Consider the following 72089-nt stretch of genomic DNA (forward strand, 5'->3'; position numbering starts at 1 on the left):
ACCATTACGGTAAATGAAATGTCGTATGGCTTTTAGTGCCGGGATATCCCAGGACGGGTTCGGCTCGCCAGGTGCAGGTCTTTCTATTTGACCCCCGTAGGTGACCTGCGCATCGTGATGAGGATGAAATGATGATGAAGACAACACATACACCCAACCCCCGTGCCATTGGAATTGACCAATTAAGGTTAAAATCCCCGACCCGGCCGGGAATCGAGCCCAGGACACTCTGAACCGAAGGCCAGTACGCTGACCGTTTAGCCAACGAGTCGGACACCATTACGGTAATGCTATCCTTGTATAGTTTATCTGAAACCATGAATTATCTAGCAATATAGTTTGTTTTTTTTTTTTTTTTTTTTTTTTTTTGCTAGTTGCTTTACGTCGCACCGACTCAGATAGGTCTTATGGCGACGATGGGACAGGATAGGGCTAGGAGTGGGAAGGAATCGGTCGTGGCCTTAATTAAGGTACAGCCCCAGCATTTGCCTGGTGTGAAAATGGGAAACCACGGAAAACCATTTTCAGGGCTGCCGATAGTGGGGTTCGAACCTACTATCTCCCGAATACTGGATACTGGCCGCACTTAAGCGACTGCAGCTATCGAGCTCGGTAGCAATATAGTATTATCGAATGTATCTCTTATAGTGTCCTAGAAACAGCCTGTGATATAAGGCTGATTTTCATACCGCCAAATTCCCATGCATTCAGGCCTGTCGAGTGAGACAAATTCTAAATGCTATTTAACCGAAACGTATGTAAAATAGTTGGCAACTCTGATATTTAGAATTTAATCAGCCGTATGAAAATGTTGGCGTGTTAAAGGATCCTCGATGGTAAACATTCTTGGTAGCCGCAAGTATAACATTTACTTGCTTCATCAAGGTTATTTTTGTAGTTGTTTAATATGCCCACTGACATCCTCTGGACTATGGTAAGGAAAGGGAACATTTCCATGGCTCAGACGATAGACGCTGGCATTCGAGTGATTGCATCGGTGGTGCTGGTCTACGACCAGCGTTCGTCATCAGTTCTAGTTTCTAATAATTACACATAGACACATCCCCTAAAGAGAAAAATATAGTCATATAGATTAAAACATCTTAATCCTTTCATGCACTGAGTTCGCGGGGCTGTCCCAATATCCAGCTTCCTTATACAGAAACACCCGGGGCCAACGATCATATTACTTCAAGCACCTTATATCTATAATAAGTGTAGGGAATAACTACTGATTATTTCAGAAGATTTTGTTAACAAATAGTACTCCTCATGGCAGCCTTATTGTACCGCAATTGAATACAATCCACATACTATGGAAGGGTCCGCCAATTCATTGATTCACGACAGGAGCACTCAGTTTACCACTTCAGCCTAGCTCGATTCACCGATTCAAAGACAAGTGGCTGATGTGGAGAAGTGATGCTCAACGAGCGACTAACAGACGTTCAGACTGCGTAAGATATTGGATGGGAGAGCTGGCTCTCCCGTGGCGTAGGCGGCAAAGGTTTCGTCTTCCAGTTCGTTGTTGCTGTTTGACTCAAGACATTCCAAAAAGATAGTTCTCTGCCTGCTATATATAGAGAGGTGATAATAAGCCCTAACTGTGAAATTTCTTTCTATTTATTGTGCCGGCTCTTTCCATTTACCCTTCATATACAACGTCATTTTGTCGACACTTGCTCCTTTCCGACCACCGCGGCATTACTGCGAGACCTATCATTTGGAATTTCCTACCTGTAATAATTTTTTCATTCCATTTAGCAGTGTTCTAATTCTTCCAGCTATGATTACTTGTTTCTCCTATGTTTTATGTAAAGAGGAACTAGTTTTCCCCTTGTTTAGCCTCTTGAAACAGCATCTCTCAGTAGATTTCGCCATTTAATTTTTGTTTGTCTTAATTCGTGAGACTGTAATTATTTTACTATTGCTTACTATTAGTGTATAAGCCTCTGAAATGAAAACAGAAACATACAAGCAATTTTCTCGTACGAGTACAGGAAGTGCTTCTGGAAAAACAAAGGTTTGTGATAGGAAACCCAGGAAATGTGACTGGAGTGGAACCATTAATGCTTTCACTTTTCAGTCGTACCGAAGAAAAAGTGTCTAAGCAGTAGACACACTAACTGAAAAACTTTCTGTAATAGAACAACAGAACTAGTTAGTTATGAACATAGGATCTTTCCTGAGGACTTTTAAATCCCTTTTCGTTGAAACAGGTCTTGTTTTACCTGAACGTTACGGTCCTTAAATACGGACAACACACACCGCAAGACTAATCAGCGCACAAACACACAATAATGAATACATCGCTCCTTATAGGTTTGGCGTCATGAAAGGTATCCGATCATAAAACAGGGTTAAATCCAAACAAATTGTTGGTCGCAAGAAATTGGAAAAAGGCCAGCAAAAAGAAAAAAGAGAAACTCAATTGTTTTCACGTGGCTGTCTTTGCTTGTTGACATTCCCCATGAATTCTGTATCAGAGAACATTCAGTTGTCCACTCCGTTGGTCTACAAAACTACCAATAGGGATTAGGAACTTCCTAGATGGTCATAACACGTTTGCAATTTTCTGGTCCAGGGTTCTTCATGGATTTTAGGGAGATAATCGGTCTTTTCGTGATATTGATATAGTTATAATATTCCGTTTTGAGAGAGAGACACAAAGCGGTTAGCCTCAAAAATTGTCCAGTGTCAAATTATAAAAAGGTGTTCATTTATTTTCTGATATTGATTGACACGAATGTGAAGCGGTTACTAGTAGTAGTTACTAGTAATTAAGTCTGTCTTCGACTGTCAAAATTAACTTGTAAAATGTAAGTGGAAAATTTAAATGAACATGATAATGTTCGTATCGTACGAAAAAGAGTTTCATTTTCCATGTTACGTACATGAAGTGTACAGAATAATAACAGGTGTTATGAAATTTCCTTTACATATATTTCTCAAATGGAGACGCCCGACCGCACTTGCGGATGACCACATGGATCCGGAAGACAAAACAAATACTTATTTCCATTCATATCAGATTTTACAAACCTATTCTTGGTATAAAATATGTTCTTCCTGAAGATGAATCATTCAGAATTTCTGCATGAACAATATTTTTTGTCAAGATTTAGCCGAATCTTTAAACGCCGTAAGTTGGTCAACAATACAGAGAAAACGGTTATAATGTTTTGGCTCAAGTAATATGGCAGTCACGCGTGTCCGTTTGCTTCAACTCTGGTAAGACATAGGATATTCTTTCAAAATATTCATTTATGCATCAAGTTATATTTTGCTGTTTACTTGTGAATATTATTGAAAACTCTGTTCGTTATCATCATCTAGGTATTCTGCCTTATGGCAGGTCTTGTCATGGGATGAACCTCTTCCACTGTTGCCTGTCCTGCGCCAAGTTTTCATGTCCGAATATTTATTTCCTTGAATATTGTCCAACATTAGATATTTTTTCCTACCTCTTCCTCGTTTTCCTTTCACCATTCCTTCTATTCCTTCTTTCACTAAACAATGTCCGATCCAGTTCATTTTTCTCCTTCTAATGATTTGCAATATACTTCGTTCTTCTCGAACTCTTGGTAATACCTCCTCACTCCTTACTCGGTCTTCCCATTTCACTCATTCTGTTCTTCTCCTTACCCACATCTCTAGTGCCTCCAATATTCTCTCTCTGCGCCATGCTCCAAATATAACACTTAGCAAGTCTTTTCCTCAAATCTTTGTTCGGTGGTCCACAAAGTAATTTTTATTTTTCCATACGGATTAGGATGATTTCACTAAAGTCGCTTGGCCATTTTCCTGTCATGTATATTTGATTACATAATCCAATCAACTATTTTCTTCCTTCGCTATTTAACGCTTTTAACAGTTCAACAGGAATCTCATCTATTCCAATTGCTTTTCTATTTTTCATCTCGTTCAGTTATGTTTCGATATCGCTCCCCCTTTATCCCCTTTAACCATATCTTCCTTCTGTAATTCAATACTCAGATCTTCAAAGTAGTCTAAATTTCCTTGTAGAGCCGGGAATCTAATTTGGACCATTTGGGTAGAAAGATATTCCTTGGGTTAAAAATTCAGAAAATAGAATCCATCGCTGCAAGGAATTCTATAGGAATGCTTGTTGCAAGCCATTTAAAGCGACAGTTGTAAAGCATTTCTCATTCCTCAAACTATTGCAGCGTCTTGATTCCTGAAGGCTGTGTCTCCAAGTTTTACAACTTTTTAATATAGCTTCAAGCACTCTAATGTCGTGAGCAAAGTTCTTCAACTACAGTTTTACATGACGAACTTCTTCATTAACTGAATAAGAAATATAATGCACGTAAATGAGAGCAGTTTGAACTACCATTATTTGATCGTAAGGCGGATGTTTTGAGACCCTTTCAGAAAATGAACATTACATGCCAACTAATTTCTGTTATTTGACATTCGTTTAAGTATTTCAAAACACAGACTTCTGCTTGTGCAAGGAGGCAACACAAAAAACTCTTGCGGGACAAAATTCCGTCACCTTGACGACTCTCCGAAAACTATACAAATGTACTTAGTGGGACGTAAAACCGATAATGTTAATTATTATGCTAAAGTTTATATTGTTGTTTATTTGAATTAGCTGCTTTGAAAGCTCGTCCTCATGACTTCCGTATGGCTGTACGTCAGAAATTTGCCCGAAGAAAGTCATAATTTCGCAACCTGTCGTTATATGTTTTAGCTGTTATTAGTAGGACCTAGATTACATTAGTTTACACATCTATGGCCCAGTTTCTTCAACTGACTGTTAAATTTTACTTTAGAAATTTTAACTACCAACTGTTATTAATTTAGCACTTCGGTTTAAAGTCCTCTGTCTCACGAACACATTTCCAACAGTTGTTAACCCGCCAGTCACAAAAAGTTACATGAGTAAACGGGTTGGGTCTCACAGACCCATTATGAAATATATTTTTATAGTATGCTAATATTTATTTTCAGTATTCATTTTCTCCTATTCCGATAACATTATAAACACATTGCTGTCACAAAACCATTGATGATTAACACTTATTTAACATTTTAAAAAGCATTTCTGTAACCACTGCAAATTTACACACAATATTTTATTTGATACAAAAATTCAGAACTTATCAAGACAAAATTTATGAAATTGTCATAACATAATCTTCACTATCCAGAAAGTTCACTAGAACATTCACATTTCAGCTTTACATTCACTGAACACAAATACAGAGTGTTCAAGACACAGGAAATTTCTGCACAAATAGCACGAGTAGCGGTTCTTCCTGTCTGTGCAGTATGCACAATGACCTCTTTTTATTTTCTGTGTTTTCACGTCCTGCTTCTTCCGTCACCCCAGATATCCTTCTTGCAGTATCGCGAATGCTCCTTGGAAGATATCCTGAGACAGCTCTTTCTCTTATTTGTTCTTCAGTTAGAAGATACATGAGTTTCTTCAAAAAATTTCTTCTGTTCCTTGCGTCTGGAAAATTAGGGTTGTTGGCTCTGAATATTAAATATGCGTTAAAGCCTGCAATATTCTGCAACGCGTAGAAAACCACCATTGTCCAGCGTCCGGTGTTTCGAGCCAAGTCATAGTATGACGTTCTCTCGTCTACACAGTCTACACCACCCTTAGTTGAATTATAGAATGTGACTACTTCTGGCTTCCTCTTTTCTCCCGTACTTTCGTCAATTTTATCATCGCTGTGCATCGACGACAGGAAAACAACGGTTCTTCCCTTCTTCGAAAAATAGGAAACCAAAGTCATATCCTCTTGGAAGCCAAATAAACTGCTGTAATGTTTTCGTTTTGCAGCTACAACAAAGCTTGTGGGCAACTCTCTCTTATTTTTTCAAACAGTACCGACCATGGTAATATTATGTTCATGCTTCATTGTTTTGACAATAGGGTACGAGGTAAACCAGTTGTCAACTGTTAAATTACGTCCACTTCCGGACACAAGAATCCACATTCTCTCTACAACATCAGCAGGTCTGAAACTCACATCTTGATACGGGCCTTCAGGTTGCTTACCACAGTAAATTTCTAAATTGTATGTGTAAAACATCTTTGCAACAGCTGGAGCGAATGCTTTCATTCCGTATTTACCTGGTTTCGTGGGAATGTATTTTCTAAAACTGCACCGTCCCCGGAAAGACCAAAGCATCTCATCTAATGTCATGAATTCCCCAAGGTAGTAAGCTTTCTTAGAGTTTCCATTGAATGTTTCCATCATTTCTCTTACAGCTGCCAAATTATCACCGTTTCTTCTCTGCTGCCTAGTCCCTGAAAAGTACTCGCTTTGATGAAGAAATCTGAAACGTCTGAAAGCCATAGTCACTGGAAAGCGCTCCGTTCCCAAGCCATCAATAGACCAGAAATCATAAATATTCATTCTTCCAATGTGAAGGAAACCCATACCATACAGAAGTCCTATAACTGCTCTAATTTCTGAAACTGTCGTAGGTTGACATTCACTGGGATCTTCATATCTGGAAGAAATTTCCACAATGAAGATATTTGTGTACGCAACAATACTTTCGATCCTACCATTGTTGAAAAACAAATTCCAGCATTCTGTAATTTTTTTGCTCCTTTAGCAGCCCCTATTACCCCGGGCAGTTTATGCACAATAGGCCTATTGTGCCTTCTTGTACGGACATTTGCGGTGGGTCTCATTTTCTTCTATTTTGTAGTTTGATCTCTGTCCGTGAAATGATTGTTGGATTCAGACTGGTTCATTATTGAATCATTTCCTTCTACCTCTTCTTCTTCTTGTACGTCGGCGTCAGTGTCCGAGTCTGTATTATGGTCACTTGTAATAACAAACTCGAGTTCTGCATCAGAATCAGCGATATCGGATATATCATCACCTGATAATGGTTCCTCCAATAATGCGGCAACTCGTTCCATCGGTTCGTACACAAGTACGTTGACCACTCGACCCCCGCTGCGGTATTTATCTTGCAACTCTCCGAGTATATTTGCATTGCATTGGAATCGGGGGATTCATCCATTTTTCGGAAATTATTAGGTTGTGGACCTGACATGCTTAAGTAAGATATGTTCGCCTTTTAGTGCTCTATCACCTCCACTTGGTCCGAAGGGGATCCTGCCTCATGACATTTGTCCTAACTTTTTTCGAAAAGGAAAGCGTATTGACCTAAAAGAGTATACACGAGTTACATTTGATTGTCCCCAACAGGTACATTAAACTCGTTGAAATCGATTGGACGTAGGGTCTGTCATCCCCTTGTAAAAACTGTAAGCAACTCCTGCACTGGACATACTGGTATGTTTCAATCTGTTGGAAACAAACCTATTTTCAATTTTTTCTAGTACCTTGTTCATTGTGGCCTTTGTAATTAGGTATCTTTCTTCTGACAACTCTAAAAAGTCGTTTCTTTCTTAGTGTTGTAACCATCCAGGCTTCTCCAGCCCTACTAATTTAATATAATATAATTTTACGTGATATCATTTGATATCAAGTTTATCCGCCATCGGCAATTATTTGTAGTAACATATTTATTCTATGTCAAGCATTTGTGAATTAGGTTTTTGCAATCATATTGTATATATTATAACATCATTTATTATTTATTATTATATTATGAAAGATAGGAATTTATTGTGTATTGGATTTGGTTAATATGTTGAAAAATAGTTGTTGTCATTTCATCTCATATTTGTGTATACGGAAAAGGTTATTCTTGAGCGTGGAAATTTGCATGACTCACTGGGTTTAACTCATGAGCCAAGGCTAGTAAACAGCGACCCGCGCGTGAGGCTTGCAAGCTGGTCAGCTACATCATCGCCACGGCTACTGGACTTGTCAAGAAAGAAGAGAAGGGGAGTTGATAATTCGATCTACGAATCAGATACTTCGTTGTATATGAGTTTTGAGATTGAACTGTTACCAAGAGTGGGGGTGAGCCCGGATATGTAGAGATTCTCACCACGAGAACGCATCCTATCTACTATTAGGACATCTACTCATTGATTTTGAGACAGTATGTGCTCGCTCCGCGACATAGTTATTTTTGTACAATGTGTTATAGCTTCGATACAATACTTAGCTGCGATTAAGTTATCGGATCTGCGTGAGACGAAACAAGCTTACGGCTTGTGTTATATTCAGTAAATCTTCTGAACGAAGAACTATGTTTAGTTCAAGTCCACGGAATTTGGTACAAGTCTGTACCGTATAAATAGTATAGCTCAGTTGGATTGAGATTTCTACTAATATGGAAAAATTCATATCTCTGAATTTTCTCCTCATACGATCAACGCTGATCAGCTTTTACAAGTATAGGGCCAATGTCTAATTTAAAGACTAGGCAATTAGGGAGTGCCAGTCGAGATAGCCCGTACCCTATCAGAGAAGGAAGGAAGGAAGGATGTCCATGGAGCAAATTCTACATCGAGAAGAAGAGAACGAGTAACCACGGAAACCAGATGACTTCAACGGAAGCTGCAATTGGTGAGCTTCAATTGGATAAAGCAAGCAATTAGTAAATTCAGTAAAGTAAATTCTAAATCCCTCCACGCTTTAAGGAACTTTTCCGATTCATCTCATTTTTTGTATAATAAATTCATTTGTATTTTATATTGCGTTAATTTTCTTTCTTAAGCGATACTTGATGGTTAATTATTTAAAATCCTACCCCTGTGATTTAATTATAAGTCTCTATGCTAGTAAATATAAATTTTGCTTTACAGTTTTGTTTAAAACTGTAACCCTGGCGCCCAAACATCACATAGAGAAATTGGAAACTATGGAATGTCAATTGTTTCTATTTGCGTGGCAATTTGCGGGCAAGCCACAAATAGTTTATTTGATATTCATGTGTCCCAAGGTAATAACCTTCATCTCCCGAAGTGTTTTGATGAGGAGAGCGAACAGTTACAGTGTGGCTCATCCTATTCCTTCTTCGGTTATAATAATTTTAATACTTTCGTGTGGCTATTTCCAGCCGAGCGCAGCCCTTGTAAGGCAGACCCTCCAAAGAGGGTGGGCGGCATCTGCCATGTGTAGGTAACTGCTTGTTATTGTGGTGGAGGATAATGTGGTGTGTGAGTTGCAATTATGTTGGGGACAGCACATACACCCAACCCCGTGCCATTGGAATGAACCAATTAAGGTTAAAATCCCCAATCCGGCCGGAAATCGAACCCGGGACCTTCTGAACTGAAGGCCAGTACGCTGACCATTCAGCCAACGAGTCGGACTCCGTCTTCAGTTTATGAAAGGTCTTCATACAGCAGTAAAGATTAAAACTTATTTCTTCTACATGCCTCCATTTTGAAATTTCAGCAGCTGTTAAGACGCTTAACACAGGACTGCTGCCATATTCATTTAAAATTAACAATTTCTTAAAGCTAACAATTCATTATGAGACTGTCATATTGTTAAATTATGTGTTAAGTCTCCTTAACAGCAGTGTTAACACTTAACATTCGTTGAAGAAACCGGCCCTATGGGAATTAAAATAGAAACAGTTCCAACGAACTTAAGTGATTTCTGGGAAGGCAAGGATGGAAAGCTGATGTTAGTACTTCTTAACTTTGTACTCCGAGGGATACGATTTCACATTCCTATCGCGGAGCAGTCTTAACCACTCAGTTACTAACGTGAATATTACAGATACGCTAATATTATTAGGCATTATGAAACACAAATATATTTGAATACATAGCTGTGTGGAACTTGTTTTGCTAAATCTCAGTGAGCATACGATTGCTTCAATATTTAATTTAGAAAATATGTAACCTACTTCTCATACATAAATGCATTTGGTAAATAACTTATTATATGCACATTTCGTATTTAATGAACTGTAATTTCAATAATTTAAAATTCTTCTTCTTCTCCATCTTCTTCTTAATCTGTTTACCCTCCAGGTTCGGTTTTTCCCTCGGACTACCGCCTCAAGGGTAGTGTCTCAGAGCGCCAAACGTTGGGTCATGGGATACAACTCGGGAGGAGGACCAGTAACTCGCCCAGGTGGCCTCACCTGCTATGCTTAGCAGGGGCCTTGTAGAGGGATGGGAAGATTGGAAGAGACAGGAAAGGAAGAGGGAAGGAAGCGGCCGTGGCCTTAGGTTAGGTACCATCCCGGCATTTGCCTGGAGGAGATGTGAGAAAACCATGGAATACCACTTCCAGGATGGCTGAGGTTGGAATCGAACCCACCTCTAATCATTTCACCTCCCGAGGCTGAGTCCGGAATCGAACCCGGGCCTCCGGGGGTGGCAGCTAATCACACTAACCACGACACCACAGAGGCGGACAATATTATTTTTAACGGTTTAAATATAATCAATCACTTTTCAATATTAGGCTTACTGTTTGCCTGTCTCTTACCCGGAGATCCCATGTTCGATTTCTGTCAAGGTCATGGATTTTTACCTGGATTTGAGGAGCTTGCTCGAGGTCCACTTCGCCTACATGGGAACAATTAAGGAGCTATCTCACGGTGAGAGATTGACCCCGATATAGAAAGCCAAGAATTACGACAGAAAAGATTCATCACAGTGACGTGTCAGAATTTCTTTTCTTTTTTTACAAGTTGTTTGAAGTCGCACCGACACGGAGGTGACTTATGGCGACGACGGGACAGGAAAGGAAAGGAAAATGGGAAACCACGGAAAACCATCTTCAGGGCTGCCGGCAGTGGGGTTCGAACCCACCATCTCCCGAATACTGGAAACTCGCCGCACTTAAGCGACCGCAGCTATCGAGCTCCGTGTCAGACTTTCAGGCTGAGCAACGGTCAAATGTCAGGCCAAGGCTATCAGGCCTGTAGCACAATGGGGTTTCGGTTATGTGTATCTTATATTTTGAAAGAATAATTTTATATTTAGGCGTAACTTTAACATTGTAGACAGCAAAGGTCTACGAGAAGTAGAACTAGTGAATGGCTTATTATTATACCAGCTTCTTCTATAGTAAGGTAAGGTATACAGAGGAACTGAATGTCTTCGTGTTCACAAAAACTCACGTCTCAAATGAACAGCGATGCGTGAGCTGGTGTGTTGTCATGGTGAAGGTAACAGAATTTGTTTCTCTACAAGTTTAGTCCATTCAAACGGACATTATCTCTTGTTGGTAAATGTGCAAATTAATAACACACTATTAATTATCCGCCATCTCAGTTACCATGTACTTAATTAGGAATGTATTTGATGTTTATAAATAAAGTACACAGAGAAGGCCATCTGTGCCTAAACTTCAATCAATCAATCAATCAATCAATCAATCAATCAATCAATCAATCAATCAATCAATCAATCAATCAATCAATCAATCAATCAATCAATCAATCAATCAATCAATCAATCAATCAATTATTATTATTATTATTATTATTATTATTATTATTATTATTATTATTATTAGATGATTACATTATTGTATTACTTGTTTAACGTCACAATAACTTCTGACGGTTTTTGACGACCTGGGGAGAGGAAAAGTCCAGGACATGGAAGCAGCAGTCCCTGTCATATTACAGATTCAGGCCCGGGAGTAGTCTTGTGTGACTAGGAGATACCATGGAAAACCATGTCCAGTGCCACCATTAATGGAGCTCAAATTCACCATCCCCGGAATGCAAGTTAATAGCGTTGTTATGCAGACCGTATTTTGTAACCATATCTGTTGGTAGTGGTTGCATTTAAGACAATTAACGTTACGATAATATGACCATGGAATCCGAAGGAAGTACTTACAAAAACTCACACAATTTGAGAAGGGAACTCCATTATTCTTCCTGTGTAAACATCCATTTGCCTCGTGTTTCCCGAACAAGTAATGTAGCTGCTGCTCTGCTCTTGTTAATTTGGGAATGTGTACGGTATGTGCAGAAATTGCCGAAATATCTCAAGTGGTTTAAACATTCGCTTCAGCTTCAAAGTTTACGGAGGTACACAGTGGGATGGAATCAAGAAAAAAGTGTAAAAGGTCAGGTCGAACCCTTCATTAAGGCGATGGCCGCTACTTCTCAATATTAGCTCTTTCCCATCCTTGCGTCGGCGAAAACTTTCGATGTGTCAGCGCGACGTTAAACAACTAGAAAAAAAGAATTATGAACCTGAAGACGACAGTGCTTTCGTGCTCTTCCATCCACCCTACTCACTTGGATTCGGCTGCCACGAAGAGTGAAATGATTTCAAACGATTCAAGAGATCAAACTGAAATGATAAGTGGAACTCCGCGCGTTTCCGCAAATTACGTACCAGCACTGCTTCCATTAGTGAAAGCAGTGTTGGGAGTGTTCTACCAATAGAGGGGGGAAGTACTTGGAAGGAGACAGAGTTAACCAGGCTGTAATTAAGCCCTTAAAGAGTTATTTTCAGAGTTCGGTTATTCTTCGAACATGAAATAGTTTATTTCAGTTAATTACTTGTGCAACTATTCGGCGTAATTCCATCGACGGTAAGATACACCAATACATTTGATGATCATATTTCTTGTTTAAAGGGGCCTAACATCTAGGTCATCGGCCCCTAATTGTATGTGATATAACGAAAAGATATGATAATTAAAATTTTAAAATATATCCACTGATTTGAATTTAAAATAAATGATGATGAAGAATGATTATGAGATTAAAATAAACAATGGATTTTATTACCAATGTCTTATTTTCTAATGACATTATAGAACATATAGATTACAATGGAGAAAGGCATTGCCTTGAAGTAAAGAGTTATATCGTCGTTGCCGGGACTAAACCTCCTATGTGATCATATTTTTGGTACCGGGCGAGTTGGCCGTGCGCGTAGAGGCGCGCGGCTGTGAGCTTGCATCCGGGAGATCGTGGGTTCGAGCCCTACTGTCGGCAGCCCTGAAGATGGTTTTCCGTGGTTTCCCATTTTCACACCAGACAAATGCTGGGGCTGTGCCTTAATTAAGGCCACGGCCGCTTCCTTCCCACTCCTAGCCATTCCCTGTCCCATCGTCGCCATAAGACCTATCTGTGTCGGTGCGACGTAAAGTAGCTAGCAAAAAAAAAAAAAAAAACAATGGTACCGAGCTCGATAGCTGCAGTCGCTTAAGTGCGGCCAGTATCCAGTAATCGGGAGATAGTGGGTTCGATCCCCACTGTCGGCAGCCCTGAAGATGGTTTTCCGTGGTTTCCTATTTTCACACCAGGCAAAAGACGGGGCTGTACCTTACTTAAAGCCACGGCCGCTTCCTTCCACTTTCTAGGCTTTTCCTATTCCATCGTCGCCATAAGACCAATCTGTGTCGGTGCGACGTAAAGCAAAATAGCAATATATATATATATATAAGACAAAGATAAAGACACCTCCGTACAGGCCATGAAGGTCCTTGGAGGAGTGGAAGGTAAAGACTTCCATCATTGTTAACCACGGCACGTGATGGGGTAGAGTGGTTAGCTCTACGCCCGGCCGCCTTTGTCCCCAGGAATTAACCTGGTACTCATTTTAGGTGTAGGCTGAGTGAACCTCGGGGCCATATGCACATCCGGAAGTGGAAATCTCGTTTCTTAAATTTCATGACTTCCTTATGGGGATTCGAACCCACGTCCTTCCGGCGAACCGAGCACGCCTTTACCGCCTCGGCCAGGCAGCCCCTTAGCAATATATATATATATATATAGAGGTATACTGACCCGCAGCACATACATTATGAACAGCGAGGATGACTTGACAATATTCGCACAGTATTGTACCTTAGGTCCGCCTCTGTGGTGTAGTGGTTAGCGTGATTAGCTGCCACCCCCGGAGGCCCGGGTTCGATTCCCGGCTCTGCCACGAAATTTGAAAAGTGGTACGAGGGCTGGAACGGGGTCCACTCAGCCTAGGGAGGTCAACTGAGTAGAGGTGGGTTCGATTCCCACCTCAGAAATCCTCAAAGTGGTTTTCCGTGGTTTCCCACTTCTCCTCCAGGCGAATGCCGGGATGGTACCTAACTTAAGGCCACGGCCGCTTCCTTCCCTCTTCCTTGCCCATCCCTTCCAATCTTCCCATCCCTCCACAAGGCCCCTGTTCAGCATAGCAGGTGAGGCCGTCTGGGCGAGGTACTGGTCATACTCTCCAGTTGTATCCCCGACCAAGAGTCTGAAGCTCCAGGACACTGCCCTTGAGGCGGTAGAGGTGGGATCCCTCGCTAAGACCGAGGGAAAAACCGAACCTGGAGGGTAAACAGATGATGATGATGATGATTGTACCTTAGATGACAGAACCTTACTGGCCAAAGTACTAAGATAAAATATTTCTCATAGAAGGTTTTGTCCTGGCAACCACGATATGTCATTCAAATTACAATTTAAAATTTTGATGTATTAAAATACGCAAACACGAACTAAAATTGACTCAATGAGATAAAAGCGTAGTTAAAAAAAGATACACTAATACAAAATACATTACTACACACGATAAAATAGGCCACTATCCCTCACAAAACGGATGAGCAGGTCTGTTGACTGCTCGTCATCTCGTAGGATGAGGGAAATGGCACTCGGGGGTTGTAGACTATGGCGCAAATCGGCCAGGTCCAAGCACTCCGTAAGGATGTGTACCACGGTTAGATGACTGCCGCAAGTACACACCGGGGGCGTTCACTCTTCAGTAGGTAGCAGTGCGTTACCACGCCATGGCCAATCTGAAGACAACATAATACCACAGCTTCTCTCCGAGAAGCCAGAAGCGATATCTTTCATACCTTCGTAGTTCATTATATCGCTCTCAGCTTATTTTGGAGAGTGGTGGCCTGCCAGTCTGTCTCCCAATGGGACATAACCAGATGTCTCTGCTGAGAGCTAATGTCACTGGTAGGAACCCTGTAAGGTCACAAGGCCAAGGTAACAGCCTCCTTTGCAGCCTTGTCAGCTAACTCGTTTCCCTCTACACCCACTTGGCTGGGCAGCCACATTAACGTAATTCCGGTGCCGGCAGCCGAACACCAGGCCAGCAGGTCCTGGATTCACTGCACCAGAGGGTGCCGAAGGAAACGCATGTTTATAGATTGTACCGCGCTCAAGGAGTCGGTACACAGCAGAAATTGCCGGCGCTCATCGGACAGTGTATACTGCAGTGCTCCAGAGATGACATAGAGCTCTGCTGTGTACACACTACAGATTTTTTGTACAGGAAAAAGAAACCTGTTATTGTTAACAACAAACGCACAGCCTACTCCCGCTTTTGCCCTCGATCCATCCGTGAAAATAACGACCGAATCAGAGTACCGGCCAACAACGGACAGAAAGTGTCTCCGATGAATGGATGGGTGAATGATTTCATGTCATTGTACTATCCAAGGAGGTAGCCTTACTTGGTCGGACGACAAGACATGGAACCGGAGGTACATCAAATAATCTGTGACTGATAATCGAGCGTATTCCAACCGGCTGCGTTGCTCGAGGTTAAGCAGCGTACAGGCGACGGTTTCTACTGTGGAATACGCAAGGATAGCACGGGTGAAGTGGCATCTGTCGCTAATTTGCAGCGTAATACAGAAACATTTGTTGGCGCCTCAGGTGTAAAGGCACCAGCACATTTTGTAGCATTAATGAGCATTCAAGCAACAGACTCAACGCTAGAGGACGCAGGAGAAGTTTACCAATATTCAACACCAAAACCGAATCAGTACCAGAATCAGTTTCGAAGTGCCTTCTTGTTGTCAGTTCTCGGACTTACAAATAAATAAACTCAAGAAGACAGTTCATTCGACAATTTCTGAGTGTGGTACTGAAAATATGCCCTAACGATATCTTTTCCAAAGTGTATTTTTATGTTCGTCCAAAAAAGGGAAAGGAGAAAATACCAGTTCTTTCGAAGAATGCTGGATTTATGTTAAGAAGCTCGGACACACTCCTATGACTGACATACTTTGATGATCAACAGAAAATAAACCGTAGCGGTTGACTGATTTTAAAGGAAAATAACATCAAGGTTGTCTACCGTATGACTAAAGGAGTATCAGAAGAGTTCTAACTTGTTAATATCCGTTAGTATAAAGAAGGAGAATGGCCATGGAAACCTCACAGAACTAACCTCACATCGCCGGAATTGAAAGGGGAAAGTGTTGCCAACAAAGCTGAGACACCAAGATTGCCGAGTATATTTTACTAACTCTGGAGAAGAAGGAATAAAATCCTTAATAACCACCACAACTTGTAAAGTTGCCACCTCTTACACGTATAATGGAATTCGTAGGGAAAGATGCCTTTGCTGGCGAGAGTTAGTGTTTTCACTGCACTAAATCTTCTGGTATGTGCTAGAACAAATTTTGTTACTTCCATTGATCTATCACAGTCTTACCCTTGGCTTGGACAATATGAAAGTGACTGAGGTATGTGCGATGCTAGTAATGCCAATCCTTATGCAGCCAATCTCTGCTATGAATGGTGTGAAAATGTTGCTCATAGGGTCGCTTGGTGCATGCATTTCAATTGGCTTGGTAGATTGTTATTTAATAGCAACTTCTGGAAACTACCGCATTCCTCGTTTCCATAGTACGTCTCTTCAGTGATGTCTAGGCCATCTATGTCAGCTAATGGTGGAGTCTTTGCAATCCAAGCAGCCTTCGGGCTGAGGACTGAACATACACATACATTGGAAGATTTGTAAAGGAAAGTCGAACATGATAAAAGTAACGAACTTAAGAAAAACAAATCTGAATAAACAGACAATAAAACAGGATTCCGTGGTCTCTTATCGCAATTCCAAATGCAATCATACCCTTCGAAGAACGTGAGTACCGTTTTGCAGTTTCTAACTGTTGAATGAGTAATTCTTTATCTGTTGTGGTCATCACGGGTTAACGTACTTCGCACTCCTACGTAAACTGCGATAATAAAATATTGACATTGGACATAGATATCTCCAAGGAGGATGTTGAACTTTGATTAAATTTAACAAGTCTATTAGTGATTCGAACTGACATTAGAGTTATCGCAATAACCTCACCCCTATCTTCACCTCCACCGGCGATGGAATTCAATATCAAATGGATAGAAACACAGACGTTGAACAAGCACAATTTCTTGAAGTATATTGAGTTTAAACTGATTTGTGCATAAACTTGGCTAACCTAGAAGTACATAGAAACCGATTTTAATTTTGAAACCATTTTTTCTATCAGTCCGCCTCTGTGGTGTAGTGGTTCATATGATTAGCTCCCCACCCATGTGGCCCGGGTTCGATCCTAGCTCTGCCACGAAATTTAAAATGTGGTACGAAGGCTGTAACGGAGTTCAAGCAGCCTCGGGATGTCAGCTGAGTAGAGGCGGGTTCGATTCCTATCTCACCCACCCTCATGGTGGATTTCCTTGGTTTCCCACTTCTCCTCCAAGCAAATGCCGGGATGGTACCTAACTTGAGCTCACAGCCGCTTCCTTCCCTCTTCCTTGTCTATTCCTTCCAATCTTCCCATCCCCCCGCAAGGGCCTCTGTTCAGCATAGGAAGCGAGGCCACCTGAGCGAAGTATTGGTCCTCCTGGCCAATTGCAACCCCAGGACCAAAAGTCTCACGCTCCTGGGCACTGCCCTTGAGGCGGTGGAGGTGGGCTCCCTCACTGAGTCTGAGGGAGTCCAACCCTCTAGGGTGAACGGATTAATAATAATAAGAAGAAGAGAGAATTTTCTTTTAACAATAGAACTCATGGGAATAATATTTGCATTATTGATTTCAAACTTCCGCCTTCCTTAACCCTACTACCAGAAATTATATATTTACATCTAATATATCTCATCAGTGCATACAAAATGAGTGAAAACATGGCTCTAGAGAGTGAAATATTTATCACTTAGGCTGGTATCAAACCAGATAATTTACAGTAATATGGAACTAATGCACGGGAAGCATGGTTACTAATTGAAAAATAAGTAGAATATGTAGGAAGTCTTTGGCAATTCCCATGATTACAGTTTTCAAAGAATTTTGGGTGAGCCCGATGGTTTTCAAGTGATTCTACATGAATTAAAAATTGCTTCTTGGCTACCTACTGGTCTTGCCGGACATTGCAACATTTGGAGAAACGTAGCAGAGACGATCCATAAACGAGTCCTCTTTTTTAGTCAACCTCGGGTTTATATCTCTGAAACCTAACATTCGGGCCTAAAACCATGACATTTTCTAATTGACAGTTGTTGACAAAAGTGACAAGCAATGAATCTCCTCATACCCTTTTCAATTTAACTTCAGGTCACTGGTAGAGTGCCCAACTCAAGATTCACTGATTTGGTCCCGGTCAGGCGGTAAAAATCTTTGCACCAAATGTCACTAGTACTGGGATGCTAACGTATTGAATATTCAGCATCACCCTACAAAATTAAACTAATTAAGCTATAAGCACCATTCAGTAACATTTTGCTTTCGTTGATAGACAGTTGCACAGTCCATATTCCGTAATTGCTAGGAGTCCACCTAAATGACATCAAATTATGATTTGCAACTGTAACTGAGCAGCAGACGACACACGATTATTATTATTATTATTATTATTATTATTATTATTATTATTATTATTATTATTATTATTATTATTATTATTATTATTATTATTATTATTATTATTATTATTATTATTATTATTATTATTATTATTATTATTATTATTATTATTCATTACAAGCAGTGCTCTTTTTCTGAGGGGAAGGTTAATCTGCGAAGTCACTTGTAGGCCCTCAGAAAACAAATGAGTGAACTCGCGTCTCATGAAAAACCAGATGACTTACCAGATTGTTGGACTTCAGAATTTAAAAATGTATATTATAAAAAATATGAGTGGTTAATTTTAAACAAAAAGAAATATGGTCATCTATCTCTTTGGCGTAGTGGTTAGTGTGATTATCTGCCATCCCCGGAGGCCCGGGTTCGATTCACGGCTCTGCTACGAAATTTGAAAAGTGGTACGAGGGCTGGAACGGGGTCCACTCAGCCTCGGGAGGTCAAATTAGCATAGGGGGGTTCGATTCCCACCTCAGCCATCCTGGTTCCTTGGTTCCCCACTTCTCGCCCAGGCAAATGCCGAGATGGTACCTAACTTGAGGTCACAGCCGCTTCCTTCCCTCTTCCTTGTCTATCCCTTCCAATCTTCCCATTCCCCCACAAGACCCCTGTTCAGCATAGCAGGTGAGGCCACCTGGGCGAAATACTGGTCATTCTCCCCAATTGTTTCCCCGACTCAAAGTCTCACGCTCGAGGAGACTGCCCTTGAGGCGGTAGAGGTGGGATCGGTCGCTGAGTCCGAGGGAAAAACCAACCCTGGAAGGTAAACAAATTAAGAATAAGAATAATCATAATAAGAAGAAATAATCTCTAAAGAATCTCTAAAGGAGTGGGATAAATGGGACTCATGAGAAGTAAACAGGGAATAATACGGTATTTAGTGTGCTGCAATATTTGTTTTCATTTCTGGTGATTCGAGTTATGACCACACGGTTCCTTTGCTGAAGTAAGTATTAAAACACAAACGAAGTACCACTTATCAAGTTGCAAAAATATTTGCTACTGTCAAAAATACCCTTTGGAATGAGCTTGTAGGGAGACATGCGAAAATTAAAAATATTGACTGCAATATGTTCCTTACAGCACACAAAGTTGAAAAAAAGATAAAAATATTCAAGGTTTATGGTCTTAATTGAGGTACATCTTCACAAATTTTCTTAGTGTGATATGGTAAACTGTGGAATATCATATTCAGGGCTACCGACATTTGGGTTCGAACCCACTATCACCCGAATGCAAACTGTTAGCTACCTGACCCAAACCGCTCAGCCACTTGCTCGGTAAAACATATGGTAATGTGTTGTCTGGCAAGCACTCTCCTACATGCATTCCACATGACCCTACCGAGATATGAACGAAGGGTTCAATGGAGAATGATTCACAACAGAAGAAAGCTCTGCACTACCCGTAGGGTGAAATGTTGAATTAAAGGAAATAAAGCCCATCGCTGAGCTGAGGTACAAACGGCGAAAGAAAATTGTACTACGTGGACCGATGACGCACTCTTTAGCTACTTCTTTTGTAAGAGGTGTACGAAGTGACCACCACTAGCCACATGCGATCTTCACCACAGATACAGTGCGTTCTATTTGTAAACGCTCCCGACAAGGAACTTGACAACATCTCATTCATTATTTCTTGACCCCAGAGCTTCATATGGCATTGTGATCCCAACATTAACGCTTCTGTTATAATGGTATAAAAAGAAGTGGGGGGGGGGGTCTGGTAGTGCGCGCCAACGACCGTACTCCGGGCATCTTTTAAATTGAACTCACTCTACCTGTCTGTAAGTCACAGTACACTGACCTCGATACACATTCACCTAAAACACTGCACTGCCTTGGAGGAGAGAACGAAGTGGGGAAATCAGACTTCTCAGAAACATTGACCGAAGTTTTATTATTTAATTTCTTCCGCAGTAATTAAGATACGCGTAACATTTTGGAAGATGTTTACTTAAAATATCACCACCAGATTAACAGACTTCGTGTGTTTCAATTACATTCTACATAAAAAGAATTTAGTGTCTGTCTGAAACTTGGTCTTTGTCACAATATTCAGAGGGCTTATAGTATACACAATACGGATACGATGCCCCTTCTTTCTGGAAGATTTTTTCTATTGATCAGTTATTCTGTTTGGATTTTTAAAAAACGCAATTTGTAAATGAAAATTTACAATATTGAAATAAAGGCATACAGAATTTCCGTGTACTTAGTTTGACCTCATTAGGTTAAACAGGAGCTGAGAAAACATGTTTATCCTCGAGAACACCACCTCTCGGACAGAGAGAAGCGAACACTGAGTCAGTCACACTTCCCTCGAGGACCACCGACATTAACTTGTCTTTTTCTCGCTGCGTGAAATCCAAAAACATATGGTGTACCTCATTCTTGCACCACACAGTGGGGTATCATTTGAGGGTGCCACTCCTTAGAGTTTCTTCGCAATCGTCGAAGCGTTTTTGTACGGATTGATGGCTTTTCTACATTTTCCCACATTACTAAAAATACATTGAATGCATTCTGATACAGTTTACAGGGTCCATTAGTTCTACAAATGCACAGAAAATGTATTTGCACACTCGCTAAAACTCGGGAAAAAGCTAGCATAATTCTTTTTAATAAATTGTTTCAAAAACTTAAGAGTCCTTTGCCATAGTTTTGGTGCATGTTTAGTCTTGAATCCGAAGGCTGAATAGATCCCCAACAGACCAACCGTCAGCCGTCCTAGATGTCCTCGGTTTCACTAAAAATGCATACTGGGGGATTTAGGAATGACGCAGTTTCCCGTTGCTTTCCTCACACTACCAGATGACGCCTTTCCATGTACTCATAATTCTCGGCATGGCGTGTAACATTTCAGAAAGCGAGTAATGAAAAATGAAAAAAAAAATAATGCAGAGAAGGATAAATCAGATCATTTCTAATTTCGAAGTAAATTGCATTAACTCAGTCCCTAAATGACTGTTGATTTTAATGTGTCCATCTAAACAAGATAACATACACCACATCAGTTGCCTGACTTCTTTTGAACATCTGACCAGTGCTGGGGCACGAGGACAGCATTTCACTGCCAAACGTTTTGTTTAAAACAGTAGCAGGAGGAGAATGGTGCAGTAAAATATAGCTTTTAAATCATTGCTCCTACGGGTAAACCGACAGTAAGACTGACGTGCCGCTCGCGCTATTCTCCGATATTAATCCTGTCTCTCGTTCTCAATTGGAAGTTTGTCGGAGGTCCAGGAGCAACTGACCGATTGGTATGGTACAGTGTATACCACATTGTACACGGTATTATCTGTGGAGACTGCGCTATTTCCTGTGCTGAATATAGAGCAATATGCAATATTAGCAATATTAGTATGGACAGGAGTATGATCGATTAACCGAAGGGCACGAATAATCACCCACCATTCGACTTGTAAAATAAATTTCATGTTGTTCTGTATATGTTTATGATTCATACATTTCACACGGCAAAACAATACTTCGTTCCTTATTCGATTTTCTGTTTTTGCAGAGTATTTATTACTACATTTAAAACGTGTAGTTAACAAAAGTTGACGAGGCTGGCTGTAAGGTATCCTGCACAAATCATTAGGATAACCTCCAGACAGGAATTAAACACCTTTCGCAGTCAAGAAAGTTGATGTAGCAGAACATTTAGCTATTTTAACTTTTACATGTCTCAGAATTTTACGTGGAGGTATTACAGAATCCAATTTTTAAAACTTCCCTTTGTTAAATATAGCATTAATATTATAAATCCATGAAGTTTGTTTCAAAATTCCCAAACAGTAAAGTGCTTATTTTAAAAACAAAATATTCGGAAAAAGGAGGTAATATGACAAATATGGTTTCATCAACATAAATTATGTACCTACCATCAAGTCGCAAACTTTTGTATCTAAACAATCATTCCTATTTTCTTAATTTCTGTAACTGAGCATATCATTGTCAAACGTTTTGTTTAAAATAACATCTGAAGGATAATATTGAAAAACAATATAGCATGTAAATCATTTAGTATACCTTTGGCCGATGTTGGCGCCACCAAATTCAATCTGAGAACTATCGGAGAATACTGGATGTGGCGCTGCATTCGCAATACAGATTACAGTCAGAGAGCGACAGCTCTACTTCAGTGTTGGCAACAGCCGTTTTCAGAGGTCTAAGGTCTTTTGTGGGTTGTATAATGAACTGCAGAATATTTATAATTGTCTTAAAAAACTAGAACTGACTGGAGTTTGAAAAAAAAATTAAGAATTAAGAATTACTTCAATCTGTGTGTATCCTAGCAGAATAGTAAATTGAAATACTACGTAATGTGAAATCGAATAATGGTACAGCAAAGCTATTGCAGAGAGTTCGCAGCTGCGACCAACGGCAAAAAGTGGGTGGACAGGCAGAAAAAAGTATAGTTACGCTGGTCTGTTTAGAGACTGATTTTGCTGTACGTGATTGAAAAGATTGTGGACTCGGGACATCTTAATCATTAATTTGTGGATATGAAAATAGAGATAATGTCTGTTAGAAAAAGAGCACAGACAATGGTATGAGATAGAAGGCTTTTGGTGGTGGGATCATAAGGCAAATAGAGGATAGTTTACTTAGGGGTACAACGAACTCGGCCATGAAGGGCAAGAGAAGTAGAGGGAGACACTGGGACGATTGTAATCTTAAGAGTAATAGGAGTGGATCTAAACGATGCTACAGAGCTAGTTGAAAACAGAAGATTGTGAAGGTGCAGACAAATTGATAGAGGTTTTCAGACTGAACGCTAAAAGGCCATAACAGTCTTTAATGATGGATGGATGGATGGATGGATGGATGGATGGATGGATGGATGGATGGATGGATGGATGGATGGATGGATGGATGGATGGATGGATGGATGGATGGACGGACGTGTACTGTACATGATCGTGAGTCTACCCAGCCGAAGTGGAAATGGTGTGTTCGGTTCACATGCAAGAGCGCGGTTTCGATTGCCTTTAAGGAAAAAGAAATAGAACGTGAGTTGATCTTCTGGAGAGATGTCTGGCTCTACGATTGACTCACTCTATACCAGAAATGAATACCAGCGTATCCCTTTTAGTGTAGTGGATATACACAGGTGGCGTACGGAAAAATCATCCCTTTCTTTCCTTTGTAGATATATTAAGCTGACAGAAAAATCTGTTTCAGAAGGTACGATTCACGCATATAAATGATAAATGAACTCTTTTTTTTTCCTTTTGGGAACGAGAAAGAACTTTTAATGTCGTCCGTCTTGTTGTTCTGTAACCCCGGTAACATGGGCAAAAAATAATATAAAAAGGCAGGACACTATGGAGCGGTTTTTACAGATTCCACTATGTGCGCAGAGTTCATCCCCGTAAAAACATTACTCATTAGCATCGTGGAGAGAAAAAGTTTATCGCAAGACATAGCAGTAGAAAATTAACATCAGCCGTCGCAGTAAGTGCTTTCCTCATCTTAAAATTGACTTTTCACATGCACATGAATTAACATAATAATATAATCAACGTAATCAAATAATAATAATAATAATAATAATAATAATAATAATAATAATAATAATAATAATAATAATTGTTACCGTTTTTGGTGGTAGGTAGAGGTGTAAGAAGGTGCGGGCGTGAATGGGTCTCAAACTACGGAATCAAAGTTAATGTAAAATTTAACAAGGTTATATTTTCTTTTCAATATTAAGTAATAACAAAGAACAGGTACTTAGTAGCCGAAACACAATTTGAAATGTACAATTACAGGGGTTACAGAGTTTGGGCTTCGAGCCCTGAGTTGACAATTCTTGAGCAACTAGCCCAACCTTCCGATATACAAATTTTAACAAAGGGGCAGAAGACCCCAATCAAACCCTGGAGCACTTGCTCCAAATTACACAGTAAAGCCTCCTCGAGGCACACAACACTCCGTTTCCAAAAGAGCCACTCGCTCTTTAATTTAAGCCTCTCCCAGGCCACACCAAACTCCACCTTCAAGTTGTCCTCAACGGACATAAACACAGGGGTAAAATACCCAATCTACTGAGGTCTATTAAATGAAAAGCGGTTTAATTAAATGACCTCTAAAACAATTTGAGAGGAGGCGAACTTGCACTCCTAATACACTTTGATTTTAAGACCTACTTTGGCTCTTAGGCCACTGATGCAAGGGCTAATCCCATACTACAGAGGTGACTTAGAAAAGAACAATTTGTTTTACGTTATCGAAGAATAGGTTGAGAAAAATAAGTTCACCTCAAAACAATATGAGTGGGAGCTCGAGAGGGTTAGCACTCTCTATCCCAGTATGTAGCTTTACAAGAGAATAGAGGAAAAGAGTAGTTACATTTTAGGAAAAGGTTACATGGTAGAACGCTTCGCACCCGCCCCGAAAGTTAAACTGCTGAGCAAGAAAAGAATGAATTTATTAATCGGCCATTACCTTATTGTTGACCGCTGCCGAAGAAAGAGGCGCTTCCCGCCTCCTGCTATGTACTTAATACACTGAAAGATCGAACAGAAGTGGCCCGGAGACCCTAAAATCAGCAGTTTATATCCTCTCGCGGAAGGTTCTAGGCGTTAGGGGAATGAAAACACCCTCCCTCAACGTTTTTATTGGATAGGACCCCGCAACAGATTCAAGTTGGGGGAAGATACCCCTGATTGGTCAGAAATTATTTAAAGAAATTCGGGATTGGTTACATTCATAACAAGGGGAAGAAAGGGGTAAATATTGCCAACTTAAACAATGACAGAAAGAAATTTAACAAAGAACAAACTCTTGAAATTAAATTTTCTCCAAAAAAATAGTTCTTCGACTCCTCACTAGGTTGCACTATTGTTGATCTTCAGTAGTGTCCTCTAGAAGAGAAAGTTCACACTTCTTACTTCAAGTGAAACAAAACCACATCAAAAATGACACAGTTCAAAAACTCAACATTTTCCACGTGGTGACATCTTCTGAGAAAGTAGAGAATTAATAGCGTAGATAAAGTTCAGAGTTCCTCCAGCAGAGGAGTTTCAACTGGCGCACATTTTAAATTAGCGGAGTGGAGGTGTACCGCCCGGTACAGACCTCCCCCCCCAAAAGTTCCTCCAGGGATGACACATGAAGTCAGTTTGAAACAAGTTCCAAGTTATGATGTGAATATGAAGATAGATTGCCGAAGCATTTATGATATTTTCTTAATTTGATTTGTTCTAGTTTCAAAATTTTGTTGTTGCAGATGAAGAATAGTTTTTAAGTTTGTAGAAGTAGAATTCAGAGGATAAACTTTTAATACTTAAAAGTGATGAAAATTTTTGCAATGTCCAACAAATATTGCTGTTGAATTCCCATGAAACGGTATTAAGGTTGAACAGGAATGTCTATGTAGTTGATGTAGGCTAAGTTGGATGGCCAGACCGGCCGTTACAGCTTGCGTCCAAAGGAAGCCGCTCGGACCCCTCAAGTACCCTGAGATACCGCTCGCCCGCACTATGAGGGGAGCAGAGGTGTTGAAACACGCCGCGCCCGCGGTGAACATATACAGGCTGCGGGCAAGTAGCAGGTCGTGCGCCGCACATCAGCCTTGGCCGGGAGGAGAGCTCCGGCTCGCCGTGCACATGTCGTCCTCGCTGGGGCCGAGGGGGCCCGTCCTCGGGCCCAGTTGCCGCACGGCGCCGCGCGGCTGCGGGGGCACTGAAACATTAAAACGAGGCGGCAGAATTGTGTTGGACCATCATGTATCTTTTGAGGGCACAGGCATGTAGAGAGATTGAGGGGCCAGCGGCGTGGAGATATCCATGGCGTTTCATCTAAGCCAGCCACTGTGTGTAGTGGAGCAGGAGACGGGAGCGTGGTAATGGCCGTGACAAGGACAGGATGGCAGTTTAAAAATCGGGGGAGGTTTACAAGAAATGCTTACATCTAAAATAAAATAGAAGGAGCAGAATGCCTTAAGAGTGGAACTCAAAAAAAAATATAACCCTCATATTCCTTTCAAATTATATGAAGCAAGTTGACACAAAATTTACACTGGTTTCACCTGTGACAGGTGAACCCTAAATATCCTCTCGGTGGCTGGATTGCTTACTAACAACGTAACTGGCGTAAGAAAATCGAGAATGATACAAGGCCCATGAAATCTGGGGGCAAGCTTGCCCGCGGGAACAAAATTCTTGACCATCACCTGGTCACCTACCTTCAAAGGGGAGGGTCTCCGTCCACGATCATACTTTTCCCTAACCTTTTCATGAGATACCATAAGATTGGCTTTAGCCTTCTTCCAGAGATCTTTGATATTATCGGGATTTATTGTCTCGGGTAGAATGTCACTCAGAGACCAGAGGTTAGAGAGCGGCGTGTTGGGAACAAACTTGAACATCAAGGAAGCTGGAGTGAACTTATGAGATTCATGAACCGCCGAATTCAAAGCAAAAGCTAACCAATGCAGGGACGTGTCCCACCTGGAAGGATCTTCATGATGATAGGCGATAAGTGCGGACCTGAGATTACGATTAACCCGTTCAGCCAGAGATGGTTGAGGGTAATAAGCAGAAGTGGTTACATGAGAGATGGACAAGTCAAAACAGAATTTACGAAAAAGATTTGATGTGAACGCCTTAGCATTATCAGATACAATATATTGGCACGGACCAAAAGTAGCAAAAATAGAATTTAGACAGGTAATGGTGGACTGAGCGGTAGCCAGCTTAGTCGGAAATAACCAAGAAAATCTGGTAAAACCATCTACACATACAAGGATGAATTTGTTGGCATTTCCCTTCGACTGGGGGAAGGGTCCTACATAATCAATATACAGGCGTTCCATGGGGCGCGACGCTTGATGAGACGACAAAAGGCCTACTTTAGTGGACATGGTGGGTTTACTGAGCAAACACGATTTACAAGCTTTTACAAGTTCCCGAATTTCACCGTCCATACCTTTCCAGATGAACCTTTCACGAATCTTTTCACGGGTTTTAAAGATTCCAAAATGCCCCCCCAATGGGGTCTCATGATAGTATTTGAAGATCATAGGCACCAGAACAGCTGGAACGACAACTTTCATCATCTTGTCATGCCTCGAAGGGCAACATAAAACACCATTCCTCAGAACATAAGGGACAACATGTTCCCCAGAAGAAAGGGTTTCCATTATCGGAGCCAGCGTCGGATCTTCACGTTGGTATTTCTCGATATCCCTAAAAAGCATGGGAGCATCTGTTAGGATGGCATTAACCCCAGATAGTATGGACTCGGAAGGTGATGAATTGTCGACCGGTTCGTGGGTCTCGACGTCGTTATGAAACATACGGCTGAGTCCATCAGCAACAACATTTTCGGTACCTCTGATATGTCTAACATCAAACTGGAAGGCGGAAATACGAATAGCCCAGCGGGCTATACGACCAGTACGACGCGGCCTACCTAAGACCCAGCTTAAGGCTTGATTATCTGTCTCCAGGTCGAATTTGACATGTTCCAGATAGAGACGGAACTTTTCTAAGGCAAATAAGACTGCCAACCCTTCGAGCTCATATATGGAGTACTTGGCTTCTTGAGCCGATAGAGTCCTAGATGCATAGGCTATGGGTCGCCTCCCTAGTTCAGTCTCTTGAAGAAGGACTGCAGCTACAGCTGACGATGACGCGTCCGTTTGGACAATGAATTTCTTTGAGAAATCAGGCATAGCAAGGACAGGGGCATTACAGAGAGCTAATTTCAGATCTTCAAAAGCGGCTTGTTGAGAAGGTCCCCACTCGAATTTGATGCCTTTCCTACGAAGAAGGTTTAAGGGCGCCGCTCTATTAGCAAAGTTAGGAATGAACTTTCTGAAGAAATTCACCATACCAATGAACCTGGCGATACCTTTAATGTCCTTGGGAGGTTTAAAATCACGGATGGCCTGTGTTCTAGAATGATCGACTGCTACACCATCAGGTGACACAATATGCCCTAGGAATGACATAGAGGGCTTAGCAAAGGCAACCTTGGACAACTTAACAGTTAACCCAGCCTTACGAAGGCGATCGAGAACTTCTCGCAGATGATCTAGATGTTCTTCAAAAGTCTCTGAAAATACGACGACATCATCCAAGTAGTGATATAAGTACTCAAATTTGATGTCGGAGAATACCCTATCTAGTAGCCTAGTGAGTACAGCTGCTCCGGTGGGGAGCCCGAAAGGCACGCGGTTGTATTCGTATAAATTCCAGTCCGTAGCAAACGCTGTAAGATGTTTAGACTCTTCGGCAAGGGGAATTTGATTATAGGCCTGATTCAAGTCCAAGATGGTGAAGAACTTGGCCTTACGAAACCATGAAAAACAAGAATGCAGGTCAGGAAGGGGCACAGATTGCAACACCACCTTCCGATTGAGAGCCCTGTAATCAATGACAGGCCTGAAGCCTCCTTGGGGTTTCGGGACTAGAAAAATAGGCGATGAATACGCCGACTTAGAGGGCCTAATAATACCATCCTTCAACATCTGATCGATAATTTCTTTCAGAGCCTTCATTTTAGGAGGAGATAGCCTATAAGGTGGAAAACGGACAGGAATCGAATCCGTGACTTCAATTTTGTATTCAATAAGGTCAGTAACACCAAGAGTATCAGAGAACACCTCGGGAAACGACTGACACAGTTTGCGAATACTATCAGCCTGCTCCTCAGGTAGATGTCTAAGGTCTAACAACATCTCATCCTGGGTAGGCGAAATAGAAGAACATGACACAGAATTACACTTTAATAGTGGGATTTTACAATTAGAAGCAAATTTGAATGTGCACGACCTAGACTGGAGATCGAGCACAAGACCAGTGTGAGAAATAAAGTCCGCTCCCAATATAATGGGGCAAGACAATTGCTTGGCCACAAACAATTTAACTTTCCATGTAAACTTAAAAACACGAATTTTGACCAGTAAGGAACCTAGAATTTCTAATGGAGATGAATTAGCCGAAACATATTTAACAGGAGAAGAGTCATAGACAGGTAGTTTACAAACCGTTTTCAATTTAGAATACCATTCAGCCGAAATAATCGAACAAACACTGCCTGAATCTAAGAGAGCTGTTATAGGCTCGTTATTTAACTCAATCTTAAGAAAAGGAACAGGTGCGGGGGTATCCGCCGCAATCCTAAGACATTCTTTAGGGCATTCAAAAGATGAATTTGAAGGCTGATCGTCCTCTGAATTTACAACCTGTTTACCAGGGGCTGAGTCTCGGGAAGATGGATTAGTCGACTCAGCCGAAGCCACCAGTCACTTTTTGTTATTGGCGTAGGTGGAATTTGCACCAGAAGTTGAGCAGGAGGGGGTGCTATTCGAGTTTGGGCAATTCTTGGCGATATGTGAGAAGGCCCCACACTTAAAACAGCCTGGTGATGACCCGGCTCCATTCCTCGTCCCACTTGACTTGATCAGTGGACACTTGTTGCGCAGATGATCAGGCGACCCGCAAGCATAACATTTACGGGGATTGACTGGTCGGCGATGTGGAGGCCGAGTGTTACTAAAGGAAGGCGGGGGTTCTTTCGCGACACGCAAAGAATCGGCGTATCTAACTCCTTCCGCTGAAACGGCCAATGCTTCAAGTTCAGAGAAAGTTTGCGGGCACGCCGCGAAACACAAATATGACCTATAGGAAGGAGAAATTCCCTCTACAATAGCCTGTACAATTTGATCTTCAGGAAAATGAAGGGCAAACACCCTAGTATAAAACTTAATGTCCTGTATGAAATCAGCCAAGTTTTCATCCAACCTCTGTACTCGGTAATAGTATTTCTGAATCAGAGATGACCTAGCGCGGGCAGGAATAAAATTTGCAAGTAGATGTGCATGAAAATCTTCGATGGATGACTGTTCAGCTATGGCTCTTACTATTTTGTCGGAGAGAATGCCAATTGCATAGGGATAGATGATTTGCAAAATTTGACATGGAGAAAGAGAAAACACGAGGGCATGATCCTGAAATTCCACTAGAAATCTTAAAAATGAAATTACGTCACTGGTGGTATTAACAGAAAACTTGGATATACCTCTGAGCAACATTGCCAATGGATGAGGCAAGCTGCTGAATCCGGGTGACATGGTGGGTAAAGGTTTAAGTGGCAAGGAAGTTAATTCAGAACGGATGTTACTCAATGATGCACGACGTTCAGATTCGTTGTCCAATGGGGCAGGGATAGTTTGAGCAGCAACGGTTATCCTATTAACTTCTCCCTTGGGAGGCGCTTCCTCACTACCTGCATTCACTATGGTGGGTTGATCAGATTTGGGAGGAACTTCCCCAGTTAACAATAGAGTGACCTTACTAGATAATTCGGAAATATTTTCCAGGAGCGTACTAGCTTCCTTCCTCTGAACGTCATTCAGTTTTAGAGACAACAGATCGTTAACCCTATTCGAAAAATGATATAGCCTGCCTTGCACGCGCTTAATTTGATTAGGAGACGGATCATTTTCATCAAAAAAACTAACTACAGAAGCTAGCCCAGTAATATTCTCCACGATCGTGGAAAGAGAGTCATCAATTTCTTTCTCTCCCAAATTGGGGATGGAAATGGGCAAATCAAGGGACTCTCTAAGCTTGTTAGTGTCTACTGCAACCGTGCCTCCAGATTGCACATTTCTGATAGTTAATACATAGATCAACTCCTCTTTGCGCAAATAATTAAGATGGAGAACATCGCGAGGGCCTGGCATGATAACAGAACAATTTTGAACAAGTCAAAAAAAAATTCCAGCAACTGAGAAAATGGTTAGAGTTCGGATCAAAACAATGTGTTGCCGTCAAAAGGGGCTAAATTGAGACCCATTCAACCACGCTCTGCTACCACTTGTTACCGTTTTTGGTGGTAGGTAGAGGTGTAAGAAGGTGCGGGCGTGAATGGGTCTCAAACTACGGAATCAAAGTTAATGTAAAATTTAACAAGGTTATATTTTCTTTTCAATATTAAGTAATAACAAAGAACAGGTACTTAGTAGCCGAAACACAATTTGAAATGTACAATTACAGGGGTTACAGAGTTTGGGCTTCGAGCCCTGAGTTGACAATTCTTGAGCAACTAGCCCAACTTTCCGATATACAAATTTTAACAAAGGGGCAGAAGACCCCAATCAAACCCTGGAGCACTTGCTCCAAATTACACAGTAAAGCCTCCTCGAGGCACACAACACTCCGTTTCCAAAAGAGCCACTCGCTCTTTAATTTAAGCCTCTCCCAGGCCACACCAAACTCCACCTTCAAGTTGTCCTCAACGGACATAAACACAGGGGTAAAATACCCAATCTACTGAGGTCTATTAAATGAAAAGCGGTTTAATTAAATGACCTCTAAAACAATTTGAGAGGAGGCGAACTTGCACTCCTAATACACTTTGATTTTAAGACCTACTTTGGCTCTTAGGCCACTGATGCAAGGGCTAATCCCATACTACAGAGGTGACTTAGAAAAGAACAATTTGTTTTACGTTATCGAAGAATAGGTTGAGAAAAATAAGTTCACCTCAAAACAATATGAGTGGGAGCTCGAGAGGGTTAGCACTCTCTATCCCAGTATGTAGCTTTACAAGAGAATAGAGGAAAAGAGTAGTTACATTTTAGGAAAAGGTTACATGGTAGAACGCTTCGCACCCGCCCCGAAAGTTAAACTGCTGAGCAAGAAAAGAATGAATTTATTAATCGGCCATTACCTTATTGTTGACCGCTGCCGAAGAAAGAGGCGCTTCCCGCCTCCTGCTATGTACTTAATACACTGAAAGATCGAACAGAAGTGGCCCGGAGACCCTAAAATCAGCAGTTTATATCCTCTCGCGGAAGGTTCTAGGCGTTAGGGGAATGAAAACACCCTCCCTCAACGTTTTTATTGGATAGGACCCCGCAACAGATTCAAGTTGGGGGAAGATACCCCTGATTGGTCAGAAATTAATTAAAGAAATTCGGGATTGGTTACATTCATAACAAGGGGAAGAAAGGGGTAAATATTGCCAACTTAAACAATGACAGAAAGAAATTTAACAAAGAACAAACTCTTGAAATTAAATTTTCTCCAAAAAAATAGTTCTTTGACTCCTCACTAGGTTGCACTATTGTTGATCTTCAGTAGTGTCCTCTAGAAGAGAAAGTTCACACTTCTTACTTCAAGTGAAACAAAACCACATCAAAAATGACACAGTTCAAAAACTCAAAATTTTCCACGTGGTGACATCTTCTGAGAAAGTAGAGAATTAATAGCGTAGGTAAAGTTCAGAGTTCCTCCAGCAGAGGAGTTTCAACTGGCGCACATTTTAAATTAGCGGAGTGGAGGTGTACCGCCCGGTACAATAATAATAATAATAATAATAATAATAATAATAATAATAATAATAATAATAATAATAATAATAATAATAATAATAATAATAATAATAATAATAATAATAACTACAACAAGAGAGTCATATCTTGAAATTCAAAATTACGACATTAAAAGAAAGTTGTTTTTCCAAAAGCTGTATACGCCTCAGAAACCATATCCCTTGGAGTTCACTCCAAAATTACAAAAATTGAAAAGCAAGAAAGGAAAATTCTCCGGAAAATTGATCACCCCACGAGAGAAAATGGAATGTGGATTAAGAGAAAAACAGCTTTCCTTTACTAATTAACTGACAGGTTCAATGATGCCGTGCGCAAGAAATGACTGGAATTCTATGACCATATCTACAGAATGGAGAGCGACAGACGTTTATGTAAATACGTTCACTGCCCTACTCATAAGGTTTTACAGCAGTTTGATCAATATATACCCTCGTATTCAATGGATTCATGAAGTTATAAGAATTAATCTTTCTCTACCACGTGGTGGCTTCACGGTTCCGCAAACTATACCGCACATTTGGATTTATGATGGTTGGTAGTGTGGTGTGTTGCGTGTTTATGAACAAAAGTGTACTAAGACAAACACAAACACCGAATATCCGAACCAAAGGAATCAACTAGATATGGCTAATATCCCCAAACCGGACGGGAATTGAAGCCGGAACTGCCTGAATCGAAGGCCGCGACGCCGACCATTTACCGAAGGGGCCACACTGAATATTGAATAATGCACTGAAATTTTACATTTCACGTTTTGGAAGGATAAGTTTTAAAATTTACAAATTTTCTTTCCAAAATTGTTCACTGCTGTTAGTGTAAATAAGCCACAAAGCATATTCCTTTCTTTAATTGGCTTTTAAGGCAAAAAGACGGACATTTAGATTGTTTTATTTTAACATACAACATCCTAGTCTATTTGTTAAAAATAAAAATATTTATTGCTAATAGCACCATAGTGTTTTTGACTGTACGATGGATTTTGCTGCAAAAGTAACATTTTTCGAATATTACCTCAGTGCGAAGGTTTATATTTTCCGCTTAAGTGGCGAGGTACAACGCTGAAATTTTCTTCTACTTATTCCATCATTTCTGGGATTGATGGAACCCCAAAGGCTCATTTTTGGTTCCTCTTGATGTTTAAAAGAAGATGCCTTTCCTGATGCCACGTGATTTTTGTAGATGAAAATGTCAACAAAGGATCGGCCGAAATTCGAACCTCAGTCACCAGATAGGAAGCCACCAGATAATCCACTGAGTTAGTCGCGCCTCCGCGAAATGTACCATCTGTAAACTAAAAATGAGTAAAATTCAAATGTTCGTAGCTCAACTACCGCAGATGCTATTTAAACAAAAATTGCACTTTTAACGTGCATCCATTAACATCTTTAAAAAATATTATTCAAATATTGAAAGAGCCTAGTAGGCCTAAATACGGGAACCAAAGTTATCAAATTTGCATATTATTTTAGAACCTAATGAGTTTTGCACTATAAGCACGACAAATCATCGAAAATTTACATGATTCCTTAGACAAAATAATTCAAACATATCAAAATTTACTCCAGATCTCCAGTATATTCCTTCAGGAAATATTTATATTTGATATCTATGTTACTAATTCTTCGAATCTAATCTAATCTGCTAATAATTTAATGGAAGTTAAATTGCTTTTAAAAGTATGCAGCCTATAATGCGTTTTTCATATAAATGTACTACACCACCATGAAAAGTTTTATACAAATCGTGTATCCTCAATAGTTTTCGAATTCCGTTAAATGCTATGTGTAGAAATGAAAATGACGAAAAATAAGCTGAAAACACATGACAGACGGAGACGTACTTAGTAATATATTTTGTAGTAGAGGTGATATTAAAACATTTTAAAGAGATTCAAGAGGAAATTACCTAAAAAGGAAAAAAATATTCATGTACAGTAATTTTTGATCGATGGAGTATATGCCCCCTGAAAACACTGTCCTAATTTCAACCACAAAATTAAGCTTTTACTTCCTTAGCTTTGAAAATTCCACTTGTAGGGCATTAATTGAGGACAAACGTATATTTTGCAGTTAATTAAGAGCATTCATTCTCGTATCCAACGCATTATTATTTGACAAGGTACCTTTTAATGTGTATCAGCCTTTCAGTACCTCGAAACATGGATCACATGACGTCTGACCCGGACACCATTTGCTCGTGTCAGAAGAGTCTCGTTACATAAGCTGAAGATAAGATGGTTGGTATATAAACGCTGGTCGCCCTCCAGCAACTTGTACTCACAGCTACCCACTGACTAAACATGAGGACTACGGTACTGGCATTGGCAATTCTCGCTGTCGCGGCTGCCTCCGTTTACCCGACGGAGCGCAAGATCGGTAAGAATTAATTTCCCAGATATTTTTAAAGTACTTTCATTATTTGTATATGCTCTACCAAAGTGCAATGTGGCCATCTAAAAAAGGACTTCTAACTTTCTGACTTTCGTTGGAAACTACATATTTACTATAAATTTTTCGTAAGCTGAAATAACAAACGGTGGTCATTCAATTACGAGCGTAATTAATTGACTCCGAATTTTTAGGCAGTAAAAGGTCAGAATGCAAACTAAGTTAATTTGGTTATTTGGAAGTGTCGCCTAGCCCGTTGTTCCATTATGTAGCAAGAGTAACATAAATTCTAGGGGTTCTGATGGACCGTACCCCTAAAGTTTATGCAATGCACATAACATAACCGTTGTGTAGGGTAGGCTATACTTGTTAACCGCTTCAGTATATATATATTATAGTATTTTTTTCTCAAGTCGCACCGACACAGATTGATCTTATGGTGACGATGGAACAGGAAAGGGGTACGAGTATGAAGGAAGTGGCCGTGGCATTTATTTAAGTACATCCCCAGCATTTGCCCGGTGTGAAATTGGGAAACCATGGAAAGCCTTCTTCAAGGCTGCCGACAGTGTGATTCGAACCTACTATCTCCCGGATGCAAGCTCACTGTTACGCGCCCCTAACCGCACGGCCAACTCGTTCCCGCTTCAATAATTTACATTCTAACCCATTACTCAGTAAAAATCCATAGTCTAAAATAATTAACAAAGTATTTCCTCTTGAAATCTGTGAACTAAATATTCGTAAGGATGGTTAGTTCTTGCTCTCTAATCACGATCAGTGAATATTACCGTCCTCCTCCGTAGTGTAACGGTCCTCGGAGGGCTGGTTTTGATTCCCGGTACTGCCAGATATTTAATAACGGCAAGAGGGCTGGTGTTTGGTTTAAATGGCACATTCAGCTCATCTTCACTGATATTGCACCACCTCAGGATGAAGACACGAGTCTATTATAACAGTTTACTTCATGCGACTGCCCAAATTAAAAAAAATTGCGGCTCCATGGCTAAATGGTTAGCGTGCTGGCCGTTGGTACAGATGGTCTTGGGTTCGATTCCCGGCCGGGTTGGGGAATCTAACATTAATTGGTTAATTCCAATTGCTCGGGGCTGGGTGCGTGTGCCGTCTTAAGCATTAGAATTCATCACAGGTAGGGCCCCATCCTCATAGACCCGCAGGTCGCCTATACGGCGTCAGATTGAAAGACCTCCACCAGGCCTTTCCAAAGGCCACACGCCATTGTGATTATTATTTAAAATGCGTAAATGAACCTCTACACTCCTGTTCTCCATTACGGACACTCTCACTTCCCACACGTATTTTCTCTACTACACGGAAAACGTAGAGTGTAGAATCATGGATACAGTATGTTTCTTGGGCTTAGAAGACGAGAGTACAAGTTCATATCCACAATTCTATATTTTTTCGTGTAACGGAGAAACGTAAGAGTGCTAAGTGCGATGGTCTGTAATGGAATACAGGAGTGTAAAAGTTCAATAGGGGATTTTTCGCGAATAAAGGTCACAATACTTATGGAATGAAATAAAAACTGTTTTACACGTTAATATGCAGACATGTGTTTGGGTACATCAGTTACAATTATGGACGGTGATAGTAAATATATAAAACGTACTGCAGGCTTGTTAGGTGGTTTACGTAATACACCTCGTAGTGCAAGTGGCTGCGTCGATGCTTATTTCGGGGATGAATGTATAAAGGAGAGAAGCTCTTTTCATGATGAAAACACTTATTAGCAGACAAATTAGGGGTCCCCATACTATGAAAAATTAAAATTAAGCAATATGCTCAATTGTGCCGAATGTTTAAGGGCTAAACGGCCAGAAAAGGTTTCAAATTGTGAGTCTTGGATTGCTATATCAAACTAAAAATGCAAATTTCAAAAATCACTTCCGGTCTAAATGTAGCTCCGGAAAAGGCAGCCTAAAATCGCTTGTTTCGTTACGCGTTTGATTTTTTATTCAAACCCTAGCCAAATTATTTAAATAATTCTTTCCGCAATGTGTTCCTTGGTTCAATACTTTCTGGCGTTTTTCGAATTTTTTGAAAAATGTCCACACCGAATGTAGTTGTAAGGGCTTAAGTGAAACTCTAAATTGACTCACATTAGCGCTCGTAGTGTTGTCTGTCTGTTAGGTCATCAGCCCAGAGGCTGGTTGGATCCTCAAATAGCACCACCAAAGGCTATGCAGTTATAGGGAAACTGCAAAAACCAATGGCAGAGCCCAAATGAGGCGTACTAGGCAAGATGAGGACTGAGGTAGTTTGCCATTGCTTTCCTCACTGGACCAGAAGGTGCCACTGCAGCACAAATGATCCTATGAGCAACACTTTTCATAACACTCAGACACTAGTTGTGCCCCAGAAAGACGAAAACTGCTAATCTAATTGACCGGACAACGATGATTAAGAACAGGGTTGCAATTTTTAGGAATAGATAAATAATATATTCTCGTACTTTATTATATTTTATTTACCTAACATTCGTAGTTCATATCCATAGGATATTTTCAACATTGAGTTGCTTACCTGAAGAGCAAGAACGGTGGATTGTATTTTACTAGTTGCTTTACGTCATACCGACACAGATAGGAGAGGGCTGGGAGCGGGAAGGAAGCGACACTGGCCAAATATGACACTTCCTGGACTCAATCTAGCGTATGCAAGTTTACCTCGAAATTATATATTAAAGACAGGAGTACCGAGCTCGATAGCTGCAGTCGCTTAAGTGCGGCCAGTATCCAGTATTCGGGAGATAGTAGGTTCGAACCCCACTGTCGGCAGCCCTGAAAATGGTTTTCCGTGGTTTCCCATTTTCACACCAGACAAATGCTGGGGCTGCACCTTAATTAAGGCCACAGCCGCTTCCTTCCCAATCCTAGCCCTTTCCTGTCCCATCGTCGCCATAAGACCTATCTGTGTCGGTGCGACGTAAAGCAACTGGCAAAAAAAAGACAGGAGTGTCTGTCCACTAACGCCAAAGGCTAACATGCTAATAACTTAGCCATGGACTTGAGGAGATGACTGTCTTATTCTAATGAAGAACGAATACTTGTAGTCACCAGTGTAAAATAGTTTCTTAATAACGTTAGTTTAATTTATTTAGAATTTAATTGCATTGCATTGTAGTAAACTGGTTTATCGTCCAATATTGTAAAGTAAACTAGGCAAATGCTCCTTCATGAGAAACACATTCGGTTAATTTAGAGTTTTAGAGTATTAATTTGGATAATTGATGGGAAATTTTGCTTCAAACTAAGTGTGAGGTATATTTCAATGATAATATGTGGCTTTTAGAAATTAATGTATTTTTTGTATGTTCTCTGTGCAGCCGATAAGGACTACCTGCTAAAGCAGAAGAAAATTCTGCAGCTGTTTGTTCGTGTCCATCAGCCCAATATGTTCTTGGATCTGAAGGCCATCGGTGATAACTACGACATCGCTGCCAACCTTGATCATTACAATGTGAGAAAAATTCTTTAGTAATTTGATGTCTTTGATTAAGTACAGGGTTATGGTGTAATGGCAGAAAATAATGATAATATCGATCATTAGGAGTTTGAAATTTGACCAGATTATTCTTATCTGGATGAGGCGAAAGATATTTTTGCCAAGGTGGCCGTAGATTTCATCCTGGCTAATGTATGACAGATTCTCGAAATGAAAAGTTACATCTCTATGGAATGGATTCCACGTATAACTAGAGGTCATATCAACAGTCACACAAAACTGTAAATTTTCCTTACTTTCTTCAGTGAAAATATATATCCTACGCTGATTTTTCTGAAATACTAAAATTATAAATAAGAGCTTCCGTAGTTTATCGTTAATACTTATTTTCACAAGGGTTTAAAATTTTAATTTTAGAATGTCATTAACAGACTCTCTACATTCACAATATCGAATAGCTGAAATATTTGCCGTAGCAGTGAGAGAAATGAAAAATATGCGGAATAATTAAAGTAATTGTTATAAACAATAAAATAAGCATACCGTAATTAAATAATGTATCATTGGAAAATGTTAATGACATTAGATTAGGCTGAACGTTAAGTTAGAATTAACTGCCCGAAAAGCTGTGGCATAATGTGTACACAATGGGCGACGCTCAGAATTCTCTAGTAAGTTATTACTGAGTTATCGCTAAATGGTTAGCGTACTGGCCTTTGGTCACAGGGGTCCCGGGTTCGATTCCCGGCAGGATCGGGAATTTTAACCATGATTGGTTAATTCCTCTGGCAGGGGGATGGGTGTATGTGTCGTCTTAATTTCATCCTCAACACGACGCGCAGGTCGCCTACGGACGTCAAATCGAAAGACCTGCACCTGGCGAGCCGAACATGTCCTCGGACACTCCAGGCACTAAAAGCCATACGCCATTTCATTTCATTACTGGGTTATCTCATTATTTCAGTGTATCGGACAGCTACTATGCTAACAAATCAAAAAAAACTTATTCTCTATTATTACCCTAGTATGTACACGATGACGGCATCCAGTGCACACAGTCTCCTTTCTGAGTGTGCTAATATGTTCAGGTATCTGTTCACCAGCATTTGCATAATTTTCCTGGTACTCATTTCAGCGGTCGGCTAAATGAATCCTTTGTTGAGGCACCTCTTTGGGAATAGTAGTCTTGTTTCTGAGTCATAACTGTAACAAATACGAAATTAATGGAATACTCTTGCTTCGATAATTTAATAATTTGTTTAGCTCAAAAATCAATTGAGAAACGTAGCTGAGGGGACTGAATATGTATATCCAATCGATGTATAAAACATAAATTACAATTCAAAAAGTATGAGATATTTACAGCAAATTATACTATTAGATTCAGAAAATGTTAAACTGAATTTCTTGTATTTACCGTTGTGTGTCCATGATGCTAGGCATCTGAACTGAGTAGACTACTGTAGTATACAGTATGTGTAGCCTGTATAGAGTAGTCTCTCATATCTAACGAGTCATAAGTTTCTCTATCATGTATTTTTACAATCCGTCTTGTGATAATATTGTTATTTGGTTAATGTTCCTCTAGATTCAAAAGATTTTAGATTGCCAAAATATTGTCCCACATGTGTTCTGTATCACAAAGAAACAGAAGAACATGATGTTGCATTTCAACACCTCCGCATGCCACAGACCTTAGCCAGGATTCAATCGACTCACTCAAGAACAGAACGGAAAGGGCTAACCTAATGTACCACTGAATTTGGCAATCTGTCTTGTGTTGTTGTGGGTAGTTGTGTCGAGCTCCTGTTTGGATGCTTAACTGTCGTGTCCAGAGTTGTGCATCAAGGCAGAGCCATTGGTTTTTTGGAATATGTTTTACTACAAGGGACTCATGTCATTATATTTTCGGATATGTTAATTACTCCCTTTCTAGACAACGCTTTTTCGACCTAGAGTTCATAAGGGAACATTATATTATTATATTATATATTATTATATTATTATTATTCTAATCTAAAGAGCTAACCGAGAGGATATTTTCCTGAGATTACTTTTAGAGTAGATACTGTAAAAATAATGCTTGCACGACAGTACATTAATTATTGATCTATAGACTAAATAAGGGCTGCCTGGCTGAGGCGATAAAGGTGTGCTCGGTTCGCCGGGAAGGACGTGGGTTCGAATCCTCGTCAGGAAGTTGTAAAATTTAAGAAACGAGATTTCCACTTCCGGAGGTGCATATGGCCCTGAGGTTCACTCAGCCTACACCAAAAATGACTACCAGGTTAACTCCTGGGAGCAGAGGTGGCCGGGCGTAGAGCTAACCACTCTACACCATCACGCGGCGAGGTTACGAAAGGTGGAAGCCTTTACCTTCCACTCCTCAAAGGGCCTTCATGGCCTGCATGGAGGTGACTTATAGACTAAATAAATGATATCGTCAAAAATATCTTTAGACTAGTAAAGGAAGCACAATATGAAAGCTAGTTAATGAATATATTTCATTTTCAGGATGCCAAGGTGGTAAAGGAATTCCTCGCCATGTACAAGACAGGCTTACTGCCCCGCGGAGAGGTATTCTCTGTGTTGTACCAACCACATATGGAACAGGCCATCAAGATCTTCGATGTGTTCTACGCCGCCAAGGACTGGGACACTCTGCTGAAGGTAAGTTCGGGTACTGATACTTCAGTTAATTATGTATACTTTGTACACCGATCTGAGATGTAATGACCTTCCCTATTTCAGACCGCTTGCTGGGCTCGCGACCGTGTCAACGAGGCTCAGTTCGTGTACGCTCTGACTGTAGCTCTGCTCCACCGCCAGGACACTCACGATGTTGTGCTACCACCCATTTACGAGATCACCCCACACTTCTTCGTGGATAGCCAGACCATCCAGAAGGCTTACCAAGCCCGCATGGAAGGTGAGCGTTAGGAACAATCTCTTTAGTATTTAACCTACAAATCTTCAAGTTGACAACGTTGCTTGCCTGATATTGTCGTGATGAGAGGCAAGTAAACTTCAGCCTTCTGCTATACTCTGTCAGGATTTTAAGATTTTAGGACCAATTATAGGGTGTAGAATGAGATATATTCAATATTGCGAAGGGACCTATGATACTAACCACCGGTCAGCCACTGACCAGTTGGATTCATCTAATACGGCTGGTGGACAAAACCTTTATTATTAGTTGGAAAAGCGTTACATTTTCAAACTACATACAACTTTCTTTGTTACGTTTATACCTTCTATGATTCAGGCTCGTCCGTATAATTGATCTCATTTTCTTATATCGTCCTCTAATATAATTTATTACAGCTACAGTGTAGTTTATATAAAATCGCTTTATATCACATAACATTCAATCAAACGAGTTCTTCAAATTTAACGATGAAAAGAGGTATTAAATATCAGAAAATAATTTTCGACGCAATATCTTTCGGTATTCGGTAGAGAAGACTCAGAAACTGTTGAGTACTTCTCCTAATACCACACGTATACAAAACCTGAAAGACTAGCGTTATTACAAATAATTTGCGATTTAATAATCTCCTTCGGTGAATCTGTGTCTGTCTCATGATCCCAAGATCGTAGGCATGATTCCCTCATCCTTAATTATTAGATTATTTCGAAAATGTTCATATTTGTTGGCATATCGTCTAGTGGCGCAGTCACAGTCCATTACACAAAAGGAATTTCCGAAACTTATATGATTTTTAATAGAGTTTTTCTTTCATAGATAGAGGCAACATAATTGAGTCGTCGTATATGGAAAGCAGGCTAAATGATACCACATTTTAAAAGGTCTTCAATCTGATAGTTCACGTCTCAAAATTATTCTTATTATTAACTTGTGATTATTATTATTATTATTATTATTATTATTATTATTATTATTATTAGTAGTAGTAGTAGTAGTAGTAGTAGTAGTATAGGAACTTAATTGCAGAAATATTTCTATAACACATACATATAACATTTCGAGAAATTTTGTAATTGATGCCTTCGTTTGTGGACAATAGAATTGTGTATCAGACTTGGAGGACTGGTGATGTAGACGTAATAATCAATAGCAAGTCAGAAGTTATAAGTAACTCAAGAGATTACTAAAATTCAGAGAACAATCTCATGATATATTTGAAAATGGATAGTTTCATAAAACAGACTTATAAACACTATTTTAATTATTTTATAAAATACAGAAAATTAAGTATAGAGTCTCATCTTACCTTTTAACGTGACATTTATTATCTTGGGCATCAATTTATTTTACCAGATGCAAGGTGGAAATATATAAGATATATATGCTTTCGTACTTTTACATACAACCGAAACGATAAAAATTGCCAAAGTATGTGTGGATGTGGAAGGATATAGATCAATACTGCAAGCGTTCTCCAATGTTGCATCTAAATACATATATATAGTTATATTCGTTCCATGTTTTGATATCAGTTATTTCTATTCCAGCTGTCGGAGTTGAAACAAATGATGTCCACACCGTGGTGATCCCCACAAACCAGACTAGCATTTGGTGGAATGTCAACCCCGAACAGCAGCTCAGCTATTTCACTGAGGATGTTGGTCTCAACGCATACCACACCTACTTTCACCTCATGTACCCATTCTGGTTGACCGCCAAGAACTATGGACTTAACCTGGACCGCTACGGTGAATTGTTCTACTACACTCAACAACAGCTATTGGCCCGCTACAACTTTGAACGCTTGTCTGTTGGTCTCCCCGAGGTTGACATTCTCCTCTTTAACAAACCCATCAAGGTAAGTATCCTCCCTTCACACTAACACATTACTCTTCATTTTTCTTCAGTGGAAGTTTTTATAATAGGTAATTCATCTTACCTCCCGTCACACAAGTAACTTTATGTGGCGTTCATCAAACTGCAGAATTTTAAAACATTAAGGGATTAAAGACTAAAGAACATTCATTTTTACTTACAATTCTCTAGAAATGCATTCCTTGCACAGAGGTTTTGTGAACAGCTGTTGCCCAACGAAGCTTCGTGACTGAGTGGATCACATGTTTTTTCAGCTGCCTCTGTGGATCAGCGGTAGAGTGTCGGCCTCCGGATCCCAAGATAGCGGGTTCAAACCCGGCAGAGGTAGTCGGATTTTTGAAGGGCGGAAAAAAGTCCATTCGACACTCCATGTCGTACGATGTCGGCATGTAAAAGATCTCTGGTGACACATTTGGTGTTTACCCGACAAAATTAATTAAATCTCAGCCATAGACGCCCAAGAGAGTTTCGGTTTACTCGATCTGCCATCTAGTGGGGGCCTAGAGTAAAACGGAACGTCGAAATTGACGAGCAGACAGCCAGATGGCGTCAAATTGAAATGTCTGCACACGGTAGCTGAGGCCATGCGATTATTATTATTATTATTATTATTATTATTATGTTTTTTCCATTATTTGATTTTATTTTTACTCCGTGAACCACATCATATACTCGCAGCATACAGCGATTAACTAATAATCACTATAATTAATAATTAAATTAATGCCAGACACCACGGCATTCGCTCCATCCTGGCCAAGACTTTGAAAGACTTTTGGATGGCCGTCCATGAACAAGTTAATGGAATCTAATCTATGGTGACGACGACGAAATCGAAACAAAAAGCGGTGTATATATTGAGCGCAACTGTTAGATTCGACATTGATGCGACACAGTCAGTAGAAGTCGACAAAGAGAAAAATAATACCCATAGTCCATGTATTCCCCCCTGAAAAACCTGACATTGGTGTGACTTATGGCTGGAGCCATCTTCGTCGATTTCTCTAAGTATACTGAGGATCAACAAAGACATCATCAAAACCGCTGCTCTCACAGCTCTATAGGGGAAAACAGGATCTTTAGATTTCATACACACGCACTTCAGTGTTGAAAACTAAAAATCTATTCCATCGATTTTCATATTTCACCTTCATTCATTACTGCGGTAAGCTAGTATTGTATAAATTTGCGGCAGTGTTCTGAATCTCTGTAGCTATCTGTAATTTCAGGCAGATTAATAAACAAAAATACAATATTTACTGTTCATAGTTTACCAACAAATCTACAGTATATGGTTTATTTAGAAAATAGCACTAACTAGAAGCTACGAAGAAATAGAGTGGTAGGTTCTAAATACCTTGAGTTCACTTTCTTTGAAAGACAAAATATCATAGCACCGCCTTATAAACTTTTCACTAACCGATATACTCTATTTGTGGTACAAGCTCATCTGTCTTGTACAGTTATTTTATGAACCAGTCATTCTGAAGAAATTTATTTAAAGTTAATTTTAAACAGAAATGCGATGACGACGTTGAAAAAAAACTGTGTATATATTGATGCAACTGTCAAATTCGAGACTGATTCAATACAGCCAGTGGAAGTCGACAAGGAGAAAAATAATATCTATAGTCCTCGTATTCCCTTTTCTCTTGATAAATACCTCCTCAAAGACCTGAAATTTGTGGGACTTATGGCTGCAGCCATCTTAGTCGATTTCTGCAAGTATACCGAGAATCAACAAAGACGTCATCAAAACCGCTGCCCTCGCAGCTCTTGGCCCGCTACGCTCTCTACCGTGTAGAAACTATCATCTCAGTGAGGTCAATTTAATTCAGCATTATACAATAGTTATTGGTTTAGTTACCTCTTGGTCTTAAATCAGGAGAGTGGAAAAGTTTGCACTAACATAAATTTATAATATTTATGTGATTTTATTTCCGTCAGTGTATTAATAATCCTACTGCTTAAAATAACAGTATCATCTTTTGCACAGACTGGCTACACCTCTGGTCTCCGTTACAAGAACGGTCTTGAGATCCCCACTCGTCCAGACAACGTTGAGATCCAGAACGAAGATTTCGTGAGAGTAGAACAGATTGAGGACGTGGAAAGCAGACTGCGTGATGCCGTCGATCTAGGATACGTCATCGCTGTAAGTAGTATGGAAAATGAGGTCTTAACCAATGTAATGATGTAGGCTATGTATGTAGAACTTTGGCCTTATTTTCTTCTTAATCTTACAGGAGGATGGTTCTAAGGTGTCTATCTACGAGAAGAATGGCGTCGATATCCTCGGCAACCAGATTGCAACTATTGGACAGTCACTCAACTACCGCTACTACAAGACTTTGTACTACCTTCTGAAGTCTCTTGTTGGACGTGTAGTCGATCCCATCCACAGACATGATGTGAGTTAACAAGATATTGTACCTTAAGAGTGTGATTTGATCTCCCTCAGAAAAATACTGTTTAGGACTCTACTGCTGCGTATCAAATTTTGGATTTACCTGGAAACGACTATAAACTTACGTGGCGTACAATTATCTGTATATACTAGTTGAAATAATTTCAGTGATGCTGAATGGTCGTGACTTTTAAACACTGCATTACATCAACCAATAAACGTGAACAATAATAATATGACCTCAGTTGCCGTGTAGTGATATTTCTATTAGTTACAATTTAGGCTGCCTCAACGTCCATTTTTCTCTGCTAGACAGCAGCGAAACCGGAACTCTTCTACGTGATCTATGGCTGAGATTTAATTACTTTTGTCGAATTAACAAAATGCCAATATTTTACAATATGCAGTGTCGAATGCACTACCTTCTGCCTTTTTAAAATCCGACTATATCTACTGGTTTTTTACCCCCAATTTTGAAATTATTATTATTATTATTATTATTATTATTATTAATGGCGACAAATGTACTTAATTATTACAGGTTGCTCCTGGAACTCTTGAGAACTTCATGACTTCCCTCAGGGATCCTGTCTACTACAGCATGTGCAGACGTATTGACATCATCTTCCAGAAATACAAGGAGGTCTTGGGCCAGTACACTTATGATGAAGTAAGTTATCTGTGTGCATTATTCTCCGTAGTACAAATCATCATCTTTTGGACAGATCTGTTTTAGACTACTTTTTGTTACAGCTTGCTTTCCCAGGAGTTAGGATTGAGAATGTTGAGGTCGACAAGTTGGTGACATACTTCGAAAACTTCGACATTGATCTCTTGAACGCCATCAATGTCAATAACATCGAGGAAGCTCAGAAACTAAACATCGTTGCCCGTCAACAGCGATTGACCAACAAACCATTCACCTACAAGGTTGTAGTGAGCTCCGAAAGGGAAGCCAACGTGATGGTCCGTGTGTTCATTGGGCCCAAGTACGATATCACCGGTCAGGAATTCGATCTGGACACTGTGAGAAAGTACATGGTTGAACTCGACCGCTTCCCATTCAAGGGTGAGTTCAGTATAATGACACGACAGTGAAGAGTAAATTAAAAATTGAGAATTGAAACTTGAAAATAATCCATAATTTTATACATAAAGTGTTGTACCATTCTTTTAAACGTATAATATTATTTTCTAATTAACAAGACTTATGTAATGTTTTATTTAAGTAAGGATTTCTCTACAGCTAGCATTAGTCAGGCAGGCTATGATAACAGAGCGTTTTATGTTAATGGGTGTGATAGCCAAGTGACTTCGCCACTGGCTTCTCACCAAGGCGGCCGGTTTCCTTATAATGAAATGTCTCATCCATGTGTTTCGAACCCCACGTAAAACTAAACATCCGTGGCTGTGACCACAATACCTACGATCACGCAAAAGTACAGATTACTTGTTAGATTGTTTGTTAGATTTATATGATAAGTACACATCTCCGAAAGTGAAAAGGAAATGAAATCACATTTGAGTTTAGTTTTGGTGTCCTAATATCGAGTGAGCAAGCTACAGCATTTACTCATTTTCAAAATTCAAACTTCTCGGTATTCCTGGAATCAATTAATGTGGCAATAATTTGTTCATAAATTAAATCTGTGGTACATATTTTGTATTTCTCCTCTGTAAACTTGTAATTCAATCCGTAAACTAACACGTATTTTCTTCCTCTCTCTCGCAAATATATAGTTGTGTCTGGAAGGACCGTGATTGTTCGCAACTCTCACGACTCCGCTGTGTTTGCCAAGGACCCCTTCACCTACCAGACCCTGGTGAACAGGGTTGAGGACGGTATCCTGGGCAAGAGGACTTTGCACGTCGATGAGGTAAGTAGATGGATTGTATGCATTATGATCATGGTAAAAGTTGGCTGATATCACTCGTACCAGTTAATGGGCTCACACTTTCTGAAGAATGTGTGGTGATATCAGGAACTCAGCTGAATATGGCAACGCGATGATTCTGTCCTTAAATTTTGTTCTCCGACTAGTTTCGGTCAACGTTTCTTCTCTTTGACCCCGACGGTATTATGTTTGCTTGGCACAGGGAAATTTTCATTTTCCCATCTATAACGAACACTTTCTTTTTATACGATATCGCCACTTAGAGGGATTAGTCTCTTCCCTTCTCTCTCTCGTTCTCCTATGACTATCGCTAAGAGAGCCTAATTATTCCGTTGTTTTGTCCCTTCAGTAAGATCACCATCGGCGTAGGGTATTCAATGAGATTATTATTGTAGTGGGTATTGAGTGTCACATATCACTTACCGTAGACTGGATGTAATAAATTTTGGGAGAGTGTGATAGCCGAGTAAATTCGTTACTGGTTTGTCACCATGAAGGTCATGGTTTGATTTCCGGCTAATACGTGTGGAATTTTGAAATAAACCTCATGTCCTTTTGGTTTGGATTTAGCCTAAAAATTGAAAGTCCCATGGCTATAATCACGATATTAATAGCCACGCAAAACTACAAGCTGGCTTTCCTTAAAATAATTTGATTTGCAATATTGTGTTTTTCATCTGTTACTCCGCGTTAGAGTTCAAATTACTGTAATTTCAGTCTTCTGTAGACTTTTAATATCTAAGAAATGTAAGTAGGCCACATCAATATGCAAATTCATGTATTATTAGTATGATTTTTTTCAATAGGACAAGTCATAACAATTTAGAATCGTTTGTTCCTATTCTTTGTAAGGACGGAGATATCCATTCATCTTTATATATACCTTACATATTAATATATTTCAATAAAACTTCGCTCTCTTCAATCGTTTACGTGTCGTGTTATACAGTACCATTTTTTAGTGTTTAAATCATAAGAGAAATATGCGAGTAAATTTCTCCTTCCAGATCGTCAACAAGTGTGGCTTCCCTGAGCGTCTCCTGCTCCCAAGGGGTCAAGTTAACGGTCTCCCAGTCACTTTCTTCGTCATGGTGACTCCTTATGACGGTCCAGTACAGGAATTCCCTAGAGCTTTCGCCAGCTGTGGTGTGGGTTACAACGCTCAGTACCCTGATATGAAACCCATGGGCTACCCCTTCGACCGTGTCATCAAAGACTACGACTTCGTCACTCCCAACATGTTTTGGAAAGACGTACTCATCTTCCACAAGAAGACTAGCGACGTAAACTTCCACAACTAAACTTGTACTTGTACAGCCGAATTCCATCATGGCATGTCAGTCGAGTACTAATTTTTAATAAAACTTCAAGCACCAACTTTATGTTTTAATTTCCTGCAAAGTCCTTTCACACTTCCTTCTTTACTTCCATAATAAGTATCTGTACACCGAAATTCTCTCAGCGGTTTTCAATAACGAAACCTAACGTACACCGACTGATTATATTATATTATATTATATTATATTATATTATATTATATTATATTATATTATATTATATTATATTATATTATATTATATTATATTATATTATATTATATTATATTATATTATATTATATTATATTATATTATATTATATTATATTATATTATATTATATTATATTATATTATATTATATTATATTATATTATATTATATTAGCTGTTACCCATGGCTTCGCTCGCGAATATTTCGTAAATCGATAAAAATTAATTTTCCCTCGGTACTGCACTAAGGCATTATCTGAAAATCCCGAAATTATAAAAACTCGCCGAAAAATTGCATTTCACTTACCCCAGAACCCCTTTGTAAACAACGTTTGTGGCATTGCCCTTTGGGGCTAAGGTGACCAAGCTAAATCTGGAACATGCGACATGGAACTCTAAATGGGAGAAACAGTCCTATTTAAGTCGAAAAAGAAAAAATGTTTCTTCATTTCTAAAGGAGATTTCAAATACCAATTTTCACGTCTGTAACATTTTAGTTTTTGAGATATAAGTATCCTCTTAAAGAGAATTCAACCCCTTCTTACAGTATTTTCGATCTGTAGCTTAAGTTGATTTTCCGAAAACCAAAAGTACGTGTTTCTTTAATTTTAAAGGAGATTACTAATACCAGTTATCACATCTGTAACATGTTAAGTTTATGAGATATACTGTATATATACTCATTTTGAAAACTTCCCGACTCCTTGGCTGAGTGGTCAGCGTTTATGCCTTCGGTTCCGGGTTCGATTTTGGGCTGAGTAGAGGAATTAAACCCTGTGTGATTAATTCTTCTCGCTCGGGGACAGGTTGTTTGTGTTTGCCCCAACACTCTCCTTTTCACATTCACACACCACACCACCTTACCAACCACAACAGGAACACGCAGTAGTAATTACATCCCTAGTTATAGGGTTGGCGCCAAGAAGGGCATCCAGCCGTAAAACCGGTTCAAATCCAAATTTGCTACAAACTTTGCACCCGCGACCCCACAGGTGTGGGAAAAGCGGTAGAAGTAGGAGATACTCATTTTAAAAATTCGCCCACTTTTTTATTATTTCACCCTCTTAGGTGGATTTTCCAAAATAGTGTGTTCATTTATTTATAAAGGAGATTCGAAGTACCAATTTTAACGTCTGTAACATCTTCAGTTTCTGAGATATGTGTACCTTCATATAAATAATTCAAATCTTTCGTCACTTCTTTTCAACTCCCCCCCCCCACCTCAATCAACCCTTAAGTGGATTTTCTGAAAACAAAAATGTGCGTTCTTTTATTTTTAAAGGAGATTCTAGATACCAGTTATCATGTCTGTATCATGTTAGGTTTTTATGATACTGTATATTGTAGATAATCTCGCTGCTGTAGAATCTTGGAGCTGAAACGTCATAGGACCAAAGTTGTAAAACACTGCAAATTGAAACGAGATTGTACCATCCGTTTGGTTATACGACTTACCGTTTAGCCACGAAGTAGGCCTACCTGAAAACAAACGTCTGCACTGACACTAAAATTGCCTCTATATTCCGATATTTTTCGGGGTTGAAAACTTAAATATGTAAAGGTCTTGGAAGCTTTACGCCGGTTACAGGCAAAGAGATATAATTTTGCCAAATTTCAATTTTCTAGCTCGTCTGGAAGATCGCACCTCAATCTTGCTTTGGAGGGGGCGGGGTGGGGGCGTGAAAATGAGAACTTTCAGGAAAATAAATCTAACATATATGCAGATGGTCATTATTACACCTGAAACCGATAATTGAATGAAAATTTCGCTAAAATAGTCAATGTACAGACACACGGTCGTTACGATTTTATTTATATAGATATAGAATCAGCTCTACGTACAACACCTTTTGGGCTATGTCCGCAGGACTTAGCCTGTAAAACAGGCCGTTCATGAAATCCCCCTTATTAAACCTCCTATCGAAAAAATGCACTGGAGAAAAAAATGTTTTAGGAATGGATTTCCATCAAGGTTGGTTTATTTCCAGTCGGGTTGTTCTTGTGTATATTGTGGGAGAGCAAATTCACTACTTCGGTTACCTATAAACCCCCAGTCCACTCCGGGAATTTGACAAGGTATGGACCTAAAATCTTACCTTTGGACAGGTGGATGCTAAATATGAAGTTTGGTTGGACTTGTACCTAAAAATGGTCCGTTAATGATTTCTTCCTTATTAATCCTCGTATCGAAATTATGCACATGAGAAAAAAAGTTTAGAAATTAATTTCCATTAAGGCAAGTAGATTTCCATTAAGTTTGGTTGTGAATATTTTATGGAAGTGAAAAATCACGGTTTCGGTTTTGTACAAACTACCAGTTAATTCAGCGATTTAGATAAAACATTGGCTCTAAAATCTACCCAAGAACAGGTGGATTCTAAACAAGAAGTTTGGTAGAAGTATATCCAGTAGTTTTCATGTTATAGACAAACAGACAAACAGATAGACACCAAAGCTAAAAAATATTCAGATGGTCATTACTACACCTGAAACGGATAGCTGAATGAAAATTTCGCCAAAATAGTCAATGTACAGACACACGATCGTTGCGATCTTATTTATATAGATTATTATTATTGTTATTGTTTTATATGAGCATAATAATTCCTAATGCCTGTACGTAGTATTAACCTTAATATTAACCTTTAATTATGCAAAAGATAGCTTCGTAACCGAGCACAGTAGTGGAAATAATAAAATATCTTGATAATCCCATCACCAGTTTTCGGGATTAAAAAATATACAGTCTCACATATTACCCCCAGTTACCCAAGTTTATCACGATGGCGTATCTATTCTTAAAACAAACGCTAAACGTATCGTAAAGCGGTAAGATACGTCGACAATAAGCGATCTGCATAAACATGTTACTCAATTTGTCATATTAAACCGTGGGAGCTGTGGAGTCAGTTCCATCTTTGGCTTGCATTAATGAATGTCATAGCCAACACGTAATTATCGTGTAACAGAGGATCACTTGAGGAGGTGCTTCATTAATCAAGAGGTACAGAAGGATTACGGCAGCAGGTCATGTCTTAATCAGCCCTTGTAATTTCCTACCGCCTGCTTGTTGGCCCAGTTTAGATCAACTACCATCAATGCCAAAAAGGATTTGTACCTCTGCGAAATCTATTTTCGACATTCGTGTTTACGGACAATGGAAGATTATAAAGTCTGAAGATGGATTCTAGTCCACGAATGATCGCAAGAAGAAGATACACTGTAAATAGACTAATGTGTAAATTGGTATCGATATATTGTACTGACGAGGCGTGTATGTGACTGACTTACTGAATTAATACATTTTACCTGCGATAAGTAATTCAGCGAAAACCGGGCGCACTACGGCTATTGCGCCAAGCTCTGCATTCGAACTCCACCGTCGCCTGTCCACAGAATAGATTTCTGTGGCTTGCCATTTTCACTTTCAGGCAAATACCGGAGCAGTTCCTATTTATTTGTCACAGCCGATTCCATCCAACTTCGTTTCCAATTTCATTCACTGTCATCCATTTCATCTTCATCTGCTCATCAACTGAGGTTGGGTATGTCATATAATTTCACCTCATATTATCCCCGACCCCGTATAATGGAAACTTGACTAACGGCTAGATATACATATAGCAACATGCCAAAAGTCATGGGATAGTGGTCTAATATCGTGTACGCTCTCCTTTAGCTCTGCCAAGTGCAGCACGTCATCATAGCATCGATTTCATAAGTCGAAGAATCACCTGTGGAAAAATTCTGACCCATGCCCTTTGGATAGTTACACACAAATTCCTGCTATTTTATGTGCAGGGTCTTAGTTGTGAATGAACCTCACCACAATGTTCCATAAATGCTCGACAGGGTTCATATCAGGCAAACGTGGTAGCTACAGAGGTCGTTGAATCTCTGTGGAACGCTTCTCGAACCAATTCTGGACAACTTGACCCCGGCGACAAGGTGCATTATCCTGCTGGAATATCTCATTGTAGTAGGGGTGCGTGAAGTCCATGAAGGGTTTAAAGTGGTCACCAAGCAGATCAGCGCATCAGTCACTAGTTAACGACCTGTTCAGGTGGATCACGTGAACACACCCAACACCATTATGAATTTAGTATCCGCCTGTGCGGTGCCTTGTTGACAACTGGGGTCCATGGCTTTATGGGGCCTTCGCCATATCTGAAACCTACCATCAGATCGAGACAACTGGAACAGTGACTCATCGGACCAAGCTATATGTTACCAGTCCTCCTGGGTCCAATTAGCAACGTGACGTTTCCTAGTCAGACGCTGTGCTGTGGTATTAGCTCTAGTAGTCTTCTGCCCCCATATCCCTCTGACGTTAAAGAATGCTGCACTGATCTGATGGGTATGCGTCTGGCACCTCATGCATAGATTGTGAATGTCTTATGAGCCAGTGTTACCATGGACAATTCTAATCAGATGTCACAAATTGCGATCATTAAGCACACGCGGTCGGCCATTGCATTGTCAACTCTTAGTGGTAATGTATTCCATAAAGTAATCTCGATATACACGAGGCACCGGCTATAGAGGATTGTTAAATATCTGCACAATTTCAACAATGGAATGTTCCATTCTTCTGGCCCCTACCGCCATGCCCCTTTTGCAAGGCGATAATTCACGTCGCTTTGCCACGACCAGCACAGGCGGTGTTTAAACTCACTCTCGAGATGTCAGATCACACCGCATACAGGTCTGAACACTTCCAAGACGTCACAGTACGGTGGCACCGCCGGTTATTACCTTTAAATACTGCTATCCCATGACTTTTGGCGTGTCGGTGTACAAGTACTTCAGGAAAATGAAATTAATTAATTGAGGCGTCTAGTATCAAAACCGGCCAAGTCACAAAATTTACCAAAATGAGTTAAGGTTATAAATTTGAAGTAGAAGTATAGCACTATCAGGTGAAACAAGAATACGCTTTAAAATCGTCCATGTCTTCATGTTATAGAGCAGTGAATTCTCGGTCGTGCAACAGAATCGGCCAGGTCATGCAGCCAGTAAATTCAAAACAGGCCAAGTCAAGGAACGAGCGACTATCTTTATGATGCAGCATTATTGTCTGGAACCTTATGTTGTTACATTAAGCAACAATGTGATAATATCAGTAGGCAAAATCGTTCCTTGTAATGTATATTCTTAGAAGTCATAATATTTTGTTTTTTGTTCGTTTGCAACACTGATTTACGTATTCGCGGACTTCTTATCGCCATTGGCGCTGAAGCAATCCTATTTCCGGTGTGCTCGTATTTTGTCATTGTTGTGTGCTGTAACGTGGATATTGTTCCGAGTGGTGAACTGAAAAATTTACTTTCATACCTTGTGAAATTGGACAAAATTGCAACAAAAACGGCCAAGTCAAAATTTAAATTAACAAAAAAGATGGGTTAATTATGAGTTAGATTTTTCAAAACAGCGGAACTTAAATATTAAACCATTAAGGATATAACTGTGAAAAAAATCTTTTCTGACCATCATTGCTTTGTCTCTACAGGTTTTTCATCCATATTGAAAAATATGCCTTGAGTGACTTGACCGGTTTTGATACTAGACGCCTCAATTGTCTACAACAGTTAGATTACAAATACACTATATTGCCCAATGTATTTTGCCTGAATGAAACTTCTCTCGTGATATTTAGCAAGAAAATAATAATTAGAAATTTCAGTAAATGACCATCGTGCGACATAATGGATATCAGAATTGAATAGAGGGAAAGAGGGTCACGTGAAGGTAATGTTAAAATGTCAAAAAAAACTGAATATACGTGCTTGTAAACCCACAATACCGATGAGTGGTAAATAATGACCCCTCACTGGGATCAGAGTCATAATAACTGTAAGAATGAAAAGTTATCCCCTTCCACAAATTCCAGATGAGCAGATTAAGTTGGTATATCATACATAATTTTTCTCCTGCAACGGACATTTCTGTGGTGTAGTGATTAGTGTGATTAGCTGCCACCCCTGCAGGCCCGGGTTCGATTCCCGGCTCTGCCAAGAAATTTGAAGAGTGGTACGATGGCTGGAACGGGCTCCACTCAAACTCGGGAGGTCAAATGAGTATAGGGGGGGGTTCAATTCCCACATCGAAGTGGTTTTCCGTGGTTTCCCACTTCGCTTCCACGCAAATGCCGGTATGGTGCCTAACTTACGGCCACGGCGTGTTGCTTCCCTCTTCTTCGTCTACCCCTTCCGATCTTCCCATCCCCCTACAGCATAGCAAGTGAGGTCGCCTGGGCGAGGTAATTGCCCACCATCCCAGTTGTATACCCATGACCCCAAGTCTCAGGTTCCACGACACTGCCCCTGAGGCGGTAGAGGTGGGATCCCTCGCTAAGTCCGAGGGAAAAATCAACCCTGGAGGGTAAACGGATTAAGGAATTAAGAAAGAAATGTACGTCACTATACCTTTGTAGGTTGGGGAATTAATTAAAATAACGGCATTAAGTTCTTTTTTTTACTAGTTGTTTTACGTCGCACCGACACAGATAGGTCTTATGGCGACGATGGGACAGGAAAGGGCTAGGAATGGGAAGGAAGCGACCGTGGCCTTAATTAAGGTGAAAATGGGAAACCACGGAAACCCATTTTCAGGGCTGCCGACAGTGGAGTTCGAACCTACTATCTCCCGAATACTGGATACTGGCCGCACTTAAGCGACTGCAGCTATCGAGCTCGGTACATTAAGTTCTAGTATTATTGTTGTGTTTATCAATATTCAGAGCTTTTATAATGCTGATGATTTATTTTTACCTAAAGTAAGAAGCTGTTCATATGAAATGCAGTAGCAGGACTATGTGGTCGTGTAATGGCATCCTCTGCGCGGGAAACCGCAACCGCAACTGAAATTTAAATTTGAGTTGTGTAACAAGTGGTGTAAGGGTATTTATTACTTAGGAGTCTTAAATAAAACCTGCTTCGAATAACTGCGTTGAACTAGGAATTTCATGGGATAGGCTGGAAACGAACCCGGGCCTCCAGGGCTGGCGGTTAATCACACTAACACTGCACCACACAGAGGTGGACACCAGTGACATGTATCCTTTCATTAGGAAGTCAGCTAGACAACAGATGATTTTCCATAAGTTTAACTACCGAACAACAGATGGTGGTCGAAGGTCGGTGAAGAACAGTAATATTCATCTAATATGGTCTTCGTGTGGCACACCAGTGGTCAACTTTTAAGTAGAAAGAAACAGATAGCGGTTTTCTAATGTAAACAGTATAATTAGGAAGTCATTGCTAGACATTACTGTTCAATTGTCTACGTTGTTTCATTCCGAATTTTAACACAAACTAGATTAATTTCATTGTAACAAGCATTTATTGCTGCTCATCAGGGTAAAAGATTACAATGATTCCGAGAAAAGCACCCCTTTACATGTTCCTGAAACCAGGTGAAAGACTTGCTCAGGTTCATGTCGATGTGACCTCCTGACGAAGGATACTCTTACTTCCTAACCTGTACTGACTATTTCTCTCGATGGGTTGAAGCCTTCCCCATGTGAGACCAGACGACCGAAACCATTGTGAAGACAGTTTTTTCAGGGTTGGGTTGTCCGATTTGTGTCTCCGGTCAGGCTTACGCACGGTCAGGGAAATACATTTTGAGTCAGACCTGATCAAGAAAATATCTCACCAACTTGGAATCGACTCTCATCATACCACAGCTTACCACTCACAGACCAATGGTCTCATCGAAAAAGTTCACCACTCTCTGAAAGTTACCTTAATGAGCCTCCAGCACTCAGATGAAGTTCCTGTTACCAAGAACCCCCGGCAATTCTCATTGCGTTCGGGGAGAACATTAAGGCCACACCATCTCAGCTGATCTTAGGCTCAACACTTCGGCTCCCTAATGAATTCTTTGAATCAACGCCCAATGCGTCTCTACACAGCCATACATATATCTAGCATCTCAGACACGTTTTCGACAAAATTCGTCCCGTGAATACTGCTTTACACACAGCTGCACTTCCATCCTGACACAAAACCTTAGCTTCTTGCACTCATGTATATCTTCGTGAAGATCGAGTTCGCGCGGAACTCCAGTGACCCTGTACCGGACCCTACGAAGTGCTGCGACGCTCCAGCAAAACCTTCGACATTGTAATTGGTAGACTATAAACATTCTCAAGCGATAGCCTGAAACCGGCTTTTCTGGTTGAAGAGCGCACATCAACTGCTTACACTCAACCACTAGCATCGAGGCCAGGGGCGCTCCAAAGACTTTACATATCAGCGCAAGTACCTTCGTCATCGTCGTTTTCAGAGAACAAAACCACCCAAAATCTCCATTGCACGTAATGATTGTAGAGTAAGTTTCCCTAAAGCCTTCGATGACTTTGTTTTAAGATAACAGGCAGGGTGATGTATTGGCCTCTTTTGGAATGGAGCGATAACGAGCAATTTGTATCTTTTTCATATTTCCTATTTGTAAACTCTTTTTATTATTATCTTGCATTTTTGATGTTCTGTTTTTCCTCCAGATCAATGTGCAATGTAATCAAATCCTATACGTTGGTTAATATTAATATTTATTTATCTACACAGCAAATACTACAAGTGGAAGAAAGTGGTATTCACAGATGAATCGAAGGATATTTGTTTGCCGAAGTGAAGGAGAAAAGGTGGCCCAGCAGTACGTTGTACCTACAGTTAAATACGGTGGGGGACCTATTATTGTTTGGGAGTGTTTTGCATGAGATAGAGTTGATGACATTGTGAAAATAGAAGGATGTATGGATCAGAAGCAGTACCACCGCGTACTTCAGCATCATACAATACCATGTGGATTGCGCTTAATAGGGAAAGAGTTCACCTTGCAACGTGATAATAACCCAAAACATCGGTCGGCGTTCTGTAAGAAGTACATTGCATCAAAGGATAAAAAAGAGAATGCTGAGAGATACGGCCTGGCCGCCCAAAGCCCAATTAACATGCTCTGGGAGGAAGGGGAGAGACGTATGAAGAAAGTTTATATATCCAGCGAGGAAAATCTCTGGAACGTTGTTAAGGATGTGTGGAATCTTATAGACTCCAAATACCTACAAAGACTGATTGACCGCATGGCTCCAGTTTGTGAGGTAGTCACTAAATACAAGAGAGAAGAATTAAATGAAAGTAAAATATAATTGTTCTGTTTGTTTATGGTCGATATGTTTAAGTACATATAATTATATTTTGGACAAATAAATGTTGTTTTATGTTCACATCTGAAATACCAGAATTGTAAATGTAATTTGTGGGAGATAGGGTACATCCTACTCACTTTTACTAGATGCTACCTACTCTCAAAGCTTGTCCAAAATATAACTGTTGTAGTGTCCCTTATCCATTTGGTCGCACAATTGTCGATGTTGAAAGACTACACTATTCACTTATTAACTGGTGAGATGAATGAGACGTTTTAAAGAAGAGATCAAACGCACATCTTTTACACAGTACTTTAGTACTCTATATACCTTGCAAATACTACACTATGAGGAAGGAAACCGCGTTTCCAACGAAAAACGACCGAGGGTGCCGAACTTACCTGACAGTGCTGGTCACCGACATGTGACACAAAAATTGTGTTTTCTTATGCAGCGCTATTATACACATTCTTCCTCGCAGCTCTCCTCGCCGCTCCACTATAACCGCATGGTAAAGATCACCGTGAGAGTGCTCCAGTGAAAACAGACGCTTGATAAACGAGCTCATACACATTCTACGATTGTCCGTATCCATGGCTAAATGGTTAGCATGCTGGCCTCTGGTCACAGGAGTCCCGGGTTCGATTCCCGACAGGGTCGGGAATTTTAACCATCATTGGTTAATTTCCCTGGCACGGGGACTGGGTGTATGTGTTGTCTTCATCATCATTTCATCCTCATCACGACGCGCAGGTCGCCTACGGGAGTCAAATCAAAAGACCTGCACCTGGCGAGCCGAACCCGTCCTGGGATCTCCCGACACTAAAAGCCATACGCCATTTCATTTTACATTCTACGATTCATTTAATGTGGAAAGTGATCACTTGTACGAGAAAGTAAATCACATGACCCACGCGAATGCAAGAACGAAAATGTCGGGTATCCATACCCATGTTACAGATCCTTGTAAGACATATGTCAGCAACGAAAACCAACGAGATATCCTTTTATAGGAAATAATTGAGATTGATTTTGACCTCAACTCTAGCATATGCCTTGACAAAACCTGATATTAAACAGCTTGCAACGACAGAAAAATGTCTGAGGAAACGTCAAATTCTTAGTGACTATTGTAAGGCACAGTACCCCTGAAAAGAACATCCATATCAGGCAGTGTGATTGACAACGATTCAGCCGTTACGTTGACTTTTGAATGATTCGTGAATGGATTAGGCTAATTTTCTCACTCGAATCAACCGGGCAACAGAAATAGCAGACTGCACAGCCAATATTTGGACCAGTGTGATCGGTGGTTCTTAAAACTCCGTTTCTACCGAACATTAGGTATTTCCGAAGGGATTTTCAGATATTACATTTTCGACGAATGAAAATAATATACTGTATTTCGAACTGCACATCTGTGAATATAACACAATTCTCTCAAAAAGCTTACCTACGGAGTTTTCAAGATTATCCACTAAATTGTTCAGTTACAAAGGCATAGGTAGGTTTATATCGTAACTTTTAGTATTATTTTACGAAAATCTAAACAACTGTTAGACATACAAAAATAAAATGAAAACTATATCTAAATGTCGATAACTTAACCGAACAAAACTTATGCACATATATACACACTATTAGCTCATAAATCTGAATATTAAATTAAAGTATCGAAATAAAATAAGAATTATAATGACGTAATCACTACGAGAATACTTGGGCATTGATAGGTTAATATGTTATTTTCGGGCACAGCCTGAGTGTTATCCTTATTGACAGGAGAACAGATGGCACGTTATGGCACGTTTGGTCCGGGCAATTCAGATTGATATCCCTAATGCCAGAGGTGCTTAAGTCTGAGGCATACTACCCTAGGGAAGATGACATATTGCTCATAGGACTGTCAGCATTAATGTCATAATATCTGTCCCGCGAAGGCAAATAACTCTCTAGCCACTGTCCACTAACCAGACGGGGAGTTGTGTCGCAGATATTATATCGTATTGAAATGAAGTTAATTTTATATTTCATGTTATACCAGTAATCGTGTAATCTTCTAAGTCTTTGACTGTCAAACCTTCTTGCTTAGTTTTGGACGGTATTCATGCAATACTTTATGAATGGATGTTTGAACGAGAAGTATTAAGTGCACTAGTAAGGGCCAAAGGTTTGTATGTCAGATCCCCATTTGATTACGACAGTCATCCCTTTGAAAGAGCGAGATAAGTGTTATCTCACTCTACATGTACAGTAAGTTAAAGATTTCTAGCCTGGTGGTGAAAATACTGAAATTCTTTGTGTTTAAAACAATGCAGAACAAATAAACGGTTACTTTTGAAACAGAGAAGAGAACGCAGGGAATTTCAAACTCTTCCTTGTCTAAGATGACAGGTCTACGAGATATCGGCTTCAATCTCGTGCTAAGTTTATAATAGGATGCTAGACTGAGAGCCTATTGGAAAATAGCTGCTTACGTATTTCACTGAGCTTCAGGTGTTCGAATGTTTTCAGACCATCGCATGCAGATCATATACGATATTGTTAACTGCGAGAACAAACAATATTATCATCGTTGATCTGAGCTCATTTGACAGAATATAAGGACTTCAACCGACGCTGTGACGGAAACTTGCACTCCCACTGTACACTATAGCAGGGGTTGTAAAACGTGTTTGGTTCGCGGCACACTACTTTTCTTCGTGAAATATTGCGAAAGATCTGGCCTACGTATGGAGGATTTCAAACACTAATAACAGTCCCAATAGATCGCTGACCGTTGAGGAAAGTATTCAAACCACACAAACGCTCGAGAAACATGTCGATATATTATATCTTTTCTATAGTACTTCAGTGTTTAACATCGTATCTGTGCGAACAGGAATTTTTGCTCTTTCGCACCTTAAAAATCCATATTACTATGTCTAGGCATCTTGTTCAATGCATAAAACTGAAAGGAAACAAAGCAGCTGAATACTGTTGTAAAAGAAGCCACCAAGACAAACAATAAACACACGCAGTTTTGTTCTCAATTGTTGTGCCGTCCAGGTTGGCCAACAATTGGAAGTTGTACTTTCTTGCAGCAGAAATATCCTCTTGCAGATAATGACCACGTTCTGAAACATGAACGCCTTCAACAGCGTCTTTGTCGCCGCTGACAAATAATGTTATGTCACATCAGTTCGAGGACATGTCCTGCCCGACATCTACAGTACTCCAGATAATATAAAAATTAACACATTTTCAAACGTCGCAGAGCTCTGAATCACAACAGCATTTGAAGGAAGAAAGTCAGAGGTATATAAACTGGAAAAAAAATTATGTAGTAAGGGAGGTACTGAGTGAGTGGGAAAGGGATGGAGAAGAGAGAGGTATAGATACGGTACATTTTATTAGGCAAAGAAAGAATATTCAAGATAATATCAGAGGAGTTAACCATACGCGAATGGAATCACCGGCGCCGCCAGGAATCGAACCCGGGATACTGTGATGCGAAGTCATTGACGGTGTCCATTCATCCACGGAGCCGGGCAAAGATTTACAATATAATTTATAAGTAAATCAATTTTGCATAGCTCATGTTCTAATGGCGCAGCTAACTAAATTGGAATATTTGCAGTCATAATTCGAGGAATAATTCTTACAAATAACAAGTTTTGATGAAAGTCGGAGTAGCCCTTCAGTTTAAATACTGGTACAGGCCGTCATATTCTATATGGTTTTTCCTTGGCTCATCTTTTCATTCCTCGCAAGTACTGAAATGGTGACTTTTACAAAACTCCATTCGTTTAAACTGAAAATGGGTTAAACTAATTACAACTGCCCATGTCAGTGCAGACATGATCGTTTCACATGCTATCTGGCACTTTACCCCATTCCCCAAAACAAGTTCACATGCTATGTGTTTGATTTGTACACAGTACGTTGGAAAGTAAAACTGCTTGTTTACCAACATGCCACCAAAAATGCGATCGTCGACCACATGGTGCTTGCTGCTCGCCTGTGAGCAGGTGGTAAGACTGCTCTCGTGCCACCAGTCAATCTCACGATGTTCAGTAGAACAATCAAACCTTGGCACATGAATTTACAACAGAAAGTAATGTAACTCGCTTATTGTTAAAAGACACGTTGCTGACGAAGTGCGACTGTCAGTACACAATGCAACAGTCTGAATATCAGAATAACATAAAAGAATACTTACAATGAAATGGATGAGGTAGGTAAGGTTATTCTGCCCGAAGGCAGGTCCGAACCTCCGTAGAGGTGTTCCTGAGCCAGAGTTTACGTGCGGTAGGGTGGCCAGTTCCTTTCCGCTCCTCCATACCCTTACCCCCAATCAACAGCGCGTGGCAACCCATCCAACTCCTGATCACGCCCAATGTTGCTTAACTTCGGAGATCTCACGGGATCCGGTGTTTCAACACGGCTACGGCCGTTGGAAAATGGATGAGAAGCTGTCATAATGGTTACATGAATATGTGAAGTGGGGGACACGCCCGGCAAGTGAAGCTCGATGTGAAGCACTTCACGGCGTGTCAGTGTTAGTGTAGGCAAAACGTCCTTGGTTAATCAACGAGGCGATCCGGCTTTCGAATACTGATTTCGACATTTTAAAATGTATTTGACTGGACTCCGTTACTCTTTCGTGTAACTGCGCCATACTAACAGTATTTGTATTTCCACTCCGAATGCTTGCAATGAGCCTGTAATTTATTATAACCGGCAACTCGAAGGTCTGTTTTAGGGGTGTGAATTTGCTATGTGCCATGCACAGAGGGGAATAGTGTTAAAAAATGACGCGTATTTACGCTCTGAGAAAGCGTATCGAACACTCAAGGTGAGAACAGGGTTTCGTGTCCAAATCTGAGCATTACTTTTAGAGTGTCGCGTTAAACAATACGGGTCTATTTCTATTCATTGCTAAATATGGTATTGTGCTCTTAATTTTGTCCTGAAAAGAACTGTTTTAGACATGATTTAATACCTCGTTCAGTATCCATCTGCTTGAACAACTTGTCGGAGACGACGACGTACCAACTGACTCAACAAACTGCCTATAGTATTCTTCTTCGAGGGCGATCTCGTCCCATGCGTCCAATATAACGTCCCACAAATCATCATGCGAACGCCGGGCATGGTGAGGTCAGTGTTCCCTTGTGTGGAATTACCACCTTGCCCATGTTCAATGGGGTTCAAGTCTGGAATTCGAGGGACCGAATTGAACAGTTCAATGAAGTCCTCCTCAGGAAAACCAGTTCTGAACACGACCGTTCGTCTTGATTGGGGAGTCGTCTTGCACGAACTGTATTACTTTACCTGGATCACGCTCGCGTACACTCGGAACCATAATATATTGCAGAATATCCAAGTATTTGTCCGACGTGAGACAGTTATCTATCCTGTGAAGCACTCCAGTCCCATCAGACTACATCCACCCCCAGAAACGACACGGATATGCAGCCACTGCTTACAAACACTCGGCTATATACAGGGTTATTCACCTAACATGTTACACAGAAATAACTTATAAACCATTAAAGATATCGGCATTCTGTTTTCATATTCGTAAATGGTATCCAGGGTCTTGTAAAATAACATGCTACTTATTCTCATGGGGTGATTAATAACCGAGATATTGATATTAACTCCATATTTTTTAATAGAACGGCACAAATTCATACAGCTGACGTAAACGATCAACTACGTACAAGCTCAAATATGTAAGTATTTTCAAAATAGGACAATTACTTTTTGAGATATAAATAAGAACATCATGCGCGGTTTTGCATACCGCATCAGACGACGTGAAGTCGCGCAAGGACATATTGAGGCGCAAGCTGCTTCCTGGCCTTGGCTCCAGACACAGAACGGATACCAGGCATATACTGTAAACATAATGTGTTGTACCGTACCATGGGTTTGCTACGTTATTGTATGACTGGCGAATACACAACGGGGAAGGGAGATGAAAGTTGTATTGTTTTGTTTCGACATGTAACAGGTTGCGCTCAGTTTAGCGTTTTTTCACACGGCTGGGAATGGGAAGGATTTCGGAAGGAAGTCGGCCGTGGCCTATCACAAATGTACGAGTACCTATCCGGTATTTGCCTGGTGTTGAACATGGGACACCATGAAAATCACTTTCAGGTTGGGCGAGGCAGGACTCGAACCTACGCTTTCCCGAATACACGCTACTACAGTCGCGCTGGAGCTCTGCGGAGATTAATGCGTGTAAAATAAAACATAAATAGTAGTGTTGCTGCCATCTCACCACGATCATCTCTGAATATTTGCTTTCCTAGAAGGAGCTTCTCCGGTGTTTTGTGTTATGTTTATTTCTCAACTCATAGAGTAGTATGAAATGTACACTAAAACCAGTGACAATTATAGCTTTCGTTATGTTCCTTTCAAGGCAAAGTATTTATTTTATTCCTTTTAAACACATCAACCCTCCCTGTCCTGTCATATGTTCGCCTGTCATACACACTTTGCAAACCCATCACATTTGTACGAGGTGCTTACATGCCTGGTATCCATTCCGTGGCTGAACTCACTCCCAGGAAACTGCTTGCGCCTCAATATGCCCTTGCCCGACTTCACGCCGTCTGATGCGGCATGCAAATCAGCACATGCTGTTCTTACTAAGTAATCGAAAAGTAATTGTGCGATTTTGAAACTATTTACATATTTAAACTTGTAAGCAGATGAACTTTTAAATCAGCTGTATGAATTTGTGCCATTCTATTTTAAAATATGAAGTTAGTATTGCACCCGCTCTTGCAACGGTCAGTGCAAGATTATCCCGGTAGCTCATTAATTCTTCTCAGGGTATCCTTTATCCGCCCATAAAATCTGAGATTTTATATGTAATTATTTAACGTGGTTTCGGAAGAGAAATTAGCCGCTGGGGTACTCGTGATGGGAGTATCAATATCCACGAGAATGACGACCGATATCTAGAAATCATCTCGCATTTCGTTTGTAAGAACTTGTCGTTTGCTTACATCTAGAAAACTTAACAACTAACTTAACTCTAAACGTTACCAGAACAGAAATCATAACTCAGTCACATACTAAAGAAAATATATAAGATTATTTATTGACAAAAAATTAATGTTCGAGATATAGTGAAATCTGGGTAGTATTAATTCCATGTTATCTCATCATTTGAAAATAAGTTAGAGTCAGCGCTGGCTCATTTAAGATAAAATAGTGGAACTTTAAAAAAATGCTAACATTCTCTCATTTATAAGTTCAAATTCCAATAAATACACATGTGAACCTTCGTAGCCATGTTCCGAAAGTATTACATTTTTTTAAATAATATTTGCGATCATTGAGAATTCAAGGAATCAAATAAAATTTTCATATTGTAAATACTGCTCTGTTAATTATTAAAGTTATCCTCTCAACATATGAGACATGTTTCCCAAGTATACACTTTCGCGTGTATTAAATTGTGGCAGTGTTCACCGACCTTCCATTCATAAGTTAAAGTCTTTCATAGGTTTGAACTCCGAGTGTTAGGTAATATCTTTCTAGTGTGAACAAGTAACGACTTACGAGCTAAAGCAATACCACCCTCGTGCCTACGATATCTGGCTCCTAACTAACCATTGTAATATTCTTCATTTTTATATACTGAGTTAAAATCATATTTATCTGAGTAGAAATAAAAAAAATCTAACTAACTCTTCGAATAGTTTCTAATCTACACACTCATCTATTAGTGGCTCAATGTACTCTTATGATCTGCACTGTCTCAATATTTCATTTATATACGTGCTACTGAACGTGTATGGATAGTATAGAATGCAGGTATTTCATATCAACCTGTAAGATCACCGCTCCACGTAATACTAGATATATAATCAATCATGAGTCTATTGCATCATATATAAGAACACTCTCTCTTACGCACTACCTGTTATTCACCCAAGTCAAACACAATATCACTGTCACGATACACAATTCTACATAATTCATGTTTACCTTACCTTGAAATGGTCATCTGCGCGGAATTCTCTTCTTGACGTATATTTTCAAACATGGCATAGAAACTCACCTTATATTACTAATAAATCATTAACACGTCAAATAGCAATTCTTACACTTCCCGAAGAACATAACTAAATCTCTTCACTTAAACCATTCATCAATATATAATCACATTTCAATACACTACCGTCGATACTTTAACATCCTATCGGCTTCCATTTAGCCGCATGCATATAGCCATAACTCCGAATCCATATGCTAAATATTCAAGAATTGCTTAGCAAAATACGCAGTCAATAACCTCTATTTTTAATAACAGTAATATTAATTCATATGCCCTCTTTCTCTGACGAAAGGAATACTTAATTTGTCAATGATCATCGTATTGCGCAGGTAATTCGTGACGTAAACTATACTCAGGTAAAACGAGATTAATCGAACCTTTACTAGTAACTTAGACTCATTGATTCTAGCTCTACTCAAGTAACATACCTTTCTCTTATCGGATATTATTTCCACTGTCGATGTGCTAGTGCAGTATCCAGTATATGTCATATTGTCATTCTAATTCATCACTTCCATCTAATTTTAAAATCTTAAGTATTTCACACATTACTTATATTACACACGCGTTCTTAATTACTTCATAAATCACCAAACTCTCAGCACATGCCAAAATAGATTGAGGGTGCAGATTGCAAGAAACTACTCTACTATAGAAAAGTATGGACTTAGCTCGTCAGTTGCTACATCTGGTCTGGTGGTTGCTCCGTCCTTCACTTGCTGCTAGACCCTCAGATTGGAACTGGATCTCTGTCTGAACTGGACATTCGCGGTCATCTGCTGGTTACATAGCTCGTCAGACCACTTCGTATCATCCGGTCTTTCGGCTGGCCGATGCTCATCCAACGTCATCATCTCCACTGGTTGGTCTGTCCAATAACCTCCGCCTGGTCATCTGATTCGACGGTACATATCCCCAGTTCGGTCCATCTTGATGAATTAGCAGACAGTCATCATCATGTATCTGTTGACAATGAAAAGAATTCCCTGTGCGCAGTAATTAGTCATGATATTCTGCATTTTCTGTTATTTAAAATAATCGTTAAAGTTTTTCTTTTTGTAAAAAGTTTTCTCCGTAAATAATTATTTTTTTACTGCTATGGTAGTTATACTCTTCTCGTGTGTAGTTATTAAATATTTCACAATGGTGAATTCCGATTCTTTCGATCGTTACGTTGCTACTTGATATTCCAAATCCGTCGTATATCACCAAAATTTATATATTTATATTTTTTTCTCGGCTCATCTACTGGCATACAGCGATGAATACTTTAATTATATGCTGTCGCGAATATATATAATTAATATTCTTCTTCAGTAGGCAAATCTATTCTTGGAATATGTAGATCTGCTCGCATCTGCGTCTTGTCTACATGAAAGTAATTTTTTAGGGTCTCGTTAAACAATTCACCCGCTGCTATATTTTTTTAAAACAATTCAAATGAGCCTCTACTGTTCTCCAGTGTCTTCGAAACCTATCCTTTCCGTGACGTACATAGCCTCCTATACGTTGCTTTGATACGAAGTTCATTGCCTTAGTAGATCGCATGGGCCATACCTTCCTACGCCGCCATTCTGTTGTTGGTCTACGAGATGCGAACGGGCACAGTATCAATATCTCGGTTGTTAATCACCCCATGAGACTAAGTAGCACGTTATTTTACAAGACCCTGGGTACCATTTACGAATATGAAAACGGAATGCCAATATCTTTAATAGTTTAGAAGTTATTTCCGTGTAACATGTTATGTGAATAACCCTGTATATTGTCGTATGGGGCTCCACGTTGTCTGTAAACATGAAACGGTCCGACCTCCGCCGAACTGAGAGAAGTCTCTTCAGAGAAGATCACATGACGCCAATTACAATTTTCTTTCGCGGCAGCTCTTCTGTAATGGTGTCCGGCTTCTTGTAATCGTTTACGGACATATGGGCATTCAGGAAAATTGGTCACCTACGTGAGCTCCGGCGAGTTTAAGAACGGGTTCTCTTGTGAATTTTCAACTAACCTGTTGTCTCCTTCCCTACCAGAATCCTGCTTTAAACCAGCGCCCGGTAAACGTCCCGTGTCTCCTGACATCCGGCAATGCTGTATCCATCAGCCAGGAGCCCTAGGCGAAATGCCACGCCATACCAAACCGCTGCCTCACGAATACTAAAATTGCCGTGTTGGACGAGAGCCAGCACTTGCTCTCTTGATGCGTATGAATACGTGTCGTCTCAAAACTCACGAGTTTCAAAACTCACGAGTCTCAAAACTCACGAATCCCAGGAAAAGGATTAGTAAGAACAAGTTCCTCTACCTGAGCCTGTCTCAAAACTCACGAATTCCTGGAAGAGGATTAGAAAGGGTACGTTTCTCTATCTGGGCCAGTCTCAAAACTGACGACCAGGGCCAGTTCTTCTTTGAATGGATTAATGACCACCTTATTAGTGATGGGATAATCTAATACTTTCAATAATCAAATAACTTCCATTCGATTATTTAAATAATGGAATGAATAATTAAATCAAATAATAGAACGAGTTTCAAATATCATTGAGTTATATCACGCAGAATAATCGGATGCGTCATGAATATGTTTTTCTGTTTATTTGTGTCGGGTAGATAACCGATTGAAGTAAGCGAATAGTTGAACGCTTACGAAAAATAGAAATACGCCTGTTTCCAAATGAATCTCCCAAAGTTGAAAATAAATGAGTGAATTATCTGTCTTCATCTCCAATATTTCTAAATAAACTTCCTTATTCAAGTAAATGCCGCCTTCTGGCCGCATTGTCGAACTAAGCCCCAGCACTACCAACTGACAGTTTCTTTTAACTAGCAGCGGGCAATATACCTACTTTAATTTTATGTCGTCCAGCTGCGTGCATACATCGTTAGCATGCTGGCATTTTATCCAAGGGATCCAGGGTGTCCCGGGTTCGGTTTCTGATCGAGTGAGAGATTTTAACTTTCATTAGTTATTCCTATAGCACGGGGACTGGGTGTTCGTCCCGTCTTCAGCATTAGACTTCATATTAGGTAGGGTCTCATCCTCACAAACGTGCAGGTCACCTATACGGCGTCAACTCTTAAAGACCTGCACAAGACCTCCCCGGAGGCCACACGTCATTATTATAAATGTATGCGAAGGGTAAAAAATCCATTATATTATCTTTAAGACAACAGCAGAATATTTTTATAATATATATATATATGCGTTAGGCCCTCTAAGGAGCACGTAGAACTATTAGTTAGCATTCTTTTTCTTGTTTCTCTTATCCTCCCAAAACTTCTTCATCCTCGCACTGTGAGTCTGTCGTCTTTCTTGAGTCCATGCCTCCTGGAGTTTCAAGTTTCTTGTACATTGTCTGACTGCAAAGCTGTGCAAGTTAATTTTGTGTCTAAATGTAGCCCGTGTAGTTGTCAGTGGGTCAACGCCGACTTCTGCGAGATCTTTTTGGGTGTCAGCAAGCCACCGTACTTTACTTTGTCGGGTTCCGCTGATAATGAGGAAGATTTTCTTGGCCAGTCGCGAGTCGTCCATTCGTGCTAGATGTCCGTATTGAACCATCCTGTTCATTGGGACAATTGTATTAATTTGAGTATTGGATATTGGAATCCCACGAGGCCACCCACGAAGCCAGTGTCTTACAGTATATGTCATAAAGGAGTCCAGAAGAAGCGTTCTTGTGTGAAGTGAGCGCGAGCGTCATTATGAGAAATCTCCAGAACTCATTAAAAGGAGTTATGTCCCAAGCCAAGCCTCTTGATGAAGATTGGGGACGCTTCCCAGATCCCGGCTAAACTTATTATAGGAGGGAAGAAAGAATTAAATTAATATCTTTGGTTACGGAAGAGTTGCATTGGATTTGAGAAAAGAATTGCAACCTGTATTATTTCTGCTTTATTTTGATATGCATTAGGGCTGCATTCATTAATGCATTCGCTAATTAGAGCTCATGATATACTTAATGCCGGAAAACTTCGTGGGCGCGCGAAGATTGCACGCAGTCAAGCGGCTTGATGACGCTATCCGGGATTATAAAATAAGGCCGCCGGGCATATCAGAGTCATTCTTGGACAAGAAGACTGCTTGAACGATTCGTCATACTGCGTGTTGGTACTGAGAACAACGCTTTGTCTTCGAGCTACACCTACTACCCGTACTGCTATTTCTGCAAGGAAGTAAGTAATCAACTTGAATATTCAGATGAATTTAAGATTTTACCTGTGAGAATATGCTATGGGGAGATGAGGTACTGCTTATAAGAGACTAATGAACTAGGAGCTTCATATTTCTATGAGGTCAAGGTATTACTGACGAAAGGCTAGAATTAATATTGGCTCAGGTTAGGAATTCTGAAACTATATGTTGTCCGTGTGATAGGGTGAAAGAACAGTGACTGAGAGGAGTGAAGAAACTATTGTGTACCAGGTTAAAACTCTGAACGAGACTTGGTTAGTGTGACGTGTGAGACACGATAGTAGTGGAGACCGGCATCGAGTTTGGACAGTCTGTAATATATGAATTTATTTTCATTTACCCCAGCATCAAGTCAGAACGAGTGTTTGACATCACCATTGCAAGGAAGCCACAACCAGGAGCTGAAGCCAACACGACAACGGGCATCGATCCAGGAACGTTGGGAGCACCTGATCAGCACAACGTCGAAGGGGACACCTTCCAACTACAGAGGGAGCTGTACGAAGACGCAACACAAGAAAGAATGTCTCCAAGTGGTCAACAGTATCTGATGCCAGCCCCGCAGTCTATCATGAGGTGGTAGATTCAGTGGTCCACAGGGATGGCCGCTCCGTAATGTCAGCGATAACATAAGGTCAGAGCTTTCCAATTCTGTTTCAAGCATGTCATTTAAATTTAGATAGGAATATGGGGGCCGTCAGTCGACAGATTAAGTATGGTAGAAAATTTTCCTTGTAATATAGAGCTAGGCCTCAAACTAGAACCCCGTACATTAAGGTAGATGTTATTTGTAGAGTCCTTGTTAGCGTGTTCATATTTCATTTTGAGTGTGTTATTTCTACGTACGTGTGTTTTTAAGGGTCTGATCGAACTCCTTTGGTTAGAGGAGGTTAGTCTAACAGATAGGTACTTTTATTAGATCGCATTTAGGCATTTGTTTCTGCAGACGTAGATGTGTATAGTTGTGACCAAGACGTGACCAGTAATCCACCCAGTTTCACTAATAGAGCCAGCGAGTCCGAATATGTAAGAGATATGAGCCCATGATAGGCAGAATTAAGATTTGCGATTGATATGAGAGAGCCCAGCACGATTGAGAGTTTATTGAATATTTTTGGAGATGCCTAGTATGGCCATGTGACTATCGCTTAATGAGTAGTGTTTTTGTAGCACCAAGATTTAGCCCATGAGAGGCATAAGTAAGATTTGCGATACTGCTGGAGATATTATGACGAGGGCAGATAGCCCAGATGTATTTGAAAGAGGGCTTTAGCAGCAGATTACGTGAGATGTTTCTTTGAAAGGCAAGACTTTAGCCTGCCGCCCATTTGAGCTCATAAATTAGGGGACTGCCG

General features: G+C 40.1%; 1 protein-coding gene across 1 annotated transcript; it reads left to right on the forward strand.

The window, feature by feature from the left end:
* The first annotated feature begins 35122 nt into the window (after positions 1 to 35122).
* LOC136866149 (hexamerin) lies at positions 35123 to 49181 on the forward strand. The gene is made up of 11 exons (XM_067142857.2): positions 35123 to 35218; positions 38580 to 38713; positions 41213 to 41368; positions 41450 to 41627; positions 43175 to 43485; positions 45499 to 45657; positions 45749 to 45913; positions 46451 to 46579; positions 46663 to 46978; positions 47650 to 47786; positions 48812 to 49181. Exons 1-11 carry the CDS (start codon positions 35143 to 35145, stop codon positions 49103 to 49105), a joined length of 2055 nt encoding a protein of 684 aa, XP_066998958.2. The 5' UTR covers positions 35123 to 35142; the 3' UTR covers positions 49106 to 49181.
* Positions 49182 to 72089: the final 22908 nt, after the last annotated feature.

This window comes from Anabrus simplex, chromosome 3 (assembly GCF_040414725.1).
Source record: "Anabrus simplex isolate iqAnaSimp1 chromosome 3, ASM4041472v1, whole genome shotgun sequence".
In the NCBI taxonomy this organism is placed as follows: domain Eukaryota; kingdom Metazoa; phylum Arthropoda; class Insecta; order Orthoptera; family Tettigoniidae; genus Anabrus; species Anabrus simplex.

Excerpts from the sequence above, each read along its gene's own strand:
- LOC136866149 (XM_067142857.2), top strand. The coding sequence starts at position 35,143 with ATGAGGACTACGGTACTGGCATTGGCAATTCTCGCTGTCGCGGCTGCC. Across the intron at positions 41,369-41,449 it reads ACTGGGACACTCTGCTGAAG|ACCGCTTGCTGGGCTCGCGA; the intron begins GTAAGTTCGGGT and ends TCCCTATTTCAG. Across the intron at positions 46,979-47,649 it reads CGACCGCTTCCCATTCAAGG|TTGTGTCTGGAAGGACCGTG; the intron begins GTGAGTTCAGTA and ends GCAAATATATAG.